The 52,365-nt window shown below is 36.6% G+C and overlaps 2 protein-coding genes and 1 long non-coding RNA gene across 3 annotated transcripts; 2 read left to right on the top strand and 1 right to left on the bottom strand.

Annotated features, from left to right (window-relative positions):
* Window positions 1-25,740: 25,740 nt before the first annotated feature.
* On the top strand, window positions 25,741-26,857 carry LOC109191914 (pectinesterase 1). Its single transcript, XM_019342598.1, has one exon. The coding sequence runs from the start codon at window positions 25,882-25,884 to the stop codon at window positions 26,683-26,685; it is 804 nt and encodes a 267-aa protein (XP_019198143.1). The 5' UTR covers window positions 25,741-25,881; the 3' UTR covers window positions 26,686-26,857.
* Window positions 26,858-33,189: 6,332 nt separating this feature from the next.
* Window positions 33,190-44,774, top strand: LOC109191878. The gene is made up of 3 exons (XR_002056006.1): window positions 33,190-33,200; window positions 36,266-36,268; window positions 44,654-44,774. It is a non-coding gene; the product is annotated as an uncharacterized LOC109191878 (long non-coding RNA).
* Window positions 38,215-39,143, bottom strand: LOC109191877 (transcription factor ILI4-like). The gene is made up of 2 exons (XM_019342551.1): window positions 38,932-39,143; window positions 38,215-38,629 (listed from the first exon to the last, which is right to left on the bottom strand). Exons 1-2 carry the CDS (start codon window positions 39,046-39,048, stop codon window positions 38,468-38,470), a joined length of 279 nt encoding a protein of 92 aa, XP_019198096.1. The 5' UTR covers window positions 39,049-39,143; the 3' UTR covers window positions 38,215-38,467.
* Window positions 44,775-52,365: the final 7,591 nt, after the last annotated feature.

Here is a 52,365-nt window from a genome sequence, read left to right as displayed (position 1 = left end):
TGGACTCGGTCTCGGTCTCCACGGACTCGGCCGAGCCCATAGCCGTAAGGATGGCAATGTGCCCCGTCCCCGTCGGGGATGGGGACAGGGACGGAGACGGGAAAAAATATCAGGGATTGGGAATGGGGACGGGGATGTTTTGAAATTCCCCGACGGGGACGGGGATACCCGTCCCCGAATAATTAAAATATATATAATATATATATATATATATATATATATATATATATATATATATATATATATATTGCTTTCACTGCTTTTTATATATGCATATATCTATGAGTTATTTTATCAACTAATTTATTTGGCTAGTAATGGCTTTTAATTTGCATAGATTAACAACCAAAATATCAAACTAGGAGTTTAATTAAGTTTTGCCACTGTATTAATGGCAGAACATATTTTTATGCATTTTCCTTCACTGTTTCGATTTTATCATTTTTATTTTTAAAAATTGTATTAGTTTGACATTTTGATTATGGATTGACCGGGGATGGGGATTCTCCGTCCCCGCCAAACTCCCCGCGGGGACAGGGATGGGAAATTTTTTCAATTCCCCGTCGGGGATGGGGACGGGGATGAGGATAGGGTCGGGGTAGCTGGGACGGGGACGGAGAGTATACTCCCCGCCCCCGTCCTGCCCCGTTGCCATCCCTACATAGCCGGCTCCTTGGTCGAGCTCCGTGCTTGTCCAATGAGTCGGGTCCTCGCCTGGAGCGAGTCCCGCGGAGCAGGTTGTGGCTCCTCCCGCGTATCCCGGAGCTATTGGCACCACATGGGGTATAAGAGCGCTCCCGAGTGTCTTGTTTAGACATCTGCTACTTTGACACTATAATTGTCTAGTTATTACATGATCCGTACCTCTGTAATAGCTTTATACACACAATTAATGCAGTATTAGTCCCCTTGACTACATTCATATTATTAGTCATACCTCTATTATCATTTTATTATTGACTTATTATATTCAATCATATATTCGGGTTGTATAATTCAGACCTCCGGGTTCATATAATCCATCAATTTTTATTACACTCTTCACTGAAAACACATTGTTTTTTAATAAAATTAAAATATAAATTTATAATGAATCGGAATTATAATAAAACATCAATGTAATGAGATAATTTTTTTTATCGTCAAATATTTTATTATTATATACTATAAATTTATAACTTAAATAACAGATTAAACGTTAAGTTGACTGAACTCATAGCGCCTACACCACCCCGTACGCACCAGTGATGGTAATAGGTCAGAGTAGGTTGGGGAGGGCTACATCCATCATCTGATTCACCTTATATTTTCTTCACATACCCCACTCTTAACCTGCATTGGATGAATTTTTCAAAATCAACTATTAAGCATATAGTCATTAATGTGCAACCCAACTATTAGCTTAGTCTTTTAGTTGAGATGGAGCACATGTTTCAATTTGATATCAGAGCCAGACCAAGGGCCATGGGTACGGACGCCTACCATTTATTATTTTTTTCTTTTTTTTTGAAAAAATAATATTTAAATTACTTACACATAATAAAAATAATAAAATTCATTAATTATACTAAAACATAAAATAATATAAATATTTAAATAGTAAAAAGTTACATGTAATTATAGAAATTTTTATAAATAACTTACATATTTCATATTTGTACTTTTTTTTTTTTGAAAACCAAATGATCAAGCTTATATTAAATCATCAAAATAACACGAAATACAACTAGGCGGGATAACATCTCAAGTTCCAAGAACAGAAGAAGAACCAGTCGCCCGTGTAAGCATATGAGCTACGTGATTCGCTGACCTCTTGACATGGCGAACAACAATGTTCCCAATGTCATTTGCAATTATACGACATTGCTTAATGAAAGAACCAACATAAGAAAAATCATGACAGACAAAATTAAAATTGTTGACAAAATTTAAACAATCAGTTTCCACAATAATGTTATGCAGATTGCAACTCTTGAGCCAGGTGAGTGCCTCGCTTTAACCGCCATTGTTTCTGCCAGGTATGGGTCACGAACACAATGCAACAAGCCACCATTAGTGGCCATAAATTTTCCCTCGTGATCTCTTAGGACTGCGCCGAAGCCATTAGCATTATCAACATATTAGTTCTTATTTTACCACGAGTTTACTTTTTAAGGACCAACTCCCGCCCCACTACCCTCTTACAAAAAAAAAAAAAAAAAATCTATGTGAGATGAATTCGAGTGAATATCTGCAAGGCGGATTGAAATTGTCATCACCACCCTGGTTATAAGGTTGAGGTTTTACAAGAGACAATATTAATTTGAATTTCAATCCTAGCCATTGTTGTTCCCTTTTACAACAATTACACATGTGCATGTGTACTTGGTAGTTGGGTATTGTACCCAAAAACACAAAATACATGTACAAGGTAAATGTACCAAAGGAAAATACATATATTTGGTAACTGTTCTAATTAAAATGGGATTATAAATTTATGAAGAATAAAAAAGTTAGAAACTTATGAATAGAACAATGGTGTTGAGAGAGTTTTTCAAATAAATTTTATACAAATTTGATTCCGAAACAAATTATAGTATATATATAAATAAAAGTTAGAGAACTTTTTTTTTTTTTTTAATTATTCAAATGGTAGATTGAATTCCACATTTCCACTTGAGAATTTGGCCACCATTGTTCCAACTCATGGTTGATAGAGAATAGTAGGCACGATTTGGGGAAAGAATAGTTGATAAAAAACATCAAAATTAAATTTCTCGAGAAATGAGTCTTTCTTTAGTCTCGTTAGTTTGAGAGGTTGCTCCCATTGCTGATGAGACTCGATTTTTTGTTATTCTTATTAAACTTTACTATTTTCTCAACCTAAAGAAGCACACAGAGTCAACAACACTTCTACTGAAACTCGATATCATGACCTCTCTCATGGGAGAAGTCACTACATGTCATCTGAGCACAAGGTGCATGTCAACACTGTTATTATTTAATCTAACATTCATAACTCTATCATTATTAACATACACATATATCTATCATATCTTTTTCCTATTCTTTAATTTTCATTATATTAAAATCATTATATAATTTTTTTAATTAAATTTCTATGAATAGGTAAATCATGTATATATATATATATATATATATATATAATCGCACTCAGGTGCGAACGCTTCGACCAGGCGCGAAATAGGAATGAATTCTCTTCGTCCACGTGTCTAGATTTAATGGATGAGAAACACTGATTTTTTTTTTAAAAACGCGGTGGCATTTTCGTAAATAATTGAACATCGAAGTGCAAGTAAAATGTATTACAAGTGCATGTAAAATGTATTATAGGTGCAAGTAAAAATTTACACTGAGCATCAATACTTAGTTGCACCTATAGTTCTAAGTAGTTGCACCTATAGTTCTAAGTAGTTGCACACATAGTTATAAGTAGTTGCAACTAGGTGTATGAATGTTTGCAAGTGGTTTTCAGGTGTGTTACTACCCGCTGAACTCAGACCAATGAATGTTAACTAGGCAAAATTACATGCACTTATAGGTGAAAGTAAGTGCACCTATAGTTATAAGTATTTGCACCTATAGTTATAAATAGTTGCACATATAGTTATAAGCACACCCAGGTGCATGAATGTTTGCGGAAAGTGAATGCTAACAAGACAAATTACATGCACTTATAGGTGAAAATAGGTGCACTTGTAAGTGATTTTACTTGCACCTAGATGTTCAATTATTTACGAAAATGCCACTGCGTTTTTTTTTAATTTATTAGATCTGGACACGTGTCGCGCGCTGATTCGTTCGCATTTCCTTCCTGGGCACTTATTCGCACCTGAGTGCGTCCCTCTATATATATATATATATATATATATATATATATATATATATATATATATATATATATATATATAAGTTTGCTCAAATGTAGTCGCGCCCTCCCATGCAGCTATGCGGCCGTTTGAAGAATACATCAATAGTGTTAACAAAAGACACAAATAATGTAAGAAAATACATAACAATAAAATACAAAAATACACTAAAAAATACACAATACACCCAAGCTTAATTTGTCTTGATGTGTAAAAGCATTTTCCTTTGGAACTCCATCATTCGAGCTTACGCCAGAACCCACACATTTTCCAATGCATTCGCGTTGCTCAAGGCATGCTGGGCTCTAAAACCAGGCCGCATCTCATCCCATTTAAGGAAAACAATCAAAAGGCTGACTTATTCAAAGTGCAATCGTTATGCTATGCAAGCAGTTGTTATATTATAGACCGCGGTGCATAATCGATTATGCACCGCGGCCTATATACGGCGCCGTTTCTTTGAGTAAAGAAACGGCCCGTCGTTAGAGTTAACGGAGTCCGTTTGTTTGGTGTATTAAACACCAACTGACACTACAGTATATCTAAATCGACACTACAGTTATATCAAAATGATACTGTAGTTATAGTGAAATGAAACTGTAGTGTATATAAACTGAAACTGAATAACATTTCACATATTTGAGTGTATATTGTACAATGAAGCTGTAATTATATCAAAATGATCATGTAGTTGTGTTTTAATAAAACTATAGTGTATATTCACATATTTGAGTCTATAAATATCGAATGAAACTATAGTTATATCGAAATGAAACTGTAGTTGTGTTCAACTGAAACTGCAGTGTATACAAAATGACACTGAATAACAGAGTTACTTTTTGCAAAAGTGTGCGAAACGGCGGAAATAAACACTGTTAATTTTCATTTAAAAAAAAAGACGTGCGGTGCATAATATAATTTGCCCTATGCAAGCGAACGACACTGTTTCACTGTGATGAAGTAACGGTGCGGGTGTTGTTTGTGGCACCGTTTAACTCTATCAATTAATTTTGTTTTTTTTTTTTTCATCATTGAGGTTTACTTCTTTTTAAGGTATTATGCATTTTATGGATATATAATTCAATAATTCTAAATTTATAGTTTATTAATTCTGAATATATAGTTCATTCATTCTGAATATACAGACGCAGCGAACTGCCATAAGCCAAAACAGAGTACCAGTAACCGGTGTGAATATATAGTTCACTAATTCTGGATATATAGTTCACTAATTCTGAATTTATAGTTCATTAATTCTGAATATATAATTCATTCCTTCGAAATACACAGACGCAACGAACTGTCATAAGCCAAAATAAAGTACCAATAACCGGTGTGGATATATATAGTTCATTAATCCTGAATATATAGTTCAAATTATGCACAGCATAACGCCGTTAATAACAATCGAAAATAATTTTTTTTTTAAGTAAGACGACGTCGTTTTTATTAAAAACGACGCCATGATGCACACGGTTGCACGGCATAATTTGCCTTCAAAGTGGCTGACCTCCCTTTTAAATTGCAAGCATCTACACCCATAAATGCCCTACAACCACCCATAATAAATCCTTCTTTTCAAGCTGCAAAACAAATAAATGTACAGGTACCCTTGAGAATCTATTTCAATTCTACCATGTAAATCCATCTTTTTTCAAATACATCAACTGGTTTTGACACCACTGCCTATTTCAGTCTCTGAATCTAATTAAACTCGATCACCACAATCAATTTCATTCCCCTAAGATATCTACTCCATATTGCTGGCATGGCAGTGTGTTGAATAATGTCTTCAGTCTTGAAATTGATTAGAATATTTACTATTTAATGCGCTATAAATTTGAGGAAAACAAAATTTCACATGGCAAACATAAGCCACCCTCACTTTTGTAAATTTGAGGAAAACTAACAATCAAAAGAGAAACTTCTGTAGGGATCAAAAGTCCAACTTACACAAAGTAGAGTTTTTTTTTTTTTTTTTTTTTTTTTTTTTTTTTTTCTTGGTGACGTATTGGCCCAAGGGATTCTCGTTCATTGTCCCACATCGTATGCTCTTCTGTCGTCTGACTTCTTTATAAGCTTATGGCTGGTACACTAGCATGGCACCATGGACCATTATTTCATTTTCTGAATAGATGAAATTTTGTTTTTAACTTTGATGGATATATTTATTCGTCTTTAAATAATTTAATTATAATATTTGTATTTTGTTAATTAAGTTTAATTTTATTATGAGTTTTAAGCTTTAAAAATGTTGACCTATTATATTGTTAATTACAAAGTATGCTTATGATGTACGTTTCTAATTTTCTAAGTTCTATAACTATTTTCGTCTTCAAAATAATTAATGTTGAAATTTTATTTGTTATATTATCAGTTGTGTAATGTTTTATTTTGGTTAGATTTATTTACGTGCCTTGTCTACATACATATGTAGTTCTTTCAAAGGAGTTGTTAAAATCATTTTTTTGATTGAAACATGGAAAAGAAATTTTATGTCTACATTGATTGTTGATAATTGTTCTATAAACCCCAAGGTTGTCCCTCGGTCAGCATGTTTAGCCTTAGATTTGCACCATGCTTCTCAAGCTTAACAGTTTGGGTCTGGTCTAATATATCATATATATCCATCAATTAGTATGGTAAACACAAAAAATTAAAAAAAATTAAAAATATTATATATTCAACTCTATTTAAATTTGTAATTAAGAAATCCTAATCAACTCAATTTAAAGTACATTTTTGCCTTCCTAGTTGGTTCCTAGATACATATCTTCTCGACGTATAGTATTAGTTTCCAACAAAATTACGAGCATTATATTCACAGAAGAAAAAAAAAATTGCTGAGTTTGATCTGATAACATCCCAGAATCATAAATTTGAAGAAAACTAACAATCAAAAGAGAAATTAAACTTTTGTAAGGATAAAAAATCTAACTTACTCAAAGTAGAGCTTTTTGTTCCATCAGGCAAGCTAAGTGACAAATTGGCGCAAGGGATCCTCGTTCATTGTCCCACATCGTATGCTCTTTTGTCATGTGACTTCTTTATAACCATCTGGCTTGTACACCAACACGCCGAGCCTGGTAACGCGGGTTTGTAACTCGAGTGAGGGCATTGAGATAATGGAACATTGGGCAAGTCCGACACTAGTTGGTTCCAATTGGTTAACTATGGCTCGCCCATTCCAAGCATTGAGCTGGGCTAAGGTGTTTGGGCGAATGCTTGGGCTTCTTGGCTCCTAGAGAGGAGGATAATGCGTGAGGCTGGTTTCACGGAGCATTATGCTATGGATCCGTGTCCACTATGTGCATAGTGGACACGTTGTATAATGCGTGAGGCTGGTTTCACGGAGCGTTATGCTATGTACCCGTGTGCATAGTGGACACGTTGTACTTTCATAAAATTTATAATGTAGATTCATAATTTCTGTATTATAGATTTTATAAATGTAGAGTATAGAAATTATGGATCTACAATTTAGAAATTATGAATCTATAATATAAAAATTATGAATGTACATTATAAATTTTATGAATATACAACGCGTCCACTATGGACATAGTGAACACGGATCTATAGCATAATTTGTCTGGTTTCACAGAGTAGCGACAACCTTCTGCTCTTTACAGTGGAAGGATAGCGGGCTTATGCCAATTGGGATGCCTCACACTGATTGGGCCATACCATGGACCATTATCTCTTTTATTTAATGTTGACCCATTGTATAACAATGGAAAAAAGCAAAAAGAAAAGAGTTTTACGAAAATCTGTTTGCATATTTGTATGTGGGATTACTACAGAAGCCCCCAGTAATGTGGTAACACAACTCAAGAGGCTCCATAAATTGAAAATTCTGAAAGTCAAAATAGGAACAAAAATATTTAGCCCACTCCTAATAAGTAATCTTACCATGGATCAGGATCCACAGTGCACCGTGAACCCTAGTTCAATACACATAATTTGACTTCATAATATACAGAATTTATGTTCATAATGTATATAATTTATATTCATAATACACATACACATAGACATGATATAATGAACATGAATTCTGTGCATTATGAACATTAATTCTGTAAATTATGAATATGAATTTTGTTATTATGTTAAGTGTTTGTGTCTTCATTATATCGTGTTTATGTGTATGTGTATTATGAACATAAATTCTGGACATTGTGCATGTGTATTATGTACATTATGTGTATTCGATCAAGATCCACAATGCACTGTGGACCCTGATCCACGATATAAATTGCTTAATCCTACACGCAAATATGTAAACAGATTTTCATGAAATCATTTTTTTTTTAAATACCTTTTCCATTGTTACATTGGCAGATCCAAAAATTTTTATGTGTGAAGGCGAAGTTTAAATCAATTAAAAAATGTCTATGTAAAATATCAAAATTTGATATAAAGCAAATATATTAAGGGTAAAAAAAAAGCTAGAATAAAGCCCCTTCAAACATGTATATCACAAAATATCAAAATGTGATGATATAAACACAAAAATGTGTATCACAGAATATCAAAAAATCAAAAGGTAAATAAAATAAAATAAAATAAAATAAACAGAGCTAGAATAAAGCCACTTACAAAAAAAATGTATATGATAAAAGATCAAATTTTGATATGAATCATAAATATATTACGGGCAAAAAAAAAAACTAGAATAAAACCCCTTCCCACTTGTGAAGGGGTAGAAAAAGCTAAAATAAAGAAAGTGTTACCAGTAGGGTTTGAACCCATGACTAACTATCGAAGTAAAATGGAGCAAATCCAAAATATTCATTGTTTTTTTTTTTGAAAGCAAAATATTCATTCTAGTCAAAGAAAAAATGACTAACTTTTTGCAAAAAAATGTCTTTTGAGGCTTGGAAGATATTTTTAGATTCACTTCTAACACTTTTTTAGTTCTCTCTATCTCTCTCTTTGAGTAGTGTCAAATGTGCAAGTTGGCTTGCTATCTTTTTGGTTATTACTTGAACTGGATTAAGTTAGCATGAATAAAATATGGGTTAGGTTAGCATGAATAAAATATGGGTTAGGTTACATTGGTATGGGCAAAGCAATAAAAATCTTAGTATGATCCATCTTATACCCTAAAAGATTTTTAAAATTAAGTGTTTTTTTTTTTTTTTTTACATCAATAAAAATATTGTGAATGTTGTTGGATCTGTTGGTAGAAAAACAAATAATAATCTAATAAAATAAGATTATTATTTTCCTGGAGAAGAAGGGAAGGAAAGATGGTGTTTGGTGTTGGGTTTTTGCAAGAGTCAAGCGATCACTCTTTCCTTAAAACCTTATTTGCCACCTCCTGAAAGTGCTAGGAGTTTCGTGGTCTAGGCTTCCCAGGATAAAACTTGCTTATGATTCAATGTTTGAGCACCCAAACAAGGAATTCGGCAACAAAGCAAGGTTATGAACACAGTAGGCTTTAAGAGAATGAGTAGAAGCATAATTTTGAGGCTTGAAAAACTCAAAGTTTCGTGTAATGTGCTCGTTGTTCTTTTTGTGTGTGTGTGTGTGTAAAAATCTGCTTTTTACTACCCTCTCTTATATAGGGGTGATGGAATGAATAGCATTCAATGGGTGACATTTAATTGGTATTAAAACCAATTTTTGAACATCTGAAACAGCAGCCCCATGATGCTGAAACCCCATGATGCTGAAATTAAATTCAAAACTTAAAGATTGGAATTAATAGACAATTAATTCCGTAGTAGATGAACTTAATTCCCAACAGTCACAAGGTGTTTGCTGTTTCGTGAGCCCGAAAGTAGCAACTTAACTTTCGTGCATCAATTTTGCCCTTCGTGAGCCCGAAAGTAGCAACTTAACTTTCGTGCATCAACTCTGCCCAGTGGCTTCTGTTGGCATAACTTAGCCCGCAAGGCCAGCCAATTTCGGACGCGCTCGGACTTGAATCAAGCATGTTTGATCTCGTTTTTAGTTGGAATTTGATTTGCACCCCTCACTTGAGCGAGAGAGCCTCTATGCTATACAATTCTAAAAGCTTTAAAAAAGCTCTTGTATAAAAAGGGGGGCAAATCTTCTTTCCAAACCAATGTGGGACAAAACTCACTTTTTCCCTTTATTTTCCAACTCAAATGGGTCTACTTTGAGAATCAATATCTCATTCACCCATTATCCATTTTGAGCGTACAATATATCAATCTCTTCGTCTCACTATGAAGAATCCGAATCCACTTTGACCCGATCCAAATTCGAAGTGGACCCCACTGATAATTGTACCACAAAATAGCCACTTAACATGCCATTTTAAGCTTTTTTTTTTCAACAATCCCCAACATGAATGAAAAATTGATTTTCAGGATATTTTTGAAATCGGAAACAACTGTGTTCAAACAGTTGATCCCTGCATAGGATATGTAGGGAGTCACTATACCCTTTGAACCTTCCCTAGTGAAGACATGTTTACTCTACTGGCTGTACGGTAGAACGCGATGTCTTTGAACCGACTGCCGTTTGTGTAGACGATGACACATCTCACACAGGAACCTCCCAACCATGCTCTTGTTCTCACAAGTGTGCCCGTTTTGTTCGTGGGTCACCGTTCCTAGTTCTGCGAGAGTTTCTAAAGAATTGTTACCAATCAATTCTCCTTTGAAGCGACCCTCACTTCTCTCTAACATAGGTGATTCTTTCCCGAGTATCTCACATACTCAAGAATCATTAAAGCATTAACATGCTAGCCTCGTGCGGGAGTCACTGTTTTAACGAGGAGTGGTAGGGAGTCCAAGACCCCCACAGTGACGCACTCCGTTCCATAATTTAGTTGTCTCATTGAACCTAGGTGCCAGCTAGGTTGGGTATCCACTATAGAACTTTTTAGTCCAAGGGCATTAGACCCATTCCTCGTGCCAACTTCTCCACAACTTCTTTGCCTAACCCTTTGGTCAGCGGATCCGCTATATTGTCTTTTGACTTTACGTAGTCAATCGAGACAACACCAGTTGTGAGCAGTTGTCTAATGGTATTATGTCTAAGACGCACATGTCTAGACTTACCATTATACATATGACTCTGTACTCTCCCAATTGTGGCTTGACTATCGCAATGCACACATATTGGAGGTACCGGTCTTTCCCAATTAGGAATATCCTCTATAAAATGGCGTAGCCATTCAGCCTCTTCACAACCTTTGTCCAAGGCTATCAGCTCAGATTCCATCGTGGATCTAGCTATCACAGTTTGCTTAGAGGATTTCCATGCAACGGCTGCACCGGCTAGTGTAAACACGTAGCCACTTGTGGACTTAGAGTCCTTAACATCAGATATCCAGTTCGCGTCGCTATACCCTTCAAGTACAGCAGGATATCTACCGTAGTGCAGTCCAAGGTCACGAGTATACCTCAAGTATCTCATAACCTTTACTATTGCTTTCCAGTGCATAGTACCGGGTTACTCGTATATCTACTGAGTTTACTAACCGCAAAGGCAATATCCGGCCTAGTACAACTCATAAGATACATCAAACTACCAATAACCCGAGCATATTCCACTTGTGAAATACCTTCTCCGTGGTTCTTGGTTAGATGAATGTTTGTATCAAACGGTGTTCTAGCAATTTGACCATCATCCTTGTTAAATTTCTCAAGGACTTTGTCAATATAATGTGATTGGCTCAACACGAGACCATCAGGTCTTCTAATGATTCTAATCCCGAGGATTAAATCAACCAAACCCATATCCTTCATGTCAAATCTCTCATTTAACATGTTTTTGGTAGACTTGATCATCTGATCATTACTACCAACGATGAGAATATCATCGATATATAAACAAAGAATGACGTAGTCGTCTATCGTTTCCTTAACATAGACACATTTGTCACTTTCGTTTTTTTTAAACCCGTTAGTTAACATCGCATGGTCAAACTTCTCGTGCCACTGCTTAGGCGCTTGTTTTAAACCATAGAGCGATTTAACCAACTTACACACTTTCCTTTCTTGGCCCGGAACCACGAACCCTTCGGGTTGTTCCATGTAGATTTCCTCATCTAATTCGCCATTTAAGAAAGCGGTTTTCACATCCATTTTGTGAACTTCCAAGTTCCGCAGCGCGGCTTTGGCAAGAATCATCCTAATGGAGTTTATTCTCGTCACGGGAGAATACATGTCGAAGTAATCGAGGCCCTCGCGTTGCCTGTAACCCTTGATTACAAGCCTAGCCTTATACTTCTCGATGGAACCATCAGGTTTCATCTTCCTTTTAAAGACCCACTTGGATCCTAAGGGTTTACTACCCGGAGGAAGATCAACAAGTTCCCAAGCTAAGTATGATTCTGTAGGATACAATCCACTTCACTTTTTATAGCCTCTTTCCACATTGGTCCTTCTGTAGAAGTCACGACTTCCACATACGCTCGAGGCTCGTTCTCTATCAAACAAGATAGAAAATCGGGTTCATTTTCTAATAAACAAGTCAGAGTACTCGAATTATACTCTGACAAGTAAGTTAGAAAATCAGGACCGAATGATTTTCCAACTCTAGTCCGCTTACTGCGTCTCGGCTCGAGCTCGGGTTCCTTCTCAGATTCCCCACTATCATTATCCATAGTTTCGTCAAATGTTCGTTTTGACGTACTTGGTCCTTCGTTGGACCTACAATGAAATATATTTTCGAAGAAATATGCATTCCTTGATTCTATTATCGTGTTCTCATGTACGTCCGGGTTATGGGACTTGTGTACTAAGAACCGATAAGCACTACTATTATGAGCATAGCCAATAAAGATACAGTCCACCGTCTTAGGACCTATCTTTACTTTCTTAGGTGTTGGCACCAATACTTTGGCAAGACACCCCCACACTTTCAGGTACAGGTCGGAAGGTTTCCTACCGTTCCACAGCTCATAAGGCGTCTTATCGAGCTTCTTGCGGGGTACCTTATTCAAAAGGTAATTACTTGTCAAAATCGCCTCACCCCACGCATCTTGAGGTAGGCCCGAACTTATAAGCATCGCATTCATCATATCTTTCAATGTACAATTCTTTCATTTGGCAACACCGTTCGATTGAGGTGAGTAAGGTGTCGTACGCTCGTGTATTATACCTACACTTGCACAGAAGTCACCAATCGGTGCTTCGTACTCACCACCTCGATCGCTTCTAACCTTCTTAATTCTCCGATTAAGTTGGTTTTCAACTTCATTCTTATAAAGAATGAATTTATCAACGGCTTCATCTTTGCTCTTAAGCAAATACACGTAGCAGTATCGTGTGCTATCATCGATAAATGTGATAAAATACTTATTACCACCTCTCGTTTGTATTGATCTAAAATCGCACAAATCACTATGGATTAATTCAAGTGGTTCAGTTTTCCTTTCAACCGATTTGAAAGGTACTTTCGTTAGTTTTGCCTCAATTTAAATTTCACACTTGTTATTTGTGTTAATTTGAAAGTTAGGAATATGGTCCATGCTAATTAATCTACGCATAGAATTAAAATTAACATGACCTAGTCTACCATGCCACAAATTGGAAGACTCAAGCAAGTAAACAAAATTAACTTTGCTTTTATTGATAACAGGAATTACACTGAGCTTAAAAAGCCCATCAGTTACATATCATTTACCAACAAACATCCCTAACTTGGACAAAACTACTTTGTCTGACTCGAACACCATGCGAAAGCCATGCTTGTTCAACAGCGAGCCAGACACAAGATTCTTCCTTAGCTCAGAAACATACAGCACGTTGTTCAACGTCAGTTCCTTCCCGGAAGTCATCTTCAGAACCACCTTGCCCATGCCTTCCACAGCAGACTGAGCAGAGTTTCCCATCCACAGCTTTTCACCCTCAACGGTCTCAAAGGTGTTGAACATCTCTCGGTTGCAACATAAATGCCTAGTTGCACCGGTATCGATGAACCACTCACGAGGGTTTGAGCCCACGAGGTTCACCTCGGTCACCATAGCCGAAAGGCTAATCTCGACCTCCTTCTGACTGCCATCTCCAACAACATTGGCTTCAGAACTCTTGTTCTTCTTCCGTGGAGCTTTGCATTCATATGCTCTGTGGCCAGGCTTGCCACAATTGTAGCATTCACCAGAAAACTTGTTCTTGGTAACACCACCTTTCAGACCTAGCTTTCGCTTGTCCTTCTTGTTCCTCTTGGAGCTCTTACCGTTCTCCACAACATTGGCCTTAGCGCCAACAACGATAGGAACTTTCCTATCATTCGTCATGTTCCCTTCCTCAATCCTGAGTCGCTGGATCAGGTCCTCCAGATTTATCTCCTTTCGCTTATGCTTAAGGTAGTTCTTGAAGTCCTTCCAACCTGGAGGCAACAAGTGGACCACAGATCCCACTTGGAAGGCTTCACTTAGCACCATGCCCTCGTCACGGATCTCATCGAAGATTAATTGCAAATCTTCTACCTAACTTAGCATGGTCTTTGAATAAACCATTTTGAAGTCGAGGAATCGGCCAACCACAAATTTCTTTGAGCCGGCATCCTCACTTCGGTATTTATGATCCAAAGCTTTCCACAACGCTTTTGATGTGCTAATCTTTCGATATACATCATATAACGTGTCACACAATCCATTTAGGATGTAGTTTCGGCAAAGGAAGTCCGAATCTTTCAAATAGCCTACCGCCATCACGGATTGTGCATCTTGTTCCTTCAACTCAGGAACACTCTCGGACAAGAACCTTGCCAAGCCGAGAGTTGCTAGGTATAACAACATCTTTTGTTGCCACCTCTTGAAGTTCGACCCAACACCGGTGAACTTCTCCGGCTTTTCAGCCGAACCACTGGGTACCGAAGGTACCCGAGACATGGGAATATATCCCTCGGTGCTCTCACCATCTTGTGAACCAATGTTCACTGGCGTAGCTTGGGAATTAGCAACATTGTTGTCGTTTCCTCCATTGTTGTCCGCAACAACATTATCCTCCCCATCGATTGGCAGTATGTGAGTCTCCATTTTCTTCAAGGAAATTCGGAGAAGACCACCAACGGGAAAACCAGGTATAAGGTTTTAAGACTGTAGGATCCGTTGGTAGAAAAACAAATAATAATCTAATAAAATAAGATTATTATTTTCCTGGAGAAAAAGGGAAGGAAAGATAGAGAGTTTGGCTAGTGTTTGGTGTTGGGTATTTGCAAGAGTCAAGCGATCACTCTTTCCTTAAAACCTTATTTTCTACCTCCTGAAAGTGCTAGGAACTTCATGGCCTAGGCTTCCCAGGATAAAACTTGCTTATGATTCAATGTTTGAGCACCCAAACAAGGAATCCGGCGAACAAAGCAAGGTTATGAACGCAGTAGGCTTTAAGAGAAGGAGTAGAAGCAGAATTTTGAGGCTTGAAAAACTCAAAGTTTCATGTAGTGTGCTCGTTGTTTTTTTTTTTTTTTTTTTTGTGTGTGTGTGTGTGTGTGTGTAAAAATCTGTTTCTTACTACCCTCTCTTATATAGGGGTGATGGAATGAATAACATTCAATGGGTGACATTTAATTGGTATTAAAACCAATTTTTGAACATCTGAAACAACAGTCCCATGATGCTGAAATTAAATTCAAAACTTAAAGATTGGGAATGAATAGCATTTAATGGGTGGCATTTAATTGGTATTAAAACCAATTTTTGAACATCTGAAACAGCAGTCCCATGATGCTGAAATTAAATTCAAAACTTAAAGATTGGAATTAATAGACAATTAAGGGCTGTTTCGTGAGCCCGAAAGTAGCAACTTTCGTGCTCCTCTGCCCAGCCGAAATTCTGGACACCATTCGTGCCCACAGGTGCCGGCGTACACGAGCGAGCTCCCTATTGCCAGCCAATTTCCGGACACCATTCGTGCCCGCAGGTGCCGGCGCACACGAGCTCCCTATTGCCAGCCAATTTCCGGACACCATTCGTGCCCGCAGGTGCCGGCGTACACGAGCTCCCTATTGCCAGCTAATTTCCGGACAACATTCGTGCCCGCAGGTGCCGGCGTACACGAGCTCCCTATTGCCAGCCAATTTCCGGACACCATTCGTGCCCGCAGGTGCCGGCGCACACGAGCTCCCTATTGCCAGCCAATTTCCGGACAACATTCGTGCCCGCAGGTGCCGGCGCACATTGCCAGCCAATTTCCGGACAACATTCGTGCCCGCAGGTGCCGGCGCACATTGCCAGCCAATTTCCGGACAACATTCGTGCCCGCAGGTGCCGGCGCACACGAGCTCCCTATTGCCAGCCAATTTCCGGACACCATTCGTGCCCGGAGGTGCCGACGTACACGAGCTCCCTATTGCCAGCCAATTTCCGGACACCATTCGTGCCCGGAGGTGCCGGCGTACACGAGCTCCATTTTCCGGACAACATTCGTGCCCGCAGGTGCCGGCGCACACGAGCTCCCTATTGCCAGCCAATTTCCGGACACCATTGCCAGCCAATTTCCGGACACCATTCGTGCCCGCAGGTGCCGGCGTACACGAGCTCCCTATTGCCAGCCAATTTCCGGACACCATTCGTGCCCGGAGGTGCCGGCGTACACGAGCTCCCTATTGCCAGCCAATTTCCGGACACCATTCGTGCCCGCAGGTGCCGGCGTACACGAGCTCCCTATTGCCAGCCAATTTCCGGACACCATTCGTGCCCGCAGGTGCCGGCGTACACGAGCTCCCTATTGCCAGCCAATTTCCGGACACCATTCGTGCCCGGAGGTGCCGGCGTACACGAGCTCCCTATTGCCAGCCAATTTCCGGACACCATTCGTGCCCGCAGGTGCCGGCGTACACGAGCTCCCTATTGCCAGCCAATTTCCGGACACCATTCGTGCCCGGAGGTGCCGGCGTACACGAGCTCCCTATTGCCAGCCAATTTCCGGACACCATTCGTGCCCGGAGGTGCCGGCGTACACGAGCTCCCTATTGCCAGCCAATTTCCGGACACCATTCGTGCCCGCAGGTGCCGGCGTACACGAGCAGCCAATTTTCGGACACCATTCGTGCCCGCAGGTGCCGGCGTACACGAGCTCCCTATTGCCAGCCAATTTCCGGACAACATTCGTGCCTACTGGAGGTGCCGGCGCACATTGCCAGCCAATTTCTGGACAACATTCGTGCCCGCAGGTGCCGGCGCACACGAGCTCGGGCTTGAATCAAGCCTGTTTTATCTCGTTTCTAGTTGGAATTTGATTCCCCCCCCCCCCCGACCCCCGCGCGAGAGAGCCTCTATGCTATACAATTCTACAAGCTTCAAAAAAGCTCTTGTATAAAAAGGGGGGCAAATCTTCTTTCCAAACCAATGTGGGACAAAGCTCACTTTTTTCCTTCATTTTTCAACTCAAATGGGTCTACTTTGAGAATCAATATCTCATTCACCCATTATCCATTTTGAGCGTACAATATATCAATCTCTTCGTCTCACTACGAAGAATCCGATTCCACTTTGATTCGACCCAAATCGGAAGTGGAACCCACTGATAATTGTACCACAAAATAGCCACTTAACATGCCATTTTATGCCATTTTAAGCTATTTTTTCCAACAAATATGTTATGTTACTAACAGGCTAGTTGTTGAAAATGTCTAGCAACGATGGCTTCAATCTGACACTTAAAGAAGTAAAGAAAGCTTACGTAAATAGAAAAAGAACAAGAAGAATAGAGAAGGATGATGGAGAAGAAACGTCAGGTCATGCCATAAAACAACAAAAAAGGAAAGTCAAACAACAAAAAAGGAAGAAATATGAGGAAGAAAGAGAATACAATGAGGAGGTGGAGAAACATAAGGAAGATGAGGCTCAACACACTAGAGGGAAAGAGATGGGTGAAGAGAAAATTAAATAAGACATTCGAATCACTGCTTAAAACAACGATGTCACCACTAGAATTGCAACAATTAGTTGCTAAGGTGACCGAAGATCAAAAGAATGCTATTAGAGAGATAGACTTTGGTTCATTGTTGCAGTTTGATGTGGCATGTTAGGATAACAAACTAAGCACGTATTTGGTGTAGAATTTTGATGTGTATAGATGTGCACTGGAGTTGGAAGAGGAAGAGATGTTATTGACAGATGATGATGTGGAGAGCACGTTTGGCCTTCCAAAAGCTAAGGTCAAATTGAAGTACTTGAAGCTAAGGCAATAACTCCAACGCCACTGAAACCTAGCCACACCAACTTGTTGCTTGAATGGATGAGAGAATGTTTTACGTAAATTCAAAATCTTGGATAACACAGAGATACAAAAGGCATTAAAGACTTGTCTAACTAACCCTATACAATAGCTATTAGTTTATGACTAAGGTGATTTTTTGTGGTGAGTTTCATCGACACCAGGTGATGTGCCGTAGACAGGGTGTTTGTGGTGGCTGGAGAGGGTATGGTTGTGGCGTTGACTGTTCTTTCACTGGAGTTCGTCGACATGGTTGGGGAAGAGAGAGAGGATCGCCTAAAGCTAACTGATACCAGATGAGAGAATGTTTTACGTGAATTCAAAATCTTGGATAACACAGAGATACAAAAGGCATTAAAGACTTGCCTAACTAACCCTATATAATAGCTTTTAGTTTAGGACTAATTCAACTCTAACTATACATGTATAATGTTACAATATAATGTACCAAAATACAACATTACTAACAGAATGGAGGACACGTTGTGGGTCACAACTTTCTCTCTATTGGTAAAAAACAATCACTTACTTAAAGGATCGTTGATATGAAAGAACATGGTGACATGTTCAAGAGGGATTTCGTTGTTTTTGTGGTTTCATGCTTGTTTAGCGGGCACAAGAATAGAAGTACCAACTTCAAGGTATTGTACTCTCTACTATACGTCAATCAAATCAAAAACTTGAATTAGTGTGGATACATTTACACGTCTCTAATTTAGTCAGTAAAGTCGTGGAAGAAAAAAAAAACTAAATTCTTTTTACACTGGTCCAGTAATTTTTCTAGTGGTAATACTTTCAATCCAATATGAACTCATCATTATATATGATGTGTATTATTTTGATATGATGTATTTTTTGCTTTCTTGCTAACTTTTTTTTTTTCTTCTAGTTTTCATACCTTGACAGACTGCAATTGAGAAGGTAGTGAATTGAAAGGAAATACCTTGCCATATATACTTGGACTACATATGTGGTTAGAAAGAGATTTGCAGAAGAAAGAAAGTTCGGTGGATATGGCACGGAAAAAGTCTTGGAAAGAGTTTCAAGTGTTGAGAAGGAGAATGAGAACGTCCAAACTGATGGGGGTGTGGGTGAAAAGGCAAATTATGCTTTGCATCCGTATGCACCATGCATGATGCATACAGATGCAAAAACGACGTCGTTTTGCATAAAACGCGCGCCCTACTTAAAAAAAAAAAAAAAAAAAAACAGTTTCGATTCCCAGCAATAACATTATGTTATTCATTTTTAGTTCATTCATTTTGGATTTTTTAGTTATGAAATTCTGGAAGTGTAGTTATGCAATTCTGGAAGTGTAGTTATGCAATTATGGATGTGTAGTTATGAAGTTATGGATGTGTAGTTATGCAATTCTGGAAGTGTAGTTATGCAATTCTGGAAGTGTAATTATGCAATTCTGGATGTATAGTTATGAAATTCTGGAAGTGTAATGAAATTATGGATGTGTAGTTATGCAATTCTGTTTTTTTTTTTTTTTTTTTTTTTTTATTTAAAGTTAGACACCAAAACGACGTCATTTTTGCATCCGTATGCACCATGCATGGTGCATACGGATGCACAGCATAATCATTGGGATGAAAAGGCTGTGGTGAATGATGTTGAGAAGGTCGAGTCTTACAATGTTAAAGAAATAGGAGGTTGAAAACAAACAGCAGGGAAGGAGATGATGAAATTAATTACAAAATTGTGAGCATTCATAAAAGAAAGATTGCTGAATTTAATTAATTACATTCCAGTTCCGAAATCATAAATTTGAAGGAGGAAAACCATCAATTATACTTTGGACCATGGTCCAAACCGGCAGATATTATAGTGTATCTAAAGTGACACTGTCTCACGTATTATTTTTATTATATTATCAAATGAAACTGCAATTGAATTGAAATGAAACTGCAGTTGTGTTGAAATGAAACTGCAGTGTATACAAAATGAAACTGAATAACAATTTCACATATTTAAGTGTATATTGTCTAACGAAACTGTAGCTATATCAAAATGATAATGTAATTGTGTTGAAATGAAACTATAGTGCATATTTGATGCTTGGACCACAATGCATTGTGGACCGCTGACCACAATGCATTGTAGACTGCGGTCCACAATATAACAATCGTTATACCCTGCACCACGGCGCGGAAGGAAGTTGACGTGATTATGTGTATTTGTTTATATATTTATATGTATTTGTTTATACAATTATGTGTATTTGTTTATACAATTATATGTATTTTTTTATACAGTCATGTAAAACGACATCGTTTTGCATCAGGGCGCACAATGTAATGCGCGCCCTGGTGCACGATATAAATTGCCACAATATAATTTGCTGGAGGAAAACAATCAAGAGATAAACTTTAATTTTTGTAAGGATAAAAAACCCAACTTACTCAAAGTAGATCTTTTTGTTATGTTCCTGGTGACGAATTGACCCAAGGGATCTTCGATAGTTCACTGTCCCACATCTTATTCTCTTATGTCGTGTGACTACTTTATAAACGCAAATTATGTTGTGTAACCTGGTGCACAAGGTTGCAAAAACGATGTCGTTTTGATTAAAAACGCACGTCTCATTTTTTAAAAAAATCAGGTTCGATTTTCGACAATAGCATTTTTTTTGTGCATAATTTGAATTATATATCCACAAATTCATAACTATATATCCACAAATTCATAACTATACATCCACAAATTCATAACTATATATCCACAGTGAATGAATAACACAAAATTCAGAATGAATGAACTAAATATCCACAATGTATAAACTAAATATCCACAATGAATAAACTAAATATCCATAAATTCATAACTATATTTCCACAAATTCATAACTATATATTCACAATTTTAACTTTTTTTTTTTTAAATAGGACGCGCGTTTTTAGTCAAAACGACGTCGTTTTGCAACTGTGTGCACCATGCATGGTACACACAGTTGCACATCATAAATATTGCTTTATAAATCTCTGGCTGGTACACCAGCATGCCGAGCCTAGTAAAGTGGGCTTGTAACTCGAGCTAGGGTATTGAGATAATGGAACATTGAGCAAGTCTGACCAATTCGTTCTAATTGGTGAACGGTGGCTCGCCCTTTCTAAGCATAGAGTTGGGCTAAGGTTTCCGGGCAAAGGCTTGGGCTTCTTAGCTCCTAGAGGGTAGGGCAATGCGTGAGGCTGGTTTCACAAAGCAGCGATAACCTCCCCTATTCTTTGTAGTGGAAGGATAACGAGCTTCTGCTGCTTGGGATGCCTTACACTGATTGGGCTATCATATGGACCCTTATCTCTTTTATGGTGAGTTTGTCTTCGAATAATTTAAATATAATATTTGTATTTTATAATGAATTTCATTTTTAAAAATGTTGACCGGCTTGTAAGATGAAGGACCATGGTTCACCTTGTAAGGAGGGAATTTATTAACGTTAGGTTTATTTTGAGTACATTAAAAATCCAAATTTTATTTTTTAGAAGATTAAAGATCTATTTTTAATAGATTGATGCCACGTTTGGTTCGCGGAATAGGTCAAGAATAGAATAGCATTCTTAGTAATAGACCTATTCTTTTGTTTGGTAATAATTTTTATTCGCAGGAATAATGTTCCTGGGAATGACATGACCTATTCCCCTTGCAAGGAGAATACAGATTCCTGGCCTCCCTTTGGTATTAGGCTATTCCCGAGTTATAGGAATAGCAAAAAATTATCATTTCCTATTTTACTCCAACTCCTCTGCTCATGGTACCCTTCCCCAACACTTCCTGGTATCTTCCCAAAGATTTCCCCATTGCTAATCAGTTCAAAAGCTTTGACCAGAACTCCACTTTCTGTCATGCCTACGTGCTCAAGCATAATGTTTCTGCAATTATTCCACCTTTCATCTATGTCCATCTGATGACATTGATCAACACCATAAACTATTTTACAGCGACAAAAAAAAAATGGTGATCCAGAAGCTTCTCGCAATCGGAACCAGCCCTCGTCGCTAGAAGCTCTTCCGGCGATGGAGTCTATGCATGGGAAATCGGAGGGTGGTGATGGAGTAGGAGAGGCGTCGCGATCAAGGCCCTGTGATCAAATCTTTGATCGACGATCTTCGGAATTTCCGGAGTCTGTTCAGGCTGGGGACGCTGCGAGGGCAGGGAATGGATCGAAGTGCCAACGAACCTTGCTCCTTCGCCGCTGCTGCTCCGATCGCTAATGGGGGTGGTGATCGCGAGGCCCGGTCGTCACTCAAAACCCTCATTCTGGCTGCTCCGATCGCTGGCTGCTTCAAATTGATTCCGTGAACCAAACGGGCCATGAATGTTAAACTCTTTGAAGATTCAATTTTTGTGAATGAAGATTAATTATTTGATGATATATTATCTAAAAATAAACTTTCAATATATTAAAATAAATATTTAGTATATTAAAAATGAACATTTATTCGTGGTTCATAATATAATGAGTTAATACCCAAAATAATCCCTCGACTATGTCGTAATTACCAATTTGGTCCTCGACTATCATTCTTACCCAATTAAGTCCTCAACTATACAATTTTTACCCAATTTAGTCCTTTGTCAATTTGACTGTTTGTTGACTGTCAAAAGTGAAAATAAAGTTGTAATTTTACAAGTTTTCTCCTTCCTCCTCATTTAGCAGCGCCAAACCATGTAGCAATAAGTTCCGGTTGGGTTCTAAACCTGTCAGTATCGAAGTAGTGGTTATGCATCGGATAGCCCATGAATTTGATTTCCAACGATTTTTTGACGATCGAAATCTGATCGGAGTGTATTTCTGCATGGTTTGGCGCTGCTAAATGGAGAGGAAGGAGAAATCTTGTAAAATTATAATTTTATCCCGACTTTTGACAGTCAACAAACAGTCAAATTAATACAGAGGACTAAATTGGGTAAGAATTGTATAGTTGAGGACTAAATTGGGTAAGAATTGTATAGTTGAGGACTTAATTGAGTAAAAGTTATATAGTTGAGGACTTAATTGGGTAAGAATGATAGTTGAGGACTAAATTGGTAATTATAGCATAGTCGAGGGACCATTTTGGGTATTAACTCTAATATAATTTACTATGATAAACTTTCACGGATAATAATAAAATAATATAAATTGGTTGCGTGCTAAATCTGTTTGTATGTGGGATTACTAGAAGCACACAGTAATGTGTAACACAACTCAAGAATCGAGAGGCTCCAGAAGTTGAACTTTCTGAAAGTCAAAATAGGAATAATAATGAATTAATTCTAAGAATGGTTTCACATTTATCATTTTTTTTTTACTTTTAATTTAATTATAAATGGTCTTTTAAGTATTGATTTTATTTTAAATATTTGATTCTACAATTAAATATTCATTTTGTAAGCGTTAAATTCAAGGGTAAGAATAAAAAAAATTGATTTGTTACTGAGATGAGCAAATTAGGTTTGATAAATTTCATAAACTAGGTTTATTATTAGTGGGAATGTGAAGAATAGATTGATGCATAAGTCAATTTGGACTAGAATAGTATAAATCTTTGCCCCAAATATGAGGTGATTATATTTTTTTTTTCAACCCCTTAAATATACAAATCTAAGGTGAGATTATGCTAGCTAGCTAAATTTAATATTCTTACTCTTAAATTGACTCGCAATTAATTTTTATTTTCCATTTTAATCTCTTTAGTTTTTTTTTTTTTTTTTTTTTTTTTTTCTATCAAAAGGAGGGTTATGACCTTCTTGCTAGGTCAATGACACCTAACTAAGTAGTTTCTCTCCCTCGGAATACCCGAGGTCCTTCTTAAGAGTCTAAGTCGTTTCCTCGATAGGATTGTCTTATTTTTTTCACTTAATAGTCTGAAGGATAAGTTATTTTGGTAATTATATCCGCTACTTGATTCGACATGTTCTCTATAAATCTTGCACACTTCTAATTACGGGAAGCTTTATCCCCATCTCTATGACGATCCTCATTGTTTCCCTTGGCTTATAATTTTTATTGGTCTAGTCTACGATCTTTTGTGAGTCACATTGGATACCTTAGCTTGATTAAAATATAGATTGAGTTGGATTAGACCAAATAATATAAATCTTTGACTAGCTCATATTTATTTATTTTTTTCAATTTCTTTAGTTTTGAGTTATTTAAATGAAAAGCAACTATCTCAGGAATCAAGATTATGCAAGACGATTCAGATGTTCTATCGGGTCAGGGTTTGGAGGGCCCTTAAGGTTGGGATTCAACTTTTTGGAAAGAAGATTATGCAAGACGATTAGGGCGGGTTGAATTTAATTAAAGTTATTTATTTGTAAAAGTATGTCTAGTTAGCTGATTAAGGCTCTGTTTGGCAAACCTAGTTGAAAAGCTATAAGCTAGGAGCTGAAAGCTTAAAAGCTATAAGCTTGGAGCTGAAAACTGAAGAGCTGTTAAGCTAGCTGTTATGATTGAAAGTGTTTGGTAAAATTAGCTTTTTGATAAGCTGATAAATGTAAAAAGACTAAAAAGGACATTTTCATAAAATTTTTTTTTGAAAGTTACTGGCTCTATTACATTGTAATATCTGTTCATATACTTTCTCAACCTACTGAAACACAAAGAATTAATAACATCTTCACTAAGGCTCGAACTCATAATCTTTCAAATAGAAGTCCAACCCAAGTACCATTAGACCACATAGTCCTGGTGACATCTTCATAAAATTTAAATTAGTTTGTTTACATATTAAAATTTAACATTTTGTCTTTAAAAAAAATTAACATTTTGAAATAAAACTATTACCATAATCATGATATAGCATTTCATAATGAAGTAGCAATATTGATGCAAATCTCATAATAATAATAATAATAATAATAATAATAATAATAATAATAATAATAATAATAATAATAATAATAATAATAATAATAATAATAATAATAATTGTTGTGAAAGTTGCGGATAAAGGAATAGAGAAAATAGTTTTAATTGGGAAGGGTAAATTATGTCATTTCTTTAAAATAATAAGGATAAAGATGGAAAAAAAGTTAGGAAGCTAGGAGCTTATTTTGAAACGCTACCTAAGGTAGCGTTCCAAAATAAGCTCTTATTTTAAGCTAGGAGCTTATTTGGAAACATTACCAAACAGAGCTTATAGTTTATTACTAGCTTAAAATAAGCTATAAGCTCCTAAATAAGCTCTGCCAAACAGAGCCTAAGAGATGTTTGGTAAATAGCTGTTAGCTGATTAGTTAGTGAGTTTGATTAGTCGAATAACATTAATTAATTATAAAAATATGTTTAGTAAATTAGCTGTTAGTTGATAATTGATTACTTATAAAATGACATTTTTGAAAAGCTAATAAAAAAGCTATTGTAAATAATATTTTGAATTTCAGCATTTTGGAGTAATAGTTATTACAAAAAAGTTAATTAATTAAATATTTATATTGACTGTTTAATCAAGTTAAATAGATAATAATGATCAAATAAATTAAAATTAACTGATAAACTAATTATATTACGAAAGAGTGTCAAATATATATATATATATATATATATATATATATATATATATATATATATGTTACGGAAGATGCCTAAATATTTCCACTTTATACTCTACACACAAAATTATAAGCATTTGTATTGAGACTCACGCTTAGGGACACCCCATCACAAAAAGATTAGATTTGAGAGTACATATAGACATATAGTACGACTCTTTTAGTTATTCTATTGTAAGTCGGTCATATACATCGCTTACTGGTTACGACTTTCGTATGCTAGCTGTTGCCTGTTTATGATCTCCCATTTCCCCCAATTTCCATTCAATTCCATTCCTCCATTCGAGAGATAAGCCCTAAACCTGAATTCCAGAAGCTTCATGGGGCCTGTAAACTTCGTCAAGGGCTATGGCATGGTAGTGAATCCCGTAGAAGAAGATGAGGTCTCAGTTTCTAAGCGCAAAGCCTCGCGGAGACGCCGCAGCTTCATCGCCATTGCCGTCTCCCTCGCCGTCTTCCTCACTGTGATCGTCGCCGCGGTGGTCGGCACGTTGGTACACCGCTCCCACTCGGAGCGCGGCGGCGGAGATTCGCATCCGTCTCCGTCGTCATCGTCTCCCTCGACATCATCATCGCCGCCGCCGCCGGTTTCCTCCAACAACTCCACCGCCCTACTCGCCGCCGTGTGCGCGGTGACTCTGCACCCGGACTCCTGCCTCTCTTCCATGTCTCCGTTCCCCGCCCCGCCCAAACCCGACCCGGAACACTTCCTCAACGTCTCCCTGCGGGTCGCCATTGACGAATTGGCGAACGTGTCCTCGCTCCCCAAGTCCCTGATGTCGAAGGTCAACGAACGCGCCGCCCGATCGGCTCTGGAGGACTGCGATGGCCTGTTCGACGACGCGCAGAGTCAACTCAACGAGTCAGCCGGGTTTATGAACTCGGGTCCCGGAAACCTCACCCTCGCCCTCACCCCTTTCCAGATCAACAGCATGCAGACGTGGATAAGTGCGGCGATGACGGATGAGGACACGTGTCTTAATGGGCTGGAGGATGTGAATTCGACGGTGATAGGCGAGGTCAAAGCGAGGGTGCACAAATCGAATGAGTACATGAGCAACACCTTAGCGATCCTCAATCACCTACAAAGCCTTCACGAGAAGTTTGGTGTTCTAAAGCATTGATGCTCTTTGGCCTGTTTCTTGCATTGAATTGACTTGTCTTTTTTTTTTTTTTTTTTGGTCTTGTACAATCTCTATATTTTACTATTTTAGATATATGCTGGTACGCGTAGTAAGTGAATAGAAGCTTCTGCATTTGTTTGGTGAAAATGTAAAACATTTTCGTTTTGTACCATCCACATGGGCAAGGATTGAATTCCAACTCAAAGGTCTCACACGCAACTCAGACCTCACATCTCGACATGATAAAATATGTAAAAAGACCTGATAAAATATGTGAAAAGATAATAAATTATGGCAACTTAGTAGTTCAACATGTAAATTATGGTAACTTAATGGTTATACAAATAGAATCAAATATTAGTGTGCACAAGCGATTTGTTCATTTTAAACATAATCTCATACTGTGATTACCAAATTTCAAATTTTGGTGCTTCATCCACATGTGCAATACTGCTATACTTTTTCACTGTTTTATTATGTTTATACTTATATCTTTTAAATTAAATCTTTCTTTAAATAATATAACTCTAGTAGTCACAGGGACGGAGCCAGAAAATTAATTGAGTGGGGGCGAAATTTAAATGGCGATAGAAATGTCAATCACAAAATATCAAACTGGTATAATAAGGTTAAAATACAAAATACTTTATAAATTACAATAGAATATTTTTATAGATTACACGATAGTTAGAGTCGGAGCCAAAAATATACTTGTGTGGGGTGAAAATGTGAAAATATTTATAACAAAATATGAAACATAATCCATTAGATAAAATTTTTTGAATAACACTATATTTTATAAATACTTTTAAATTTAATTTTTTTTAGTTAGATCAATTTTAAGTTTTTCTAAATTAATTTGAATACAATGAAGTAGATCAACTTGTAAATTAATTCGAATAAATTTATATGAAATATAATATAAACTTGTGCACTACATTAATTAAATGATTTATAAAAGTAGACTAAAAAATATTTAATTTATCTTAAAAAGGAATGAAAGTGATAAAATAAACAAGTCTTGTTAATGAGTTTTGAACCTATGACCATATACTTTTTATTAAAATCAAACTTGGAGCCCAACCAACTAAACTACTCAAACAATTAATATATTAAATATAAATATAAATTTTATATAACATTTAATGCTATATATGTATATATATATACATACATATATATAAAGGAGTGGGGTGGGGGGAGTGGGGGCAGCTGCCCCCACTGCCCCCAGGCTAGCTCCATCCATGCTAGTAGATTAACTCATAAATAATGACAACAATAAGTAAAGTTGAGAAATTAGTCTTTGAGTCGTTGTCTTAGCTTATTAATTCAGTAGACAGTATTTGGAGAAAGAGAAATTAGTCTTAGTTAAATTATTTGGAGAACATCAAATGTTACTTGATGTAAAGAGCATTCTAGCTTATGTGTGGGAGCAATCTCTCAAAGTGAGAGAGCTCCTTGTACGTAGTAAGTGAAGGTCTAGCTTCTGTATTTAGCTGAATTACTATAATTTGCATCTTTTTAGATACTCTGTCCGGTCGGAGTGTGGAGAGCCTTTAAAGTTGAACTTTTTAGGAAGAATGTGAAGAGCATTCCAGGCCAGGGTGAAGTATCAAGTATGCATTAAATGTTCACCACTAGTTTATGCCAAAGAGACACTTCATCAGCGGACAATATAATGGACTAAAGATTTATCATTTTTCATATTTAAAACAAATTTTTAAACAGATGCATTTTCCTCAATAGTTATGCTGTATGTGGAACCGTGTTCACCATGCGCATGGTGAACACGGGATAGATCCATAATTTTTATACTGTAGATTCATAATTTATGTACTGTAAATTCATAATATCTGTATTGCGAAGATGAAATAATGCGATTGCAAAGAGAGAAACGTCGTTAACAACAAATGAAAAACAAAATTATGAATTTACAGCATAGAAATTATGGATCTACCCCTGTGTTTACCATGCGCATGATGAACACGTTTCTACAGCATATAACCCTTTTTAGGACTTGTACGGTTGATAATGTTATATGAAAAATTGTAATTTATGCCCCTCACAAATATGCTAATTATTAATGTCACTCATGAATTATTAGTAGTGTAAATGTTGTCTTTTAATTTTCAAAAAGTGACATATATTGCCCTTCCCTTAATAGGAAGAAGGAGAAACATTATTGTCGATAAAAGGAGAATAAACGAAAAAAGAAAAATGGAAGAAAAAAATTGTAGTCTTCGAACAGGAAAAACAACGGATAACCATATTTACACCACTAATAATTTAAGGGAGGGACAAATTGTCACATTTTGAAAATTGAGAGATAACATTTACACCACTAGACCCTTAGAATTCCCCACTTTTGTATAGCCAAAATTTTATCAGGGGATTATTAATAAAATACTTTTCAAAATACTTATTGATATAAATCCCTCTTCCGGGTTGTTTAAGATTTTGGAACAAAGAATATATATGTAAAGTTTATGAGTTAGGTACATGGAGTAGCAGATTCAAGGTCAAGGAAGAAGCCAATAAAAGATTGTACTTAGTTCACTGGCTCAAGACAGTTGAAGCTGTTGAGATAAAGGCGGAAGTTCAGATATAAAAGATAGATCAACTACTTTGCATGTGTCAGATTATTGTTTATTCTCCAGAGAAATACACATACGAGAGAGTTTGAGAAACTGAATCCAGGCCAGATGATTAAGAAGATTATTAGAATCGATACGGTTCACAACACCAAATTATAATAGCAGCTTGGACTATAGCAGTTTGGGCTGTGTAAGATTTAAAATAAATCATGTAAGATTTAAAATAAATCATACATAGAATAAGGTAATTTGAAGAAGAATTTTCTGTATTGGCAAAATGATATTACAATAGGAATTACAAATATAACTCTCTGTTTTACTCACTGTATTTTTTGCTATGCTAAAGAATCGATCGAATGGGTGGATGAATGAAGAGATGTTGCTTATTTATAGTAACACATGTGCCTAGAGATTTCCAAGCATTTAATGCATCACTAAATGCAATTCTTCTCCTTCTATTGTCGGTTCGTGACCCCTGGATGCCGAAGGCGTCCTTTGGGTGATCTCGTAGTTCCTACGGGGTGGAGATGATGGGGTCGGTTCATGGATTTTCCTTCCTTTTCTTTTGCCACATTTCGCTCAAAGGGTTGAAGGGAGATAGTGCATCAAGTTGTTCGCAAGGGTCTGCAAGTACAAAAATCTTGCTCAAAACTTAGCCCAAGCTTTTTCCTTTAAGAGAAACATATGCCCAAGCTTTTCCATTTAGAAGAAACTTATGTCTAAGCTTTTCCCGTTTCTCAAACCTATGCCCAAACAAACCTCATCCCAAGCATTTACTCCTCCAAACCTTAACCCAAGGTTTTGCTATTCTAAACGTCTGCCCATTTCTATATTTGACTTTATTATTTACAAAGATAGTTAGTGTCTAAATGCAATCAAAGTTAAGAATAGATTAATCATCTATATTCGATCAAGTGGGTTACTTGAATTCTTATTAATCAAGAATTACGGCTGTAAATTCAAGTATGTCTAACGGGAAGTTAGGAGAATGGTGCTATTGAGAGGAACCTTAAAGTGCATTGATTAGGAGATCGATTTGGCCAACTCTTTAACGAAGTTCGAGAGTGTTTTGAGCTAAGTTCTTTTGTAGCATATTTCGCATTTGTACTCGCATATTGTTGATTGATCAATGACAGTTGGGCAGTTAGCTCTTGGAATGCCCCTAGAGGTAGGAGAAGGATTCTCCGAATTGGACTATCAAACTGAGTGTATTTTGTGTTTGCTTTACTTTTGTTATATATATATATATATATATATATATATATATATATATATATAAATGTGCAATCCAACTATCAGTTTAGGCTTTGAGTTGAGATGGAGCACATGCTTCAATTACTTTCGATCACTCGCTGGTAGTTAAAGATTTGGTTTTTCGTTCTTAAATCTTTTGATGGGCTGTTTAGTTCACGAAATAGGTCTGGAATGGCATAGCATTCTCAGTAATAAGCTTATTCCTCTGTTTGGTAACCACTTGTATTTTCAGGAACATTGTTCCCGGGAATGACGTATTCCCCTTGCAAGGGGAATATAGATATATTCCTTGGGGCCCCCCGGTATTAGGCTATTCCTGAGTTCTCAGGTATAGCCTAAAGATTCCATTTCCTATTTTACCCCTCAATTAAATTTATTTCCTATTTCACCACCGCCGCCGCAACCACCACCATTGCCACTGCCGCCGGTGCCACCACCACTCCAGCACCGCCACCAACGTGGCCACCCCCCCACCACCACCACCGCCACCACCCCACCACCGCCACCACCCCGCCACCGCCACCAGCACTAGCACCACCACCACCCCAGTAACACCACCGTCACCGCCACCATCACCGCCGCCATCACCACCGCCACCGCCACCGCCACCACCACCACCGCCGCCGCCACCATCACATATTTTTATAAGGGTATTTATGTCTTTTAAAACATATTTCATTTCTATTCTTTAAATCAATCAAACACTGTAATATAATTCCTAAAGTCTATTCCTTCTGCGAACCAAACAATAGAATACAATTCCTATTCTATTCCTTGCCTATTCCATTTCTTATGGAATAGCATTCCTATTACCTCAAAATTCATTCCGTGAACCAAACGTGCCGTGAATATACTCCGCGTTTGTTCGACTGTATTCAGTTTGGGTAATAACCTTTGCTACTTATTTACTCAATATAGTGAGACTTTTAAGTCGTAAGTTTACAATTTTCAACCATTACCACCACCATCACCACAACAACAATAACAACAACCATCACTACCAATTATTATTATTATTATTATTATTATTATTATTATTATTATTATTATTATTATTGTTGTTGTTGTTGTTGTTATTATTGTTGTTGTTGTTGTTATTGTTATTGTTATTATTATTGTTATTGTTATTGTTATTGTTATTGTTATTATTATTATTATTTCAGCAAAACAGAAAATGATATTTTTCTAAATTTTGGCCAAACAGTAGAAAATTAAAATATTTTCTAGAAAATGAGTCATTTTTTGGAAATCATTTTTCTAAAAAAATATTTTTCAAACGGACCCTAAAAGAAAAGGTATTATGATGAGTATTATATCAATAGAGAAGATGTGAGATTTATAATGTGTTTTATATTCAAAACATTTTATACAATTAATTATATTTCATACTTTTTTATGAATATTTTTATTACATTTTGAAATGTTTTTATTTTTCACTCCCAATCAGGAATATTTTTGGCTTTGCCACTATAAACTACGAAGTTATAAAAAAATTTATAATCCCATAAGTAACAATTTTATGGTGTATTTTGCATTTTATAAAATTGTATTGTTTCCTTTTATATTATGGGTAAAACAATGGTATTTTTTTTAAAAAAAAAAAAAAACAACCACGATGGTTTATATTAGAGAAAAGCAGAAATAGTGTCTGGTGGGATAACATCTCAATACATAGCAGTAGACTGATCAAAAGCTGAAGATGCTAAGGTATGAGCTATTAAATTTTCTGATCTAGGAACGAAACTAATAAAACAGCATTCAAACGAAGTAATAATAGACTTGCAACTATCTATGGCATAGCCAACGTACGAGCGAACCAGTCCAGTGGTGGATGATAAATAATGCTTTAGGGTCAGGCAATCCATGTAGAGATGTACGAACCGCTCCCCACGATCCCTAAGTCATGACAGAACCTCCTTGCAAGCATAAGCCTCGGCCATTAAAGGCGAGAAGCAGTCGAGCAGTGTAGCATTGAAAGCTGTGACATAACCTCCATTCTCGTTGCGAAGGACCGCCCCAATCGAGGTCTTGTTCGTGGTCGGATAATATGCTGCATTGAAGTGACACACCCGGGCCCCGGTTGGCACGGCATTGCTGGAGTGGGCGTGCAGCGACAGTGCTTCGTCGGTCAAGCTGGGCGGCTGTGCAGTAGGACGCTGATTGCTAGCGTGGTGAATGCGTCGCCATGCATGGAGTGCATTTGTGGCCGCCGCTATGAGCTTCCTCGGGGTGGGTAAGTAGGCATCTCAGACTGCTCCATTCCTGGCCTTCCAGATATAATATAGAATTGCTGTTGTGGACATAATTCCATTAGTATCTAGAATATTCATCACTTCATCAAACCAAGAATGAAAATTATCGGTGACAATATTGGGGATTGAAAGGTGGGATTCATGCCATATAGAGCTTGCAAAAACACATGAAACCAATAGTATCCTCATGATTAACACCACACATAGCACATGTTGGGTCAATCCCCACTCTCTTTATATTCAAATTGGTAGTGGTAGGCAGGATATTACTCAAAGCTCTCCATAAAAATGTCTTCCATTTTGGGGGAATTTTGAGGTTCTACAATGTTATCCACTTATTAAAAGAGCCCTGCGTTGCCACATAATTTTCAACAATAAGTCTGTATCCGTTCTTAACAGAGTAACAGCCTTTTGTGTCCCCATGCCAATACCAATCGTCCTCATAGTTTGGTGAGACGGGTATCTTTAGAATACGAGCTACATCAGTAGGTTGAAAAATGTCTGTTAGGATTGAGTGATCCCATTGACCCGTATCCTGATCAATTAAACCTACTACTTTTGCTCCAACAAGATGAGGGGGCGTTTCAGTATGTATCATTGGGTCTTGATCATTCTGGAGCCATTGATGGTTCCATATTAATGTTGCCTTGCCATCCCCAATTCGGCGTCTGACTCCACTACAAATTAAATCCGTAGCTGCCATAATACTCCTCCAGCAAAAGCTAGGATTATTTCCCAAGCATGCTCCAGGAAAAGAATCTTTAGGATAGTATCTAGCCTTGTATACCCGAGCTACCAATGAATCTGGTTTAGTGAGAAAGCGTCATGCCTACTTTCCCAACATGGCTAAATTAAAAGCTCTCAAATCTTCGAAACCCAAGCCACCCTGCTTCTTTGGGATACATAACTTATCCCATACTTTCCAGTGTATACCTCTTTCAGTTCCACTACCCCACCAATATCTATTCATGGTTCATTCAATAGCAGACAGAAATAGGTAACAAAAATACACTCATTGAAAATGTAAGCATAGATTGAGCTACACTTTTCAATAAAACTTCTTTACCAGCCTGTGAAAGCAATTTTTTATTCCAGGAACCTATCCTCTGTCTGATCTTATCCTCAATATATGAAAAGACTACCTTTTTATTTCTTCCAATAAAAGAAGGGATCCCAGATATTTACCAAAATTCGGCGCCTGAACCACCCCCAAGACTTGCACCACTGCCTCTCGATGGGTCTCACATTTATTTTTGCTATAACAAATACTAGACTTTTGATAATTCACCATCTGCCCAGATAAAATCTCATACCATGATAAACAATTCCTTATTTCACCAGCTTCCTGTATATTAGCTTTGAAAAATAAGAGACTGTCATCAGCAAAAAACAAATGAGTAATAGGGGGGGGGGGGTTGCCACTCTACAGCCATATATCGAACCCCTGCTCTGTGCCTACTGAAGTAATAACGAGAGAACTTCTGCACAAATAATAAAAAGATAAGGGGATAGAGGGTCCCCTTGCCTCAATCATCGCGTGGGCACGACCTGCTCGCTGTGGTTACCATTTATCAAGATTCTATAGGACATAGTAGTGACACATACCATAATTAATTCAACCCATCTATTATCAAAACCCAAAGCCAGTAACATGCCACGCAGAAAAGACCATTCCATACGGTCATAGGCTTTAGCCATATCTAGCTTGAGAGCTCCCCATCCCATAACACCACACGATTTTCTGTTCAAAAAATGCCCCGCCTCAGCTGCTATTATAATATTGTCTGATATCAATCTATCAGGTATGAAGGCACTCTGTGAGTCAGAAATAATATCATCCATCATCGGCTTCATTCTATTTGTTATCATCTTGGCCATAACCATATACACCACATTACTTAAGGCTATAGGTCTTAGATCAGATACTAGCTCGGGAGTATTGTTTTTAGGGATGAGAACGATATCAGTATCATTCAAATTAGGAGGCAAAGTATGGGATTCCAAGAATCCTATCACAAAGTTCGAAACATCCCCCCCCCCCCCTCCGCCCAACCACATCCCCCAAATGCTGATAAAAATCCAGATTCATTCTATCCGGGCCTGGAGCCTTATCGGGAAACATTGAAAAAAGAGCATCCTTGACCTCCTCCAATACAAAGGGGCGGAGCAGAGACTCATTATGAGCTTGTGTAACCCGTGGAGTAATAGTCTCAAAGAAACTTTCTCCATCATCCGGTATGCTAGAGTGGAATATCATATTAAAGTAGCCCAGGATAACATTTGTCATGGCATTTCCCTCCACCCAATCCCCAGCATCATTCATTAATCTAGATAGAGAGTTTTTTTTCTTACGGTGAGAAGCATACCTGTGGAAGAACCTCGTGTTGGTGTCTGCATCCTTAAGCCAGTGTTGCTTGGCTCTCTGTTTCCAGTATGCATCCTCCTGGGTTTCAAGGCAGCCCAGGCGTTCTTCCAGACGTTGGAATTCAGTCAGAGAAGCCTGATCAGAACACCCTCTCAACTGCAACTGTTCATTCTTTAAACTCACAATTTGCTCCCCAAACTTATGAAAACGGTCCCCTCCCCACTGGGCTAGGCGGCCACCACAGTAGCCAATACAATCTTGCAGCCCCATATCCCTTCCTTCATCCCAAGATTTCTCCACCACTTCCCTACACCCCTCATCATGCAGTCAGGCCATCTCAAACCGGAAATCCCTTCTCCCATTCCTTCCTTGGTCAAAACCACGAATACCCAGGAACAGTGCCGAATGGTCAGAATTACGGGTCAACAGGTTGTTTACCAGTGCTTGTGGAACAATACTGTGCCAACCTTCCGTTGCTAAAACCTTGTCCAATCTTTCCTCAATCCAGTCAGTCGTACCCTTGCTTTTTTCCCATGTAAATCGGTATCCATACATATGCATTTGGGACAAACCACATTCCTCAATAGTGTCCCCAAAACTGCGAAGGAGATTATTTGGATGTGGGTTTCCCACTCTTTTCTCATGCTGGTAGAGGAGATCATTAAAATCACCCACCATAACCCACGGAAGATGGGATCGTGATGCAAGTGACTTAATAAGCTCCCATGACTCAATCCTTCTGTTGCGTTGGGAGAAGCCATAAAAGCATGTCATTCGCCAATCTGAAAAACCATCCATGCTAACCTGAATATCAATATGATTTTTTAAGAAACTCAGTAGCCTTGCTGTATTATTCTTCCTCCATAACAAAGCTAATCCACCACCCACACCTACACGATCAACATAAAATAGACCATCGAAGCCAAGCTTGACACGGATACGTTGAGCATGTATTTGTTCCACCTTGGTTTCCATTAGAAAAATAAAATCGGGTTTCTTACGGGACGCCAGGTCCAAGATTTCTCGAACTGTCCGTGGATTACCCAAGCCACGACAGTTCCAACTTAGGGTACTCATTGGGTCGGGCGGGACTGGCAACCAGTTCCCGCCATAAGCAAGTTTTTTGACCCATCAATCATAGCCACATCTCCCATTCCATCCTCCGGCAAGCGTCTGCCTATATCATTGCCCTCCCGCCGCCGCTTTGCAACAGCAGCCACCCCCGTTTCCTCCTCCCCTGACGCCACCAACATTGGTTCGGGCAATCCAGCACGCTCAGCTCCACCCTCGCCATACTCCCGTCCAGGTCCTTCGGCTTCCCCCGTACCGGAATCAACCACGGCGCCCCCACTTCTCGAGGGCCTCAGTTTTCGCCCGCTTGTATCGCATCTGAGTACGGAAACTACGCAACATATAAAGCCGCATTCCTGGCTTTCAAACAAAATTTGTAAGAGTCTCCGAGCATACCGCAATAGAAACAAAACATATGTAGTCGCTCATATTTGAAATTAACCCAACACGTCGTTTTGTCCCTCTTGAGGAGATTCATCCTTCGTTTAATGGGCTTTGCTACTGGTATTGACACACGAATACGATAGAACGAAAGCCATGGCGCTCCTGCAAACCTGTCATCAAATTTAACAAACGTTCCAATAAATCTCCCAATCTGTTCTAAAATTGGTTGAGATGTATAGCCCATGGGAAGATCATGCAACTGAACCCATATGTCAACTGAATCCAGAGGCACATTAATCGGGAGCACACCATTAGGGACTTGTCTGCACACCAACGTATGATTCTCAAACGACTAGGGCCCCTCCTCCAACACATACCGCATGTCCGTGATATGATAGAACACGAACAAGAACAAATTTGGTTGTAGCTCCGAGACCTGAACACCACGCACCGGTTGCCACTGCCACACCGATGCAAGAACTTGTCGCATATGTTCCAACTTTATCAGTTTGGTTGTTAGAAACCGTCTGACAACACTCCATGATTGCTCGATGTCGGCCTGGTCCTCACCACCCTCTCCGATCGTCGGGTCGAACGACCTCTCATATTCCTCCTCCAAAGCAAGGTCCGCCCACCGTGCCGTCAGACCTGCTACGTCGTTTCCTACTGTCGACATTGCCATGAACAAAAGAAAAGCCGGTGAAGATACGCCGGAAAGAGATGCGGAATACGAAAACCCTAGCAAAAAACTAGGAAAAAGACAAAACCCTAGACTTTAGGCTAGAGAGAGAAACAAATTGGATTGTATGGATTCTTTATTTTTACAAATGAAAAGTTTCCTTGGTAAAACAATGGTATAATCTTACTAAATAATATGTATCACATGATGGGGCAACACTAACCAAGTTGGTCGAACTTAGTAAGTACAAGGTTACAAATTCAACTTCTTTTAAAAGTTAATTATAAAAATATTTTAATAACTCAATAAGGGTTTCAAGTGGCAAATGAGCTTTTTTTGTGGGGGAGAATTTCGAGATAACTCAAATTTGATTCCTACAAGTGATGATTCCCTTAACACTCAGACCACCTTGTGGTTTACACAAAAAAATAAATAAAAATATTTTAATTAAAGTTATTATGTTCCTTTGGACACTGTCAATTTTATTATGATTATAAAGAAGGAGATACCCTACATATACATTATTTGCCTCAACTAAGGTTTGAACCTATCACCTCTTATTTAAGGGAGCAATCCAATACCAGTGGATCACAAACCACTTGATAGTTGTCTTATTTTATTTAATCCTTTGGTATTAGTCTACATCTGATGTATCCAAAAAAAAAAAAAAAAATTGTATTTAGACTGCATATATGTTTGTTAATCTCTGTATAGTTGATGCCTTAACATTCGGTTTGAATCAATGATTAGAAATCATCAACATATATTCCTGGAAATCCGAGGTCAGCTTCATATTTCAGATGTTGTAGGTCCCGAAATTCTTATGATTCTGTGTGAGAATTGCCGACAAGCTTAATACAGAAATGGGAAATCTAATATATTAATCATACATTAATTTATATCTTTTCTTATTATTATTGTATCATCATATTCCACCAACACTAACACACATTTGTACTTTCATAGGACAAATTACCTCTCATATATAGTTTACAGACTATTGTACAAAAGTAGGGTTTATAACTATATATTGAGTAGTGACTGCGAGTTTCCTTCGTGATCAAAGAAAAAAAGCTAACACACAATACATACACATATAATTTTACAACTCACATTATATTGATAATAATAATGACTGTTGAATGATAATCTACCATGCATCATCTCTTTCTAAATTCAGAATTTATTGCTGAAGAAGATTCCTCATCAAGGTTTCCAAATCAAGATTAGTGGTGTCATCAATGGATGAAAGTTTTTGGGAAAGCCTTTCACACAGCCCATCCACTTCTCTGTGCAGCCTTTTGATGTACTTGCATGTCTCTTCTACTATCTCTGAGGCTGCTACCTGTGAATTAATATATAATTCATAACATATATAGCCTCATATGATAGAATAATGAACACTCGTATTACTGTCTAGGACCACCCGACTAATCCCCATTCGCCCAGAGAGGCATAGGAACTGGTCCAAGGGGAACTGTCACTTATGGGAATCAAACCCAGTTATCCCGGGGATCATCCCTTCGAAGAAGCTCAGTATTTGCCACTTGAGCTACCCTTTGACCGAGTCGAAGCGGTCCATATTTCAGTAGCAGAAAGTTCAACTGGAGTTATATGATCATATATACATACTATATATATATATACCTTGTTGGTGTAGGACCTTGAAGTGGAAGCTGGCAACAATGCTTGTAGTTTGTTGACCAAAGCATTAATCTCCTCTTCTGTGAAGCTTGATGATGATGATCTTCTGCGGCTAGACATGATGATTTTAATTTTGCCTTAGCTTCAATTCCTCTCTCTCACTTTCTCTCTCTCTCTCAGCTCCCCCTTATTACTACACAACAGTATATATAGTACAATGATTAAGGCAATTAGAGACAGGGAAGTTGAAGTGTGAGGTTTGCGTTGCTTAAAAAGGCAACGTATAGTAGGATGATGTTAGGACAAAACATAGAAAACTATAAATATTATTATATCAATAAAATTTTTGTCCAACTAACATCAGTCGTCTATAATAATACTACACAATCCCCATTTCTTATCCTCCAGAGTACTAAGCATATATAATATATAAACATAAATACATAAATATGTCGCCTAACTATTAGGTTATATTTTTAGTTGAGACGGAACAGATTAAGCTAGTAGCGAATGTATTTCCTTATACTTGCATAGCAGTCAAAGTTACGTTTCAGTGGCAGGATACTGGACTTAATTAGCTCTTTAGGCCTTCGCCCAACGTAACAATCCCCCACGAACAGTTGCTATTGTTATTGGGACTCTGATACCAATTCTTAGATCAAGCTCTTACCACTACGTCAAAAATTACCACCAGTGGTGAAAGTGCAACTTTATTTCCTTATACTTGCGTAGCAGTACTACGTTTCGATAGTATGATGTTAATTGGACTTTGGCCTTTCAGGGCCCAGCTCCACCCAACAATCCCCTACAATTGTTAATCTCCCTGAGACTCTGATGTCAATTTTCAAGATCAAACACTTACCTATATGTCAAAAGTTACAGTTACTTTATTTCCTTGATTATACGTGGAAATCAATCAACGGGCGTTTCGATGGCAAGATCGATGTTGAACTTTGACCCTTTATGCCTCCGCCCAACAAAATGTGATTGCAGTGTTCCAATCATGCATATATAACCTGAATAATGTTCACATCCGAGGGGAAACATGAAAATATTAGAATTTTCTCTTGGCACAAGTTGCAGCTAGCAGTCACCTACGTACAGCTAAAGAATTGTGGGGATGCCCCATCTGTCTCACACTTAACCTACAAGGAGTGGGGAGTGCATATATAAACAATTCATGTCAATCATATAACATAAACACAAACATATATACTGTAGTTGTAATTAATTGGACAGGTGTCTTCAGTTAATTGTAGATTAAGTGTACTTAACTAAGATGCTTATTAATTGTGTGCTACCAGAAAGATGTTCTTGTATATATTTTAATTAATAATCCTTAATTGTATAAGTTTGTTTCACTGATTACTGGTATTAAACTGTGGGGTCTTTAATTGCCTCTTTTGTCTTTGTCTATATATTATTATTATTATTATATATACACATCAATCTAATTAGAGAATTGTTGTTTTTAGACATGCATGCATATATTTCCACCAACATTAATTTTAGTTTATTAGGGGATGGGTTTTTCAGGCAGCAGTTTGTCTACCTTGATTAAGTATGCAATTCATTATCATGATTTTGTACAATCTATAGAGATAAGATTTGGTAGTGTTTAAGATCATCCTCCATCTCTCACATTTATGGGTAATGTGTTTAAAAATTATTGAGTCTCAACCACTCAAATTGGTATGCTATCATTTTGCAGATGTGATAGAGGAATTATTTTAAAGACAATTAAAACCAAAAAAAAAAAAAAAGAAAAAAAAAAGAAGGAATGTTTACTTTTAAAATAATAATAAAAAGGTGTCAAATAGGTCATTGAACTTATCTCTTTTGTGCAATTGGGTAAGAACTTATAAAGTGTGCAATCGAACCATCAAACAATTCAGCAAAATTTGTGCAATAATGGAACATTTTTCTGATTTCTTTTAATGCAATTTGTGTTAAAAATATTTTAATCTTTAATTAATCACAATTAGTATGACTGGGGAAAATGCAACTCTTAGTACATACCATGTAAGCAATATACTCGGATGACTCTACCAAAAGAATTAGAAAAATGTCGCGATCAATTGTACATATTTTGCTTGTTTGACACTTCAATTACACATTTTTTAAGTTGAGTGACACAATTGCACAAAAGCAAGAAGTTTAGTGACATATTTGATAATTGTTCCTAAAAATAATAAAATTTAAGCGATGAATATAATAAACAATGATTTATAATGACATTAATTAATTTATTTAGTTAATAATTATAAGTTCAATGGGTTTACCAAATAAACATGTATAGAAAGTTCAACAATACTATTATACTCCCACTCATAAAACATAAGACTTAACATTAAAATTTCAACTCAAACAATATAATTTGGGTGACAATAAGGAAATTTCGCAACCACTACTTGAGGGTGTACTACGTTGTGTAAACATTTACTCACACGACTCAAACAATACAATTAATAGTTACAATTATAATATCTCTAAACCAATGAGAATGTTGGGTCGAGGTCGGTGAAGGGCCGAGTCCAACAATTAGGGCTAAGAAGATTGTTAGGTGGAGACCGATGAAAGGTCAAATCCATCACTTGTTTCTTGAAAATATAATGACCGTGTAAGAAAATAAAGCTGCACTGATCGAAAGCTGGTGAAAGGCCAAGTCCAACACTTTACCTCTCGAAAATGTGATGAATCATATATACCAAATTATCTGAAATGAAGGTGACTCATCTCTACCATGCGTGGGGTGGAGGTCAATGGTTCCAAGTACCAAACTAATCCTACTTCAATTCAATTCAAAGAGGAAGACTTTTCACACATCCATGTGAACTGCGTTACCAAATGCTCCAATACAATGTATTCGGTGGGTACATGAAAACGTATCATTTTTTTTTTCTCAAATATATTCAAAACACCTACAATTAGGCTTATATTAGCAATGGAAGAAATCGTTCCTCACAAGTTTTAGCTAGGGTTCCATCAATTCGCATACTCTATATTCATGAAGCTAAGATCCATTTTGTGACTACTTATTTGTATTACCAAACCCTAACGATGCTTTGCTGCCTCCAGAGGCAAATCCAAGAATTTTTTCTGAGTGGGAACGAAGTTCAAATGAATCAAAAAGTGTTTATGACAAAATATCGAGATTTAAAAAAAAAAAAAAAACAAAAAAAAACAAGCTACCTAAACATCTAGTAATTTGTATATATATACATTTCGTTTATATATATAAGTTACTACTACCTAACATCTATTGCTCCTATCTAGATCCGCCCCTGACTACCTTAGCTTTAAGGTTTGAAATTTTAGTTGGTTATATGATTTTGGCTATGAACTGTCTAATCCAAGTTACAATTGTAAATAACATGTTGAAATAAATGTGTAAGCAACAAAAAGTAGGGGTCAATCTTACCTTTTGGTACACCCCCATTTGAATTTTAGTCTCTGCATTATTACTTCTTATTAAAGTTGGCAAAGGTTGAATGTTGAATATACATAGAATTTAGAATGCCTGTGGGTTGTTTGTGTAATAGAGTTCTCATCGGCCGTCTTCTTTATTCGATTCCAATATCATGAGATTCCTAAATTAACTTTAACCTCATTCATTGTATGACTATATATGAGTGTTATTGATCAGTTATACTTCTTCTCCCAAAAGGTTGAATCCCCAACTCTAAGGGCCTTCACATCCTATCACAACAGAGCATTTAGGAGGATGTAAACTATGGTGATTCAATGACTCAGCAGACATGACCAAATGTCAGTGCGTACAAGAGAATTGATTAGTTTTTCTATGCCAGTTTATTGGTGATCTTTTTTGTATGAATTTAATTGATAGTGTTATATAATTTTTTTTAAAAAGAAAATATTACAAGTATTGTTGTTTTATTAAAAAATTATGAAACCCTTTATACGCCAACTACTATGTAGTGTAATGATATTTTGTTACCATTCCAAATGGGTGGTCAGAGGTAGTACGCGCAACAATTAATTATTTTTGCTTGACAAAGAGTGAGAAAGTATAGAATAAATATTACCTTGTAAGGAATTTCTTATGTTTCACGCATTCCCCTATACTATTAAATCTTTTCTATTTCATACAATGAGCATAAATAAAAAGAATAAGGGTCAAATAGGCCACTGAACTGCACACCAAGTTGCAATTAGGCCATCCAACTCAAAAAAAGTACAATTGGGTCCCTGAACTACACAAATTTATGCAATTAGATCTAAAATGACTTGTTTACCTAATACTTTGCTGACGTGGAGGTTGTGGATTTTAAAAATAATTTTAAACAAAATTTAATTAAAAAAACAAAACAAAACAAAACAAAACGACCGGAGACAAAATCGTCTCCGGCCGTCCTTCGTCTCCTGCCATGGAGACGAAGGACGGCCGGAGACGAAATCCGTTCTGTTTTTTTTTTTTTTTTAATTAATTTTTGTTTAAAATTATTTTTAAAATCTGCAACTTACATGGCAGGTAAATAGGTCATTTTAGACCTAATTGCATAAATTTGTGTAGTTCAGAGACTTAATTGTATCTTTTTTAAGTTCGATGGCCTAATTGTAGTTTGATGTGCAGTTCAGTGGCCTATTTGACCCTTATTCCTAAATAAAATTACAACAAATTTACAATCATTAAAGTTCTGATTAATACATTTAACAATAATGTATTAAACAAATCCCTAAATAATTGAGCACTAAAATTCCAAAATTAGTCGCTATACAAATTAAATAAACTCTGTGACCTCATATTAGTCATCAATCCAGTTTGATGATCAATTTGCGGCCATGGGCACATAGACCAATTTCATTTTGGACACAGATAATTAGGGCATGTGTATTGGCACGGAAATTACAAGCCCTACCTACAGGCTACAGGCTAGCTATTAGGTAAAGGAAATTCTAATTTCATACATGCATCTCTCTAACCATTTCAAAAAATGTACTTTATTATTATTATTATTATTATTATTATTATTATTATTATTATTATTATTATTATTATTAGAAAAAATTGCAATTTTTTTGTGCCTAAGTTTTAAGTAATTATAGCTTTTGTACCTACTTGTCAGTCGTATTCACTTCTGGTTCTAAAATTATAACTGACATTGTGAATTTTGTCATTTTTCTAATAAAACAGTAGAGACGAAATTTACAATGTCTGTTATAACTTAGAGACGAGAAATGAGCACAACCAACAAGTAGAGGCGAATCCTATAATTACCCTATAACTTAAGTGCAATTTTCCCTTTATATATATATATATATATATATATATATATATATATATATATATATATATATATATATATAGAGAGAGAGAGAGAGAGAGAGAGAGAGAGAGAGAATCGCACTTTTGGTCATTCAGTTAGTACCCAATTTGCAATGTTATCCTTACTTTCTAATTTGGACAGATTTGGTCCCTCAATTAGTACACCGTTTGTCGTTTTAGTCCTTCTGTTAGATAATCATCTTAAACTCCAGTTACACCATGGGTATTATAGGAATTTCACTTAGCCTTGATTATAATAGCTTAGCTTCTTTCCGTTTCTCCTCCCTGTCTGCCATTTCCTCGAGCACTGTCTACAACCCTAACCCGTTGGAAGAGAAGCTGCTCCAAGCCATTTCCTCCACCATAGTTTTTGCCCAATTTCTGTTCCTAAATCGGAGCGAGAACTGAGAAAGAGATTCTGATCGGAAGCTAACTGAGACAGTGAAAGTTGTAACCGTCCAACGCGAAAATCATCTTCAAAATCCAGGAAAGGAGAAAAAAAATATTAAGAAGGGATAAATTATTGGGTGCCATGTTGTTGAGAGTGTGGAAATGGTACTAGAATTGCTTAGCGGTGCATCCGGTAAAACGCAGGTCATCAGCTCCGGCGTGATTTAGGGTTTGGGCAATATTTTTGCACAGGCCCTCACTCATTACACTGCCAGTACTCCCCACAATCTTCCCTCTGTAAGTATCCCAATTGATATGCTATTTGTCCTCCGCATCGAGAGTCTATGGGGTTTATCTTGAGCCATGGGTACGGGTTGACCGAGGTGGCTGGGGTGGTGGTGTCGTGCGTGTGGAAACCGAAATGGAATGAATTACCTGCGGTGGAGCGGGCAAAACTGAAGGCAGGCAAGGGTTGAGAACACTGGGGACGGCAACGGTGGACGTGGTGGAAGTGAATTCTGGCTAGAGAGTGAAGCGAGACGGGCTGACAATGGGGGAGATAATTCAGAAACATCCACTGGAAAAATTCAAAAATTTGCTCTCAGAGGTATCGCCAAAAAGATGGGGACATTAACCAACGTCCACCTGGTGGTCGCTTTCCTCTACCCTCGGCGTACTACTCCAACCAGCGACCTTCGTATCTCTCTCTCGAATGCCAGCAACAGTTCCGACGATATCTGGGTCTCACCGGCAACCCCTGTTCTCTATAGTAAGCAGGGCAGATCCGGTATGGACGCAGCGGCAGACTGCGTCATGGCTGGATCCCCTTCGTTGTAGTAGCGGACTGGCGAAGCAGAGAAGACCTTCACCTCGATCTGCAGTTTCCGGCGTACTGGTTCCGGTGATGAGTGGCAGCAAGACTGGCAGCGTCGACCTTCTCTCCTATTGATATTCAAGGCTATGTGAAATTCCATTTTTGTCCATGGTTTTAATGGAGGTTAGGATGACTAACTAACAGAAGGACTAAATTGACAAACGTCGGACTAATTGAGGGACCAAATCTGTCTAAACTAGAAAGCAAGGATAACATTGTAAATTGGGTACTAACTGAGGGACCAAAAGTGTGATTTACTATATATATATATATATATATATATATATATATATATAATGGGAAAATTACACTTTTTGTTCTTAAGTTATAGGGTAATTATAGGATTCGCCCCTACTTGTTGGTTGTGCTCATTTCTCGTCTCTAAGTTATAACAGACGTTGTAAATTTTGTCTCTAATGTTTTATTAGAAAAATGACGAAATTCACAACGTCAGTTATATATAATTCAATTCCCCTGCGCTTGTGCGGTAAATTTGAGCCATTGATATCGCTAAAATTTACTGTCCAGATTGAACACAGATTAAAAAAATAACACGGTGACATTTTGGTCTTTTTGCATCTAGGTCAAATTTAAGGTGCGTGGTCTGTGTGTTTAAGGTGCGTCAGTGTTGAAACTTAAGGTGCGTGGTTTCCTTCTTAAGGTGCATGATCTGTATGCTTAAGGTGCGTCAGTTGTTGAAACTTAAGGTGCATCAGTTGTTGAAACTTAAGGTGCGCCATTTATTATAACTTTAGGTGTGTGGTTTGTGTTCTTAAGGTGCTTTGTTTGTGTGCTTAAGGTGCGTGGTTTGTATACTTAAGGTGCGTCATTTTAATGCTTGTGGAGAGTGATACGCCCTTAATTGTAATTATATAGTTTAATTAGGAAGAATTAATTATATTTCTAGAATTAGTATGATAATTAGGATGGTACAACTTTTTTTTTTTTTTTTTTTTTTTTTGAATGCTACTAGCTCTATTACATTGTAGTATCTGTTCATTAGGATGGTACAACTTAATTAGTGGGAGAGTTAATATTGTACCTAAATTAGTATATGGAAATTATGTAAATCACAATATATCATTACCTTGTATAATTAGTATAATTTTAGTAGGTTAATTATTATAGGTATTAGTAGATTAGTATAAATAGACCATTGTATATGAAGATGGAAAAAGCAGAGAGAAATATATTGTTATTCTAGTCATTTATAGTGAAGAGTTCTTCATTCTCTTCTGTTATATTATTTTTCTTTTGGAGTTACCGTAACTCGAATACGGATTGGAGCCAGAAGCCTGCTCGAAAGGTTTCTTCCGTTGCGTACTAAATTCCGGTACGTAACATTGGTGCTTTCGTTGATTCCATTGGTGAGAGTATCCCTTATCCTTTTATTTTTTATTTTTTTTATTTTTATTTTTTTGTTTTTATTTCATTTTGGCTTCATTTTTGTTTTTATTTTTAGTATTATTGTTTTTTTTTTTTTTGCCGCATTTCTCAGAAATCACAAAAAAAAAAAAGTGAAACATTTGACCAAAAAAAAGGAAAAAGAAAAGAAAACAAAGTAAAAAAAAAAACGACAGAAAGGAAAAAAAGAAAAAAAAGAGTTTTTTTTATTATTATTATGGAAAATATTACTCACCGGTGTTTATTGGTTTCTGTACATCAAGTTTGGTATCCGATTGATGATTTTGTATTGTATGAGATCGTTTTTACGAAAGGATCCGTGCAATATATTCATATTTTAAAGGATGAGAATTACACCTTCCAAGCTTTGGTATGGTTTGATTCTATTGTGGATTCAATTGTAGCCAAACAAGCATTCCATTGACAAAACATTTATGAAGGGTATTGCACTATGAATATAGAATTTCCTGATGCAAAATTAATCATGGCTACTTGTGGGGAAGTAGATCATCAAACTCCCACTCTTCATGTGGAAATTGATGCGGAAGTGATATTCAAAAAAGGGATTGTTGATAATGTCGTTGACATGAGTTCTTGTGCAATTATTGATGAGGACTATTCTAATCAAGAAGAAATTCAAAATTTTACGGAGGAGGAGGTAGATCCTGCACCAAATACTATGGGGGAACACAACACGGTTCGCATGGATTCACCCCAAATTGAAGCACCAATCAACGATAAAGTAGCACCTACAATTGTGCATATTAAGTCTCCCAAATTGTTTCAAGAATCAATTTTCACATCATTAGTGCCTTTGGAGGAAAATTTCACTGCAGTAGAAATGATACCCAAATTGGCCCAAATCATGCCACCAACAAGGACTATTACAGGACAATCCAGTGAACATGTTGTTTATGATGTCCATGTTTGGCAAATCAATCAACCAGTATCAAGGCATGGATATGCTCATTTCCTTACCTACACCTTGAGGACAAGATGTTTTTTGAAGGGGTGGAGAGTGATACGCCCTTAATTGTAATTATATAGTTTAATTAGGAAGAATTAATTATATTTCTAGAATTAGTATGATAATTAGGATGGTACAACTTAATTAGTGGGAGAGTTAATATTGTACCTAAATTAGTATAGGGAAATTATGTAAATCACAATATATCATTACCTTGTATAATTAGTAGGTTAATTATTATAGGTATTAGTAGATTAGTATAAATAGGCCATTGTATATGAAGATGGAAAAAGCAGAGAGAAATGTATTGTTATTCTAGTCATTTATATTGAAGAGTTCTTCATTCTCTTCTGTTATATTATTTTTCTTTTGGAATTACCGTAACTCGAATACGGATTGGAGCCAGAAGCTTGCTCGAAAGATTTCTTCCGTTGCGTACTAAATTCCGCGTCAACCGCAACATACATAATTTCATCCAATTTTAGATTTTGTAGTGATTAATTGCATGCTTCTAATAATGTAGCTATCTTCAAACTTATTAGGTAGCGTTTTGCTACCCTTGAAGTCCTATTTAATACGAATATGATTAGTCTCGGGTGTGAAGTACTAATATAGTAATATACATGGTTGGGAAACTTATGATATATTAAAAAAAAAAAAAAAAAAGAAGTAAAAGTGAAAACATTATTACTTTTCCAAATTAATAAGTAAATACCGAAGCAATAAATCAATAATAAGCTATGGACCTATCCGGGTTTACCCCTCTTTCATGTTCCAAAAAAATAATAATAATAATAATAAGCTAAGGACCTTGTAGTCCAATGACACTAAGTTGATCCCTCATAGGGGAGCTGAGGTTGTTGGTTCGAACCATATTGGAAGTAATATTGGCTCTTTGTGCTTCATTTGGTTGAGAAAGTGGTTATGAACATATACTACATTGTAATAAAGTCAGTAATATTAAAAAAAAATCAATAATAACCTTATATTGATGATAGTTGCAATAACAAAATCCTAAATGTAATTTGAGGCCTCAATTTAATTAGTAAATTAGTGTTAATATTTTTTTTTAAAGCAATCAACAAGGCAATAATATATTAAAGGAAGACCAAAACAGATCGAGTCAGGTGGGATAACTATTAAATTATCTGATCTAGGAACAAAATTAACAAAACACTGAACAAACGTAGACATAACAGTTCTGCACTCATCAACTGTGTACCCAAGATAAGAACGCAAAGTGATGTTGCCCGCTCATAAGTACTTCTGTAAATTGGAGCAGTCCGTGAGAAGTTCGACCCTTTATACCCCATGATTTTTAAGTCACAACAAGACTTCCTTATACGCCATAGATTTCGCTACCAGAGGTGAAAGACAAACTGGAACAAAAAAAACCAAGAACAAGCGTGTTCTTGCTGGGACATAGCATGCATGAAGCATGATCACGTGGGTTGCAAATTGCAATTGCATGATAAAATCTTATCGATTAAGACAAATAATGCACAACTTGGGGTTTGCAAATTGTTGACTTTTATTTTTTACATATTTATTTATTTTTGATAATTGTCAAATAAGTTCTGAAATTTTTATGAGAACATACATGAATTAAGTTATCAAATTCGGAAAAAAAAAAAACACCATATTAACAATTGAATTCAATAAAATAGTGCAATTAGCATTTTTAGTTAGCCACATTTAAATTATCGTTAATGTGTCAGGTTATATTTATAGTATACTTTCATGATTTAGACTCCAAATTATCATTTTCACCTTCCATCCACCACACTTTCATTTTTTTTTTTCAAAAAATAAAAATAAAAATAAAAATTATTGTCATTTGATAGTTGCATTACATAACAATTAATTTATTGTCGAGTTATTGTGAGAAAATTGTAATTTATGTCCTCACAAATATGTCAATTATTATCAATGTCACCCATGAATTATTAGTGGATGGTGTAAATGTTTACCATCAATTTTCAAAATGTGACATATATTGTCCCTCTCCTGAATTATTAATAGTGTAAATGTGGTTATCCGTCGTTTTTCTGTTCGAAGACCATGTTTTTTTCTTCCATTTTTCTTTCTTCATTTGTTCTCCTTCCACTGACAACAATGTTTCTCCTTCTTCCTATTATGGGAGAGGCAATATATGTCATGTTTTGAAAATTGAGGGACAACATTTACACCACTAATAATTCAGGAATGACATTGCTAATTGGCATATTTGTGAGTGGAATAAATTACAATTTTCTCAGTAATTGTTAACTACCTTTGTTACTCAATTCACAAAATTTGGTTTGAATAGTTGAATACCTTATATTATAGGAATAAGGTTCAAATTGGCCACTGAACGTAACCTGAAAGTGCAATTAGGCCACTGAACGAAAAAAAAGTGCAATTAGGCCACTGAACACTCAAAAAATGTGCAATTTCACCTGATAGCAGGTTACCCTCAATTTTAGCAGGTTATCTGCTTACGTGGCAGCTGAGTTGACATTTTTAATAAATTTTAATTAATTTTTAATAATAACTTTTTATTAAATTTTTTTTTAAAATAAAAACGACTTTATTTTATTTTTTATTTAATTTTTTCCAATTTTTTATAAAATTTATTATTAAAATTAATTATTAAAAATTATTTAAAAATTATTAAAAATGCCGACTAAGCTGCCATGTAAGCAGGTAACCTGCTAAAATTGTTGGTAACCTGCTATCCGGTAAAATTGCATACGTTTGGAGAGTTCAGTGGCCTAATTGCACATTTTTTTGAGTGTTCAATGGCCTAATTGCACTTTTTTTTCGTTCAGTGGCCTAATTGCATTTTCAGGTTACGTTCAGTGGCCAATTTGAACCTTATTCCTATATTATATGTGCTAAAGTAGATGAAGTTATTGTTGACTTGATAATCGCAATATTACAAGTTCGACTCACAATAAGAGTAATATTCTATTAGCCATTTTAATTTGGACTAATCAGCTATAAGCAACCTTGGTTAATTTATCTCATTGTGATCCTACCACACACCCCATCCCCACACACATATTTAAGAAGAGATAAAAGTCGTATAAACCCTAGAGCTATTTGAAAAAAGAGGTTGAATCTTCACATAAAAAAAAAAAAAAAAAAAAAAGTCAATTATGCATCTAAACTTGAGAAAGAAAAAAGAGTGACTCTTTTTTGAAATCGTCTCACGGATCTTTATCTGTGAGAAATAAGTCAGAAATAAAGTATTTGTTACTTATAAGGGCAAGACCGTCTTCCTTCCTCCTTATCCGTGAGACACGAGTCAAGAATAAAGTATTTGTTACTTATAAGGGCAAGACCAACTCACAGATCTTTATCCGTGAGACACTAATCTTGAATAAAATATTTGTTACTTATAAGGAAAATTGTAATACATTTGAGGAAAATGTAATACTTTTAAATCATAATGTAAAAATATTAGTTTTTTTTTTTTTCTAAAGTATTACATTTTTCCTAAGTAACAAAAATTTTATTCCTGACTAGTATTATATTTTTAATATAAATATTATATTTTCATATTGATCTGACCTGTCTCACAGACAAGGATTCGTGAAATTGTTTCAGGCAAGTTTTTTTTTTTTTTTTTTTTTTTTTTGCAAAAAGAAATATAATTGAACTCTGTTGACCTTTTATTGTCTATAAAAGTCTAGTTGCTATTTACATACACACCATGCCATGTCATTTCATACTTGTATAATATATTTAGAGTAGTGTTACTCACTTCTAGAAAAATTTCCTCATTATTTTTCCACCTGACATAAAATTATTTGATTGGTTATTTTATTTTTTTTTATTAAAAGTTAGTGGAGATAATCAATTTATGACACCAAATAATTAGAAGCCATGTCATGGAGGCCGGGAATTTAAAAGGAAAAAAATTAGGAGAGATAAAGAAGAGTTTTCCATTTATTTAGAACTTATGTGTCATTAACGAGAAGATAGAGAAGACGTCCACCAGTGACGAAAATGTTTGTCGATTTTACATTGTGTTGGTATAATTCGTTATAGAGTAAATACCCAAAATGGTCCCTCGACTATAGCTAAATTCACAAATTGGTCCTCGACTTTTAATTTTAACCAATTAAGTCCTTAACTTTGCAATTTTAACACAATTTGATCTTTTGTCTATTTGACCGTTTGTTGATTGTACTTTTTAGGATATATATGTAATTTCATGGTCCATCGTCGGTTTTTTAAGGTTTCGGTTGCATTTCTAGACCGCACTGTTACATTTGAATCCACTGCCGGCGCTGCACCCCATGCCGGAGAGATTATAGCTTTTGATAGATAAATTGCCGAAGTCCCTGGAGTGGCTCTTCGAGAAAGCCGTGACTCCAAGCGATGTAGGCAAGCTGAACCGGCTCGGGATCCCCAAGCAGCAAGCGGAGAAGCACTTCCCCCCTCCGAAATGGCGTTGTCACCTCCAAGAGCGTTCTCTAAGCTGAACCGGCTCGTGATCCCCAAGCAGCAAGCGGAGAAGCACTCCCC

The sequence above is a fragment of the Ipomoea nil genome, unplaced genomic scaffold, assembly GCF_001879475.1.
Source record: "Ipomoea nil cultivar Tokyo-kokei standard unplaced genomic scaffold, Asagao_1.1 scaffold1721, whole genome shotgun sequence".
NCBI lineage: Eukaryota > Viridiplantae > Streptophyta > Magnoliopsida > Solanales > Convolvulaceae > Ipomoea > Ipomoea nil.
The sequence above is the reverse complement of the archived record's forward strand: the minus strand, read 5'-3'. Positions and strand labels throughout refer to the sequence as shown.

What these genes read in the sequence shown, in the direction of transcription:
- LOC109191914 (XM_019342598.1), top strand. Translation starts at nt 25,882, where the DNA reads ATGGGGCCTGTAAACTTCGTCAAGGGCTATGGCATGGTAGTGAATCCC.
- LOC109191877 (XM_019342551.1), bottom strand. Translation starts at nt 39,048, where the DNA reads ATGTCTAGCCGCAGAAGATCATCATCATCAAGCTTCACAGAAGAGGAG. An exon ending in CAAGGTCCTACACCAACAAG is followed by an intron (nt 38,630 to 38,931) that starts GTATATATATAT and finishes ATTAATTCACAG; the next exon opens with GTAGCAGCCTCAGAGATAGT.